A 72,089-nucleotide genomic window follows, 5' to 3' on the forward strand; every position below is an offset into this window, starting at 1 on the left:
AGCATTAGTGTTCGAATCGACCGTTCAACGCGTGGTTGTTAATAGGTTAGTGTTCAGCTTCCTCTACCAGGATTCATGCGGATATACCGGCACTTTCACATAGTGGGATGGCTGAACCTTTCCCCTTTAACTGACCTGCGTGAAGGTTTGATGCTTTTGGGTTTGTGCGGGTTTTGCCGCCTTCCCTGCGCAACGATTCTTCACTTGATGCGGCGGATACCGGCATCTCCATGTGCAAAGTTCATAAAATATAAATGTAAAATCATCAGCTTCAATTTGAAGGAGAATCGTTTCCATTAGAAGTGGCTCTAGGCCTTTTCTTTACAAATTTGGAATTGATCTACATACAAACTGTGTAATTGAGCTCCCATTAGGCGTGGCTTGGATGGGAGCACCATCGAGCCGACATGTATCTTGTTCGGGATCTCGTTGTTTACGCAGTATGTAGTCTCCGTTGAAGCTGCGATTTTTATTCGTGCGTTTCCCCAGGTGGGGTTCACGCATCAGCCTGCTCGACGCTCATTTCGCCACAAGGTGTGCGAGTGTCCCATCCTTGACAAATGCTTCGACCAGGTCCTTTACGTCTAAGCATTCTTCAGTGTTGTGACCTTTGGTTTTGTGAAAATCACAATACTTTCTCCGGTCAGCATTGTGGCGATGTCGGATGTATGGAGCCTTCGGCCACGGGAGCTCCTCCGTGGCGAATATCTCAGTCACACTCTTTGTGAGTGGCGTCCACCTGGAGTTCTTCTCCGGTTTCACGTTATCTCTTCCGCCCAACCGATGTTGGAAACCGGACGGGGTGTCAAAGTTTACCCTTGACTGCCAAATGCCCAGCTTCCGCTTTTTGTTTAATCGGGCGGTAAGGACGTTGTTTTCCCTCGTCTTCTGGGTGTAGAGGTTCGTGCTCTGTGGAAGATCTCTACCCAGTTGCCTCTCGGTTTCCGCAAAGCGTTTAGCTGCGGTCATGATGGCATCCCATGTGGATGGCATGCCATCTTTGCCCGTTAGGGTGCGGATGAGTTCCGGGTCGTTTGCGCCCTGGATGAAAGCGGCGCGAACGAGATCTTCGCTAACGTTGCCCAGGCTTAGCTTCTTCGAGTTGAAGCGAGTGATGAAGTCAGGCAAAGATTCTTCCTCCTCTCGGACGCACTTGAGGATTGTCCACTGCTCCTCAGTGTACTTTCTTTGCTGACTAAAGTGTTGGCTGAACTTCTGTTGGAAGTCTGCCCAATCGTAGATGTGGTGGACCGGCAGACGGTCGAACCACGCTCTAGCTGCCCCGACCAGCGTCATTTGGAACATATAACACCACGTGGGTTCCGTCCAGTTACTGACGGTCGCCCCCGCGATGAATCTGTTCAAGTGATCGTCAGGGTCAGAAATACCATCGTACGTGCCTATGTTGGACATTTGTTTGGCACTTCTTGGGGCGATTGCTTCCGCAATGTCCCTTGCGAATTTGGACGTTCCCGCCCTTGCCGCAGTTGGCGTGAATGTTTTGGAGAAGTCCCGTGGGCTGTTGCCCACGTTTATTGGACTGAATGCTTCTCCAAAACGCCTTCTCGGTTGGGAATCCGTTTCTTTACGCTTCCTTTTCGCCCTATGACGAGGGTTCGCGTCTTCCTCGGATTCCTCCGAATCATCGTCGTATTCGAATTCTTCCACTTGTTGGAGTGAACGTAAACGTTCATCCAACTCAGCTTGGAACCCTTTTTGACGTGCTTCGGCCCACGCTTTAACCTCATCGAGTGTTTGGCAGGGGAGCCTCGTCTGTTGATTTTCTAACTGGGTATCGGTGAATCCCAGTGTCTGATTATTTACTTCACTTGCCCCGGCTTGGGTAGCTGGGGTAGTGTTCGTAAAGTTTGTGTACTCGGTATTCCCCCTTATAGCTGGGGTCATAATTACCGGAGTCTCTTGGTTACTCGGTTTTGGGACCGGAGTATCCTTAACCATCTTTCCAGAAATTTTGAAAAAACTGAAGAAAAATAAAGTTCTAGCTTTATGCACGGATGGCGCCAATGAAGAAACACCAGTCGAACCCCGACAGATTACGAGTAACCTGAGGGTTAGATAGACGTTTCCCACGAGGGGTTAATTCCGGCAAGATGGTTCTTCCGATAACCTGCAAAACAGACACCGTGAGCTCGTCACTAAGAGGGGGGGGGGGTTCCTCCTTGTGACCACCCTCCGGCGTGAGAATCAGTCTATATTACTCTTTGAATATAAAAGTATATTATTAATACTAGAGCAGTTATCAGGTAAATTATACAAGATATTAGATGATGAAATGATAATACCATTTGATGTCTTTTATAGCCGAAGGTGGGTTTCCAAGGAGGTTTAGCCGGCCTACTACTCTGCCAACTGTGGCCTACACACGTGCTCTGCTGGTAATTGGTGGATAGGCAGCGGCTGACAGTGACCAGGCGTGCTGTTCACTTTTCCTTTTCCACCAACTACAGGCTAGGCACGTGGTATGGCAGGAGTTGGTGAGCAGGCGGCGGCTATTGGTCACAGTGCTGTGGCGTGTTGTCTGCCATGCTGCTGTCAGTGAGCTGTCGTATCGTTGGTCAGATCTTTTGTCCATACCTCGTCAGGTATCACACAAAAGATCCTCCATTATTGTACGGACTGGCTCATTTAGGCGGGAGTTTTCCCCCTCCCGCCTTTATGCGGGAATGTTCCCGGCTTTGCTCATTCCTTCTTCAGGTGACTACTGAATTATTACGAGTTTGAGCCTTATGCGTGTAGCCATGCTGCGCGGGTGGCCAGTCCCTAATGGCGGGTATCCGCACCTGCGGGAACAGGCAGATACTTGGAAACCATAGGGAGGCATTTCCTGCGGGACCAGCTTGCGTACCGCATGTGAGGTCGTCACAACTCAGAGCGTGGTGGGTCCTGCGGGTTTGGTAGGTCGCGGCGCAGACGTCCCTATGGTGAAGTCTGCGGGTTCAACTGCGCAGACGTCCGTTTAAGGAGTCTTGCGTGTTCAACTGCGCAGACGTCTCCTTTTAAGGTAGTCTTGCGGGTCCTAACCACCTCTGCTGGGACCTACCTCTTCACATTAACTATCTAAGTATGATACACCATAATTAAGGATCATTAGTGTATTATGCTTAAGTTGTTTCTCATATCCCTTAAATCCATAACCAATTAAATCAAACCAAAAGTATAGAAACATAACCATCCCTCGATTCGGTTACAACATGTTGGTCATATAACACTTAATTTCTTTCACTAAGTGTGAGATTAAACTTACCTCTAGACAAGGGACTAATAAGGAATGAACAATGAAGAAACGTAATTCGACTTACTAGTATACGATCAACTTTCCTCGGGTATGAGTGTGCTATATCACCGATGGTTTTCCGGAATATGAATTCTTCCACCTACAAAACGAGCAGCACCGTGAACTTACCCCTCAGAAAGGGACAGAGGGGTCCTCTTTGGGGTAACCCTCCGGTGTGAGAATAAGATATTGTAGGAGAAGATAATAATAATCTGAAAGTGAGTAAGGACTTAGAATGTATTTTCTTGCTTACCTCCCACTGTGGAGGTGGTGTGGTATTTATAGTATTAGGGTTTCCAATGATTGGGCTCAGACCCAATTAGGGCCTTTTTGGCCTCCTCCTATTGCTTCGCGCCACGTGTCCTTAGGACACCTGGTGCTTTTTCATTGATTATTCTCTGACCAAGGTATTTCACCTGACCCATGTGCAATCACGTGGTAGCACATGGGCTTTGCTGAGTTGTCCACCCTTCATTGGCAGCTGTCAACATCAGCATATTGTTTATTTCTTAAAGGATACCTTCTGGAAGGTTGTCTGATGAGCACAATCATGGTTGTCCTTATCCTGATTTGGATAAGGACGTGGTTGATTATGTGCATGTGTGATATGCGCCTATCCTGGGGATGCGCGAGGTCTTCTCTTTATTCTCACGCGCAGATGTTTCATGCGCAGATGTGATATGCGCAAGCATATGTAATATGCGTGAGCATATGTGATATGCGCCACGCGCAGATGTGATATGCGTGAGCATATATGATGCGTGAGCATATGTGATACGCGTGAGCATATGTGATGCGTGAACATATGTGATATGCGTGAGCATATGTGATATGCGCCACGCGCATAGGTTTTGGCTTTGTGTCTTCATGACATCCTGATTTCAAGCCTCTTGTCTATATCTTGTGGGTTGACCCGCCCCGCCCCGCTCGATGTTAAGGCGGGTGCATACCTCTTCAAGCCCCCCCAGTCTAATGTGTGTCTTGTCTCGCGCGAGCGAGGTAAGATAGATATTAGACTTAATGGTTTGCTTTTTTAATAGGGTTTATCTTCTTTTTCATTTCTCACAAGTGCGTTGCGCGAAATTCTATCCTTTTGGTTGAAATGAATCGTCCATGTACGTGGTTGCTTGGTGCTGACATGCGTCAGAGATGGAGACGTTATATGTCAGACTTTTCGTGTGCTCGAGGTGCTACAGTGGCCTTTCATGTCTCCTCATACAGTGTCAGGAACACGTGTCACGCTCATGTTGGCCTGCACCTGCGAGTGGGGGCGCGTGAGCGTAACTCTGATCATTTTCTGTTTCTTTCTCTCTCCTGGGCCTATAAAAGCAAGCCTTTTGAGTGGTTTTTTCTTCATCTTCATTGTTATTTTCAGAGCTCTTTCTTCTTCAATTTTCATTCCGATTAAGAGCCTTTATCCTTTGCTTACAGATTTCCGTGCTTAAAGTAACCATACTGTTTGATTCACAATTGTATGTCTGATAACCCAAACACCACAATTTCCCCCAGCAAACGCCGTGTAAAGTCGTTGGTTATGTCCACTTTGAAGAAGACCGGCAAGGGTAAACGGGCTGCCGAGGCCTCGTCGGAGGAGGCGGGGAAGAACAAAACAGTGAAGAGATGGGATGAGATTCCCTGCAAATTGAAACAGTCTGACTTCGACAATCTCGTCGCCTCTCAGGGTTTTCTCCCTGAGTACAGCTGTCTGCTCCCGGCGACCGGGCAAACGGCGGCAGATCCACCCACCGGCTACATCTCTTTATACTCTCACTTTTTCACTCACTGTAACCTTCGTCTTCCGATGACAAGGTTTATGGGTGCGCTCCTTCAGTTTTATGGGATTCACATATCCCAAGTCCATCTTTGTGGACTAGTGCGCATGACTCATTTTGAGTTCATGTGCAAAGCTCAGCGCGAGGAGCCCACCCCTCGGCGCTTTCAATATTTTTACAAGCCAAAAATCCAAGATTCTTGGTTCTCATTCACACCTCGCAATCAGAAGGTTAAGTGCTGCACTGTTTCCTTCAAAAGCCTTCATGACTGGTTTGAAAATTTTTTTTATATTAAGGCTGGTGTGATTCCCATCCGCATGACCATGCGCGCGATCACTTCTGCGCCCGCGGATGAGAATGTTTTTAAGAACCCAACGGGCACATGGGTTAACAAGTTATCTGCTGAACCATCCCCCGCCAAGAATATTTGCGAGGAGGCGCTGGTGGGGGTTGGTATGAGCAAGAGGTGGACCGACAGCGCGACTGAGCCTGTCATCCATGTTGATGGCTTAGGTGAGTTATTTGCTCATTGCATTATATCTGCGAGAATATAATTCGTTTTGCTGATATCATTTGTCTTGTTTTATGCAGTAAGCAAGGAATACGTCCACGCCGCCTATGACGAGCATATGGAGGGCGGCTCTGTCGCGCTGAGCGCTGGGGAAGTTGCTTTCCCCGATCGCTTCGATGATATGTTCATCCCTGTCGATTTAGAATTTTGCTTTGACAGCGATGCGCCTGGTAAGCCTTTGTACTTATGCTTATGCCTTTAGAATACCAAATTTGGTTAACATTTCTGTTGCACGTATTGTAGATGCGCTCGAGAATTATGAGTTGGAGCTTGCGGAAGAGGAGGTGGAGGAGGAAGAAGCTGAGGCGCCACAACTCAAGCGCAAAGCTAAAGGCAAAACTGGCGCAGGGGCCAGTAAAAAACAGAAGAAAAATGATGCCCCTGTTGCCCAGAATCCTCCTCCTACCCAAGCGAAGGGACTTGAGAAAACCAAGGGATTTACCTCCAAGTTTTCCTCGTCTTCTTTGCCTCGAGGTGTGGGCAATCCTCCCGTCCACACGAGGTATGGTGCTGCCACCTCATCTCTTCACGCGGCGGACAAGGGAAGCGGCGCTGCGCCTGCTGTTTCATCTTCTCCAACAGGTATACTTTGTTTATATTTTGTGGTTTTATGAGCGTGATTCCGATAGAGTTATTAATGAAGCTTTGCTCACTCAAATGTTTGTAGAGCCGGCGACTTTGGTGGCTCAACCTCAGGCGCAGCAAGATACCGAGGCTGCGCCGAAGGTTGCTTTGAAGTCCCCTGTTTTACCCTCGAAAAGGGGGAAAATGGACTTCATGGCGATGCTCAATTCGCGGACGGCGGTGCGCCAAGGTATTTATTGCGCTTTGATTTTCTGATTTTTTCCTTTAGATCAAGTCATGAATCATTTCTCCTTGTTGGTTTTTTCATAGGAATTATAGCTGGCACACAAGCTGCTGGTGGCACTGCTGGCGCCGGCGCCGTTAGTTCTGCTCCTGCTCCAACAAGCACTGAATCTCCTCTCATTGGGATTACTAAGGAGCAGGAGACTATTTTACGTGCTGATCTAAAGGTGTCAAGACCTCCCTCACCTCCTCCTGCGCGCAGCCCTCCTCGTGAGACTGTTTTTGATTTTTCCAAGTCGCAGAAGAAAAGACCTGTTACAGAGGATGATGAGGAGGTCAATTTTGAAGATTCCGATGGTGGCCGCGCAAGCCCTATAGCGCCACGAGATTTCGTGGCGCAGCCTTCTTCTCGTGGGGCAGGCAGGAGCTCACCAGCTGGCGCTGACCTTTCTGCCGGTTCTCCGCAGGTATAAGTTTGTTTTTCTCCGCTGTGCGGACTTCCAAATTAGTGTCTAGATAACTAAAACGTTTCTTTTGCGTTGCTTTGTGTTTGCAGGAAGCCGATCACATATACCGCCCGAGCTGGAATATTACTGAAGATAGCTCATTTCAATCCATGGGCGTGTGTGAAGACTTCTGGGCTCACTCTGTTCCTTCGGCTGAAAGGAGGTTTTAGGAGGACCGCGCTCGCGTGGACTTGCTCAACGACCACCTTTTTGCTGGGTCTGCGTTCTTTGCTGCCTCCCAAGAGCTTCGCAATGATTATATAAAAGTGCGTGATGCCCTTGTGGAGGCCAAGCAAGATGCTAAGATTTCTGCTTGGAATCTTTCTGACGCTCGAGAGAGAGCTGAGAAACTCCAAGCAGAACTTAGCGAGAACCGAGCAAGTGCCAAAGCTGCCTTTGTGAAGCGCGGGCATGAGCTGCAGGCTGCGCGGGAGAAGCTGCAAGCGGCAGAAGCGGATGCGGCCAGGTACGCGCGTCGAGCGCGTGACTTGGAGTTGGAGGCAGAGGCGCGTGATCAAACTCTTACGCAGGCTAACACTGACAAATCTTTATTAGAGAGTGAGGTTGCGCGCCTGAAGAAAGAGCTCGATGCTGTGCGAGCAGAAAAGAATGAAGCCTTGGCGGCAGCAGCGTCTGACAGAGAAGAGCTCGATGCTGCGCGAGCAGAAAAGAATGAAGCCTTGGCGGCAGCAGCGTCTGACAGAGAAGAGCTAAAACAAACCAAGGAAACTGTTGAGTTGTTAAACTCTCAGATTCCTGCTCTTGAGACGTCTGTTTCTTCCCTCGCGCAGGATCGTCAATGGCTAGTTTCACAGGGTATGACTCGTTGCGCTTATGCGATGAAATACTCAGACGAGTTTCAGACCCTTGTGATGGATTGCAATGTTGTGTCGCGCTTGGTGGGTCGAGCTGAAGGGTTTAAGGATGGCTATGAATATGGCATGCTAAAGAAGAATCCATCCGACTACCCTTATCAGCTCGACGTTGTCTGCGCTGACATGGCCGAGGTGGGGGAGAAGTACTTGAATACTCCAATTCCCATCCTTGAGCAGGTATTTTAACCTTAATGAGTTTACCTTGACTTATTTTCCTAATCTTTTGTACTCATACTTTTCCTTGTGACTTGCAGATAGCCGCGCTTGCTGACCAGCCCGATCTTGGCGCGCTAAAGAAATTACTTGACGAATGTGAAGGGACTGGTGGCAGCGATGATGGCGCGGGCAATGCTGCCTCTGCTAGCGGCTCTGGCGTGGCCAAAGGACCTACTCCTGACACTATCGTGATAGAAGACGACTCCATTCAAGACGAACAGCTTGATTATGGTAAGTTTGGAGATGACGAGGAGCGGGCTGCGCCAGATGCTGAGGGAGGAGGTAATGATGAGGACGATGAAGAGGCTGATGTTGATATAGAGACTTGAAAAGCCCTTCATGTTTTTTTTTTTTTTTTTTTTTTGTTTGTAGTTTTTATCTCATCATTTTGTAAATTTGTAAACTTCTATGTTTTGGAATGAAATTTTGTTTTTCCCTTATTCGCATCTTGCGCATTCCCAATTCATCTCTTTATATTGCATGTTTATGCTCGTTGAATATAAGGTATGCTTACACATTGAAACTTAGACAAGGCTGTAAGGAAATTATTTTATTTAATCCTTAACAGTTGTCACATTTCAAGTTATTTTGCAATATTCTGAATATGCTGACACGTGCCTTGGCACTTCATTATTCCTCCTTTGCGCGACGTTATCGCGCATTTATTATAGGGAATTATGAATGAGTTTTTTAGCCTTTACGTGTCAGTATGTGTTACTCTGATATCCATTATAATCCCATGCGCGACCTCGACCTGAGACCTTAACAACTATGTTTTGGCATGTGCTTTGCCTTAGTTGTGCTTAGGTACTTTTATGGTCTAGCTGCGCAGCATGTAGGATGGATGTTGTGAGTGATTTGAGCTAAGGCTCATATTATTGGGCTAAGGCCCCGACGTTTTAGAGTTAAAACTCGTTAACGCGTTTGAGCTTGAAGCTCGCGCATGTATGTTTTACTTCGTTTTATTTTAGTTTGATGTCAATACAATGTTGTCATATTGCTCAAAATTAATAAAGGGAAGTGTGAAACATGTATGCAAAAGGTAATAGAACACACATTAAGAGAAAATAGCGCGCATCATTATTCATAATGGCTTTAAGGGCCTTGATTACAAACTTGACAACTTTTACATGAAACATTTTCTAAGCTGTGCTGCGTTCCATGTGCGCGGGATCTTCTTTCCATTCAAATCTTTTAAAGCGTATGCGCCTTTTCCCAATTCTTCCGAGACTTGATAAGGTCCCTCCCAGTTGGGAGACATCTTTCCCGGGGGTATTGCGCGACTAGCTTCATTGTTCCGAAGGACAAAATCATTCTTCTTGAAGTGGCATTCTTTCACGCGCTGATTGTAATATTTTTCTAGTTTTTTCTTGTATTTGGCTTCACTGATGATAGCCGCCTCTCTGCGCCCTTCAAGTAAGTTGAGATCCAACCTCCTTTCTTGCTCGTTGTCTTTTTTACTCATCATGAGCACTCTATAGGATGGGCATCCAATCTCTGCTGGAATCATAGCCTCCGTTCCATAGGTTAGCTGAACGGGGACTCGCCATTGCTGGTTTTGCTTAATGTCTTGTGCGCCCACAGGACATTAGGTAACTCCTCGACCCATGCATGGGATTCTCCCTCCAACCTTTTCTTCAGCCCTTTCAGCAAGCTTTGGTTCGCGCGCTCCACTTGGCCATTCCCTTGAGGGTGGTATACTGAAGTGAAGACTTGGTTGATGTGCAATTCCTTGAGCCAACTGGATATCTTCCTGTCAGTGAATTGTTTGCCATTGTCGCTCACAATTTCCATTGGCAGGCCAAAACGGTATATGATGTGGCTCCAAATAAATTGCTTCATTGCCTCGGCTGTGATTTTTGCTAGTGGCTTGGCTTCAACCCATTTTGTGAAATAGTCTACTGCCACTACAAAAAACTTTACTCGCCCCAGCGCTTGTGGTAAGGGACCCACAATATCGATTGCCCACTTGTGGAAAGGCCATGCAGAGGTCACCGGAATCAAGTTGTTCTTTGGCCGCATGGTGTTTGGCGCATAGCTCTGACACGCTTTGCATTTTTGGATCTCTTTTAACGCGTCCACGTACATGCCTGGCCAATAGTAACCTGCGTTCATTGCCTTGGCAACCACCATGCGCGGGCCAGCATGTATTCCACAGATTCCTTCGTGTATCTCTCTGATCACATAGCTTGCTTCCTCAGCATCCAGGCATTTCATGAGCGGTCCAAGATAAGAGCGTCGATATAACGTACCATCAAGCAGTTCGTAGTTCTGCGACTTGTGTCTTATCTTCCTCGCCTGTGCGCGATCGTCCGGTACCTTTCCCTCCTTCAAGAATTCCATTATTGGAGTTATCCATGATGAAGGTGTTGTATGAATTACAAGGACAGACTTCGCTCCCACCGACGGGTTGCTCATTACTTCCACCCTGACATCTTTGCCAAAGTGATCGAAGCTGGTTGATGCCATCTTGCTCAGCGCGTCGGCAGACTTATTTTCACTGCGCGGAATGTGTATGATTCTGAAAGATTCAAATTGTTCGATGAGTTTTTTCGCCTGCTCTAGATACAGAGGCATGGTGTTCTCCTTGGCATCATAAAGGCCATTGACTTGCGCTGCTACCAGGTATGAATCTACATGAGCCTCTAGATTTTTGACTCCGAACTTGTGCGCGATGCGCAAACCAGCCAGCAGGGCTTCATACTCAGCTTCATTGTTAGTGCTCTTGAAATCCAACCTGATTGCGTAAGTATACTCATGATTTTCTGGATCCACCAGCTTGAGGCCTGCGCCGGACCCTTCGTTGTTTGAAGCTCCGTCAGTGAATAATCTCCAAACGTTTTCTTCATTATTGGCTTGCGGAGGGTCTAATTCGCGCTGAGCCTCTTCAACTTTTCCTTCAGGGATTTCTGCGATGAAATCAACTAAGACTTGTCCCTTGATTGCTGGACGAGGCTTATAGGCGATCGTGTGCTCTCCTAATTCCAGCGCCCATTTTGTCAACCATCCTGAGAGCGCGGGACGCCGCAAGACTTGCTGGATGTTGTAACCAGTCAGGACTTCAATAGGATGACCATTGAAATATCTGTGAAGCTTGCGCGACGCATGCGTTAGTGATAAAACTAACTTTTCTATGATGGTGTAGCGCGTCTCAGGATCTGTCAGCACCCGACTTACATAATAAATTGGTGTTTGGATTCCTTTGCGATCCACCAGTAATACTGCGCCAATGGCGCGCTCTCCTGCTGACAGGTACAACGTTAAAGTTTCACCAGGAAGTGGAGCTGTGAGCGCAGGCAGATTTATCAGACATTCTTTTATCTCATTGAAAGCTTGCTCGGCCTCAGGCGTCCACTTGAATTGGCTTTTCTTTAAGCAATTTCTCAATGTGTTAACGAATGGGGTAGATTTGCTTGCATGGTTTGCTAGGAACCTGTTAATTGATACCAATCTGCCATTCAACTTTTGAACTTCCTTCATGGTGGATGGTGAGGGCATGTTAAGGATAGCCTCCACCTTCTCTGGGTTCACCTTGAAACCATCCTTGGTGACCATTACACCGAGAAATTTCCCTTCTTCTACGCCGAATGTGCATTTGCTCGGGTTGAGCTTCATGTTTACTTCCTTTAGGCGCCAAAGGGTTTCTTCGATGTCTTTGAGCATTTGTTTTTCCTCCCTGCTTTTAATCACCAAATCATCCACGTAGACTTCTAAGTTTCTTCCAATTTGCTCGTTGAAAACCGCATCCATGAGTCTTTGGTAAGTGGCTCCTGCATTCTTCAAACCAAAGGGCATTTTTGTGTAACAGAAAACACCCTTGCCAGTTCTGAAGGCAGTCTTGTCCTCATCTTGTGGTGCCATTTGAATTTGGTGATAGCCCTTATAGACATCCAGGAAACATTTGAGCTTAAATGGCGCCACAGAGTCCACCTTCGCGTCAATGTTTGGGAGGGGGTAACAATATTTTGAACACGCTTTGTTGAGATCCTTGAAATCAATGCACATTCTCCATGACCCATTGCTCTTCTTTACCATCACAGGATTGGCTACCCATGTTTGGTATCGTATTGGGCGGATGATATTTGCGCGCAGTAGATCTTCTACTTGCTCATTCATGGCCTTTGCCTTCTCATCCCCCATGACTCTTTTCTTTTGAGCAATTGGCTCTACAGACTTGAATGTATTGAGAGAATGCTGCGCCAGGTCTCGCGAAACCCCAGTCATATCAGATTGTTGCCACGCGAAGACCGATATATACGTTGTGAGCAATCTTTTCATTCTCACCCTTGTGTCATCTGATATCGTAGCTCCAATTGTGATTGTTTGTTCTGGGAATTTTGGGTTGAGAATCCATTCTTCTGGCGCGTTATTTGCCATTGGAAGCTTCATTCTCCCTTCTCGCGGTATACTTGTTACTGCGCACAAATGATCTCGGTATACAAATGTTACTCCTGTTGGTGTTGGGAACCCCATCGCGCCGTGCGCTGGTGACGGTATGGCGTTGAATTGGGCAATCGTTCCTCTACCCAAGATCATATTATGGCATGAAGTGGTGGGCAAGACCAAGAAGTTGACAATTTCAGCTCGCTTGTGTTTCTCATCCCCCATAGTTAGTTCGAATTGTATCTGACCTAGGGGGTGAATAATTTCGTTTGAGACACCCGAGATTGGTGCATTCACAATTTCGAGCCTTGCTTGGTCTGCTGGATCCAACCTCCTGAAACATTGCTCATACATGATGTCTGATTCACTGCCGGTGTCCACCAGGACTTTTGACACCTCATAATGAGCGATGTGTGCAGTGATGACTAGAGGACTGCTGATAGACGGGCCTCCTCTGATTCTTGGGAAGATTACTTGTTGCTCGCGCCAATCCCCTTGGATTTGCGCGCTTCTCTTCCTCGATCTTTGCCCTTGCCTTCCTCCTTCAGCTACACAGATTCTTTTGAATTTTTTACTGGCTGAGGCTCCGTCTGGTTGTTCATTCTCTGGTCTTGGGTTTTTCACCAGGTGAGCCAACTTGCCTGATTTCACATCTCTTTCAATCGCATCCTTCAAATGGTGGCATGCATCGGTGTTGTGCCCTGTGGACTTGTGAAACTCACAATACTTGCCACTGTTTGGTGGTCCCTTATGGAGTAATGGCTTGGGGCTTTTAAACTGGACATTCTCTGTGCTTAACACTTGCGAAGGCGTTTTGGTGAGGGGAGTCCATATTCTTGGTAGAGGTCTGTTAGGCTCTCTGCCGCCTTCCCTCTTGTCACCTTCTCCGCGGTTACGAATGTCTTTTTGGGGCCGGGGTGAACTTTCTTGCGCTTGCTTTTCTGCGGGAGAATAACTGGTTTGTTGCAACCTGGACCATACGGAGTTTTGTTTGCCCCTCCTTTCGTTGTTGCGTGGTGCTTCTGTTTGATGCCCTCTATCTGTTGCTCTGTCTTGGGCAATTTGTTTTTCATTTCGAGCGAAGCTCGCGATGCTTCCATAAGCTTAGCCCAAGTGGTTGGCATGCCATCTCTGCTCACGAGAGCTCTGCGGAGTTGATCACTGCGCGCACCTTGTATAAAGGCCACGCGCAAGAGTTGTTCAGTGATACCTCCAATTGCAAGAGATTCCTGATTGAAACGAGTTATGTAGTCTTCAATGGTTTCATCATTCCTGCGCACGCAGTGCATGATGTCATCGGGGTCGCGCGTGTGTCTGCGCTGCTGTACAAAGTGAGCCTGGAACTTCTCCAATAGCTCTTCGAACCCATCGATTTGTCCTGTCGGCAAGCTTTCGAACCAGACACGTGCTGTGCCCGTGAGGCAGCGAGCAAACATGTGACACCATGTTGGCATCGTCCAGCTTTCTAGGTTTCCAGTGTTGTAAAAACCTTGTAAGAAATCATCTGGATCTGTTGTACCATCGTACTTGCCTAGACCACTTGGCATCTTGGTTTTGTGTTGAATGGGAGCCTTCGCAATGCGCTCAGTGAATTTTGAATGCTTCACCAAGATGGCTGGCCTATATGGTGTGGTTACGTCCACTTGCCCTTTCGCTTGTGGGTTGTACGGTGTGTATAGATCCATATCAACTTTGGCTCCAGGCGCTATGTTCATGTGCGCGAAGCTGTGAACCTCCTGCATGAGTATCTCGCGTCTTCCTCATGCTATGCACCTCTTCCTCATCACTAACATCAGCGTGTTCGGTGTGAACAGAGTGACCATCTTCCGGCGCGCGCGCCCTTTTTGTTGTTCCCTGAATGGTTTGTTTATCAAATGCGAGCCTTTGTGTTAAGTCGGCTAACTTTTTGTGTTTGACCAGCTCATTGTATTTGTCCATTAAACGCCGTTGTTCGTTTACGAGCCATTCTTTAGGGTCATTGGTTTCAACTTCCGGACCCATTGGTCCTTTTTGTTTTGCACCAGTCAGATTTTGGAACGTGAGATCGTCTGGAGGAGTTTCAGTCTGGCTATGAGGTGTTGTGATGAAGGGATGGTTACTGGTGGTGCGCGCAGTATCACGCGGCGCCCTCAGAAACTGATGTCCCTCATTAACATCCTCAAGCTCATTACCCTCCAGAACTTGATCGCTGTTTCGAACACCGGAAACCATGGTGAAGATTTTCAGAGAGAACTGATGAGATAGTGGTTTTGTTGCCGTTGTAACAGGTGATGGCGCCAATGAAGAAACGTGGATCGACTTACTAGTATACGATCAACTTTCCTCGGGTATGAGTGTGCTATATCACCGATGGTTTTCCGGAATATGAATTCTTCCACCTACAAAACGAGCAGCACCGTGAACTTACCCCTCAGAAAGGGACAGAGGGGTCCTCTTTGGGGTAACCCTCCGGTGTGAGAATAAGATATTGTAGGAGAAGATAATAATAATCTGAAAGTGAGTAAGGACTTAGAATGTATTTTCTTGCTTACCTCCCACTGTGGAGGTGGTGTGGTATTTATAGTATTAGGGTTTCCAATGATTGGGCTCAGACCCAATTAGGGCCTTTTTGGCCTCCTCCTATTGCTTCGCGCCACGTGTTCTTAGGACACCTGGTGCTTTTTCATTGATTATTCTCTGACCAAGGTATTTCACCTGACCCATGTGCAATCACGTGGTAGCACATGGGCTTTGCTGAGTTGTCCACCCTTCATTGGCAGCTGTCAACATCAGCATATTCTTTATTCCTTAAAGGATACCTTCTGGAAGGTTGTCTGATGAGCACAATCATGGTTGTCCTTATCCTGATTTGGATAAGGACGTGGTTGATTATGTGCATGTGTGATATGCGCCTATCCTGGGGATGCGCGAGGTCTTCTCTTTATTCTCACGCGCAGATGTTTCATGCGCAGATGTGATATGCGCAAGCATATGTAATATGCGTGAGCATATGTGATATGCGCCACGCGCAGATGTGATATGCGTGAGCATATATGATGCGTGAGCATATGTGATATGCGTGAGCATATGTGATGCGTGAGCATATGTGATATGCGTGAGCATATGTGATATGCGTGAGCATATGTTTTGGCTTTGTGTCTTCATGACATCCTGATTTCAAGCCTCTTGTCTATATCTTGTGGGTTGACCCGCCCCGCCCCGCTCGATGTTAAGGCGGGTGCATACCTCTTCTAACAACTTCAACTAATCAAGGGATCATTCATGTTTCTATACTTTTGTGTGTTAAAATGGTACTAGAATGGTGTGACTTTGGAATGGTTAAGGGTTGATATTTATAAGGAGTCTTGATCCTTGTACTAAGACCCTATTGGTTGATCTATAATCTGATCCAAGGGCTAAAAACACAGCGGTACATTTGTGTTTCTTGGCAGTTCACAAAAAGTGATATGTGTGTGCTTTTGTGTTTGTTTTGACACCATAGTGAAGATAGTGACCTTTCATCACTATAAGTGTCTAAGTGCAGATCCTTAGAGGTTTAACTAGAGGGTATAAGACCCTTTTTAATGTAACATTTTCCTACACATGGCTTTATGTATTGTTTGTTTGACTATTGTAATGCATGCTACTTTCACATCTTCAGGCATAAAGCTTTAACTTGATATAAACACTTAATAAAAATTTCATGGTCCATGTCTTGTTGTTCCTAGATATTAAATTCGGTTCTTATGGGTCTAGCAAGATCGAATAGAATGTCCGCTATTTATTGTACATGTTTAGCTATCGATTATTCGTAGTTCTCTTCTTTAGTAACCATCCTAACCGAACTTCACATATGTAGTGCATTTAATCGGTTAGTTCAAAGACAAGGCTCATTTCTAAACTGATTCCTCATATGGTATACTAAATTACTCTCTAGTGGACATTACAAATTGGTTATCACAACCTGAGCCTTCATTATTCTTTCTCGCATTCACTAAGTTAACTATAACACAATAACTCAAGACGTTTGCTGGACTAGTCTTGTTTGGTTTGATATAATGTTCACAATTATAACTAGTCTTTCACTATTAATATAATTCTTGTGTCATCAGGTACTATAGGGTCACATTAACTAGTAGCTCGATTTGCCATTCTTGTTATCACAAATAGTTCGTTATATCAAAATTATTCTTTCTAAGGCATTTATTCAATCCTTCACACATTCAGGTGCTTTCCGACACCCATATTAGCTTCTCATTCTTTCAAGATCATGATTTATCCTTTAACCACGTGATCATTTGTTAAATGTGCATTATTCCCATATCAATAATCAAAATACACATGTATGTTAACACACAATTACCCTTAATTTCAAGACATTTCATTCCATAATATCAAACCATCATACAAGAGTTAGTCACATTGTTAACAGTATTAATTAAAAATCTAGGGTGAGGGTTATCACAGTTAAGTTAGCAAAACAAAATATGGTTTCATAATTTAAAAAATATATATGTTAATTAGAAAACACATATAAATTATGATGTTATTAAAATTGAAAAAAGAAAAAAAAAACATTACAAATTTCTTTTGCTGTTCTATATGATTTTAATAAGTTTTCATCTTTTTAAAAAAACACCCCATTATATAAACAAAATATGTACCCGTCTGACATGATTAATGAATATAGAGTGTATGCTGCTTTGTACACAACAACAACAAAAATACATATATCCAAATTACCAAAAAATATATTTATTAGACCCCGTACCCGGGTTGTCGGGATACTTAAATTATACTATACTACAATGCCAGTTTTGTTTATAAACTATATGTTATTATAAAGGTTGTTTTACATTATTCGTTTATAATATTTATATATATTTTTGAATTTTAATTTTATCTCTACTATTTATAAAGCACAAGTCAATGACTTCTTAAATTTTAAAAGGTACCTAACTTATTGCCACAAGTACAAGTCATATAGCATTAAATTTTGAATTTTAAGGGCTAAAAAGTCTTTTAAACAAAACCATATTAAGTATCATGATTTTGGTAATATATAATTACATATTATGCCCTTCATCTCTGCTTTCTTTTTTGCATATTTGATCAATGTTTACTTTTCCACCCCTCATCTTTCTTAATATATACCTCAAATCTATTTTTTTTTACTATTTTTGATTATGTTGTGTTTTAAAAAAAAATCTAAACATGCCGTTGCAATGCTCTCATTTTTATCTACATTTTGTTTAATTTTCATTCAAAACTTATATGCGGATTGTAAAGTACAAGTCGTAGCTGCATCTATTCACAAGTCTTTAAAGCATATAAATTACAATTTAAAAATAAAATAAATGAATAAACAGTTAAAAAATTGTATAATTAAGGAAGTTATGTAATTCCTTCCCTTAGAACCATACTTGAAAGTTTCCTACCTCATACGGCTCGCCAGTCAACTCTTTTTGTATCCCATTATCCCATTTGAATCTACCGTATCTAACTGAATAAGATTTATCGTAGATCTATCTCATTTTTTCGGGTTAACTAAAAGAAGTTAATAAAATGAGTTTCAAACTTAAATCTTCAGTTTGGAATTAAAATCCGGTTTATTTTAGTTTTATCTTTTCTCCCACCTTCAGAAGAATAAAACATAGACATTTCGCCTATCATTAGAATTTTCTGAAAGGTAACTATCTCAGTTTCATATTATATAGAAATTTAGATTATATAGAATTTTTGAAAAAGACTTTCGAAATGAAAGACTTGCTATTTTTGGGATCTGATCCTACGCCGCTGCTAAATACCTTAGTGGATCTAACTCCCAAGAAAAACTCCCACAACCAAATATTCCTTATTAATCTCTCCCACCAGTCTTCTGGTTATTCTTTCTTCCGCTCCGATCCTCACCACTTCAGATATGGTTTAGCACTAATCTGTTTATCAGGTAATGTTCATCTCTAAGATTTCTTCACTCTGATTTTTGTTATTGAATTGTGAAATTAATGATTTTGTAGTTGAATTTCGAAATCAGATAGAATCAAGTTGGGTTTCATTTGGTTCAGTTAGAAATAAATTCGGCATCAGCATCTGTCTCTCAATGTTCGACTTTCAGGGCTTTTTCAACTGTTCCTAATTTAGTTAATTGATCTATTAGAATAGTTAAGTTATTTGCTATTGGATCAATTCATCGTCATTTGTTGTCATTTTGTATCAACAGAAACTTGGAGATCTCAAGAAAGGAGAGTTTACCAACGGTATGTAATTCTTATGGTTATTAATCGTTCATTATATATGTTCAGTTAGGGTCAATTAAGTTTTCATCTTCATATTAGTTGGTCATTTTTGTGATATGTTTTAAGTTCCATTCCAAATTGTTATAATCACAAGCTATGTCACCGTGATAAAATAATATAGAATTCAAATGTTGATTTGTGAATTTGTGGTTAGTAATTGATCCTATTTTACTCCTCAGTTATTAGATTGTCTCAATCTTGCTACATAAATCCTTAGAACTTCATATAAGTTAAATTAATCTCACACAATGTGTTTATGTTGTGCATTAAAAATACAATTTGAGTTAATTTTGTTCAAATAACTTTGTGTGATTTTGGCCTATTCAGCAACTAAGCAGCTAAAGAGGAAGCCAAACTACAAGCGTTTTTATCTACCGTCATGAAAAAGGCAGCTTGCTAAGTAAACAAACAAGGTATAGGGTTTAGTTGTTATTTTAAGTTGGTTTGAATTATTATTATTATTTTTAACCTGATATATCTTGTTTCTTTTAGTGGGGAGATGTGTATCGTGTTAGAGGGGGTGTAGAGAAGGCAATATTGGCTATGAAGGTATGCAGGTAGGGGCGGACCTACATAGGTTCCATCGGAGTTCCGGGACACCAATGTTTTTTAAAAAATTCTTAGAGACGGTATACTAAATTTTGTAAGGACCCCATAAAAATTAATACTTGGAACCCATATTATTAAGGCTAAACTGGTCTAGTGGAAATTCCCTTGTTTTTTCTTTGAGAGGTTGCAGGTTCAAGCATCTCCATACTCAGTTTTTGTTGTTTTTTTATATCCTAATCAATATTAGTTATTTAGTTAGGGTATTTGTGTTTTTTTTTAGTTTCTCTCATATAGTCGTTATCACCATCCAACATATATAATAACAACATGGGTTTTACATATTCTTTTATTAATTATCTTATGTATGTATATTATAATTAACCATTTATTTGTGTAAGAGTTAGTTTTTCATGTCTTGGTTATTTATGTAAGACCATATATATATATATATATATATATATATATATATATATATATATATATATATATGTTGTTTTTTTATATCCTAGTCAATATTAGTTATTTAGTTAGGGTATTTGTGTTTTTTTTTAGTTTCTCTCATATAGTCATTATCATCATCCAACATATATAATAACAACATGGGTTTTACATATTCTTTTATTAATTATCTTATGTATGTATATTATAATTAATCATTTATTTGTGTAAGAGTTAGTTTTTAATGTCTTGGTTATTTATGTAAGACTATATATATATAGCTTATGTTTATGTTTTTCAAGTATGAATAAAAATGAATTAAAAATGTATGTTCTATCTAGTTTCTAATCTAGATTCTTTCTACTTACTCGTTTCCAATGACACCATATTTCCGTGTTTTATTATGTTACTCGTCTCGACCCGACCCGAATAACGACCGACCTGAAAATTTTGTAAACCGAAAAAGTTGGGACCCCGTTGACAAAAAATCCTGGGTCCGCCACTGTATGCAGGTATGCGATTTTGGAAGCTTAATCATGAATTTCTTTGTTACAGTAATTAATTTAGTGGTTCTGATTTCTAAATAGGTTCAATCTAAATTCGTTTTTTATCGGTTTAATTAGCCTGACATACATATATATATTTTAAATCCATGTCAAAGAATGCGAGTATGTTAATTTCAATTATTTTGCATTCAGAGAGAAAATAGAGTATGGAACATATATGGTTGGTATCTTGCATGAGATCCAAAGGAAAGTGTTTGTGATGATACAAAATTTGAATACAGAAATGGTAGTGCAACAGCATTAGGATATTATATGTTTGACTTACTTCATTTGCAAATGATGTTTGATCATACAGACACGTCATCAAATGCTTCATCCACCGTTATGTTCAGGTAATTTTTAAGACAAGAAAAAAAAAGATCTTAATGTTATAAATGAAAAATAGACTTTTAACGCTCTCTCCTTTTTTTTCAAGATTGGCTTTAGGAGAGAATTGGATGGTGTTTAAGGTTCTTTTCAGTGAAATCCAGACCATTTTATCCTCTAAGCTCATTTGTACTCGAACTTGCATGGCCCTTCTATAAACGACATGCTTTGGCCCAAACTCATTTCTGTTTGACTTTTTTTAAACAACCCATTTTTGTCCAAACTAATTTGTCACTTGACCTCGATTTACTTTTTTGAAACTAACCCTTTTTAGCTCAAACTCATTTTCACGTGAATTCGTTTGACTTTTTGAAAACGACACGTTTTATCCCAAACTCATCTGTACACAAACTCATTGACTTTTTTACAGTTACACATTTTGGCTAAACTCATTTGCACATAACCTGTCTTGACTTTTTTTTAATTTTTTTTTACAAATGCCCTATTTTGAAAAAAAAAGAAAAAGAAAAAAGGCTTGCTACTTTGCTGGCAATTATTTCATGAAGTGACCATAGCATTTTTGCAAAAGAAAAATAAAAATGATATTCTTTTTTTAGTTGAAAAGTCAATAATTTAATTCCACTTGAACAAATGCATGTGCTTTAAAATCTATACATGCTCAAGAGTCAAGTTGCTTCAATGTACCAAAGTTTGGTTTATTTTTTGTGTGCGTTTTTACATGTTTAGGAACTTTGGTATATATAAATTAGGTCGACTGGTCGAGTAATGAAAGTATTGTTTATTTTAATGTTTAAATGTTTATATAAACAGAAATGTGATCGTTTTTGTAAAATTTTATTGTAGGGTTAAAAGCTTGTGAAAGCGGAGCATGTTGTGAATGAAGAACCATATGAAGTTAGTTATAGTTAGGGTTGTTCACTTGTTCTGGTGGGCCGACAACAGGGAGGTTAGGAGCTCTCAGTATTGTTAGATTAATAATTTTATTTATATTTTTCAGTGGAAGTGTGTCACGTTGGTGATTATGTTAATTATGTTTACGCAGGGTGCCAAACTGTTTTAACAACATAAATTCTAATTTTTTGGGGATTGTAGTCAAGCTTCAAGAATGATCTTTTAAACTTTGTTGTTTACAATGCTGAGCTATCAGCATTTGATGAGGTGGAGGATGAATATTTTATTAAGTATCAAAGGTGAGATGTAACAAAGGCCGTAACTCCATATCATGGGTAAGGGTCGCTGGTTGTTGAGCATATTTGATTTTGGAATCGATTGTTGCATGTAGTTTACTTCTTGTTACATCAAGGGTTTAACAATGTTTAATTAAGATTTAAGGTACTTAGAACATATCTTATAGTTGTTTTGGGTTTGTTTTTTTACCAGGTCTGGAATTATTTATGATAGTTTAGATGAAATTTTTGTTGAATTTCTTTTTGAAGAAATATTAGATGCTTAAAGTTTTGCTTCACAAGATGCAGGACCAATTGTTTTGCTTTCGCTGACGTTCAATACTTAAATAGCCACATAAATGCCGAGCTCAAGTATAAAATCTGTGAAATATCTATTCAAATACTTTTACAAGAATATGACAAACATGCTATTTAAATCGATCAAGACTAGCAAGAGATTGTTATTAACGAGAAAATGAACATAAATATTACATAATATATCACGAGATTAGTGATAAACAAAAAGAAGACGAGTACGGTATTGTAAATTGTTGCCGCCGCCGTATCGCGCGGGTTTACTCCTAGTTTATTGTAAATTATATGTTATTATAGGGATTGTTTTTGTTTGGATCCGGTCATTTGGTTCGTTATAATACATAATTTGTAGACCATTACAGCCCAAGATGCAGCAACAAACACATGTGTATATTATTAAGGGTTAATGAGTTTTTTCAAGCATAAACACAAGCACTATACTACAAGTCTACAACGACAATTTGGTTTATTATTTAGGCATTAGCTTCTTGTTTTATAGTCTAGTTCGTGATAGATAGCTAAACCCAATTTGAACGTGAAATCAAATGCTTTCAAATTCAATGTGACAACCGAGAATATATAAACATTTGTTTCACAATTTGTTCTCAACACAATGTGGTCTCTCGATTCGCGTGCCCTCACACCTCCTCTCAAAAAGGATATCATATGTTACCTTACTCACACACAAATTGCAACGAGGTCACGCAACAATTCACATCCATTGAAAACAGAAATCTCATGCATACCAACCGATATTGTACGTTATGCCATCAAAGAACTCATGAACTTATTTTTGGTCTTCATGTGGACATGCTATATGTATGATTTGTCTAAGATAATAAGATATTAAACTCATACTTAAATTAGAATCATAGTTTATTAAATCATGAAATAGTAAATTGTAAGTACCAACACAATCGAACACATATACATGACTTAAGAAACATATAATATGATATTAAAATATGCTTGGCCCGATCAGACCCGAAAATGTTAGGCTCAACTAACTTGAAAATTGCTTGAGAGGTCGAAAGTATATGTGTGTTTATCTCCAACATATTAAAATGTAGTTTCAGGATCAAATACATTTTATTATTAACATGAAAATAGTGAGAACCAATTTGTTATTATTAGGGTTGTTTTTATAACTGTTTGTTGTTATTTTTTTTCATATTTGCTGATTTCCGATTATAAGACGTTATAAGTATTTGTTAATTTACAGTTTGTTGTTATTATTGTTTTTTTTTCTTATGTTATAAGTATTTGCTGTTATTATTCTGTTGCTGATTTTAATTCTTTTGTTGTTATTATTAGTTTTTTGTTATTATAAAACATTGTTTATGTAGATTGGTATTGTAGATGATATTGTTTCTTATGTTCTCATTTTTGGTAAATTGTTATTGTTACCTACGTTCTCATGTTAAGATTTTTTTTTACATGAACCTTCCCCTTAAAATGTATATACAAGAAGAAAGTACGCTATCTTTATGTATGGTAGTATTGTCTCCATCTTTTTTTTGTCACAACGGGATAGGATCGGTTCTAGCAAGAAACATATATTGGCATGGTATTTCGTATACATATTCGCTCTTTTGTTTCTAGTAAAGGAAACCCATGTGTTTTCGTTCGAATGGGACAGGATGGATTCTAGATTATTTGATGTTATCTTTGAAAATCGGACGAAGTTCCTAATATAGGAGACAGTGACGGTGGGGTGAATTTTGGAGTCCATCAGAACGAAGTTGTCGATGGGAGGTGAGGAAAAATAATATACACACACATATTGGAAACTAATCAGTAGGGGTGTTCTTCGGGTTTCGGGTCGGGTTATTCGGGTTTTAAAGTTTTAATTTTAGACCCAAAACTCAACTCAAATCTCTCACGGACTTTTCGGATTCGGGTTGTTTGGCTTCAGGTTTTTTCAGGATGGTTAATTAGGTTTCGGGTATCCAAGAAAATAAAAAATAAATAAAGAAAAACTACAGCGAGAACACAAAAGCAACATATTCTTCTTTACTTGTTACGTAAATCAGCCAATACTAAATAAACATAACCTAGTAAAGCAACATATTCTTCGACTACAATTGTTATTAGCCACACATAGAAAATTTTATATAAACAACTAATTTGAGGCCCGTGTATTACACGAGTAGTTCTTGAAAATACAATATTTAATAAATAATCAGTATATAAGAAAACAATAAACACGTTAAACATTATTAATACAGTCGTTGTACAATAGTCATTAAAACAATTTTAAAGTAAAAGAATTATAAATACTAAATAAACATAACCTAGTAAAGCAACATATTCTTCGACTACAATTGTTATTAACCACACATAGAAAATGTTATATAAACAATAAGTAAACCATTATAGATAGAATAGGAAAAAGTGTAACGTGCAGAGTGTTCCGTATACGTTATACATAATAATAAAATCATATTTTTAAAACAAATAGTTTATTTGCACGTTGACCCGAAACCTAGAAATCAGACCCAAAAACTAACCCGAATTACTTTGATTCGTGTTTGGGTTGGTCTTTTCTTGGGTTCGGCTTTTTTGGGTCGGGCTAGTTCGGATTCTGGCTTAAGTTTTTTCGGGTTAAGTTTCAAATAAAAGTAACAGCCCTACTAATTAGGATTTCTAGAGAGATGAACCTAACCATTATATTGAAATAACCTAACCTAATATTATTTTATTCTTTTGAGTCTATTGACATACGATCTTCAATCGCTCTTAGGGTTTAAGCATACTTGGTTCGTTTAATATTTCAGGTAATGTCATTTAATATTTCTTTGATGATTATCATTTAATACTTCAGACAGTGTTTACGTCTTGGCTTTAAACAAAAACCCAAAAACCGAACCAAAATTTATTTTTTATTTTTTGTATTGTAAGTAATTTACAAGATTATAATAATAAATATGTAACTCAAATCAAAATGTTGAAACTGAACTGCTTTCAAAGACCATAGTTTCGGGTTTTGCTTCAGGTCTAGGCATCGAGTACTTGGTGAGTGATTCCCGAGTGGTCAGCTTCTAGCGATTTCTGCAACCATGTAAAATTGTAAATTGTATTACATAATAAAACTACCTCAGTTTTGGTTTTATACCCAATGAAGATGGTTTCCAATCTTTGTTTTCCTTCTCTTTAATTTTTCACTTTTTTTTGCAAACAAAAACAAAAAATAGTCAATGAGAGAACCGAAAAACTAAAAGGCCCAGTTGAGGGCTTTCGGCTTCCAAACTTATGTCGTGTCATTCGTAAGAATGACATGTAAATATCAGAATTTTATCCTTATTAAGGTGCTGCAATTTTCAATCTAATATGATTATTGATAACACATTCTTAAGTAGTAACAATTGTACCAATCGTGTCTCAGTTTGTAACAAAACTAAAAATATAATTAAATTAAGCTTCTTTTGAAGTTTTTTTTTAAGTTGGTTTTAAAATTTGGCTTTTCAAATCGACTAACATGAAACGAGTCATGGAGTGCATCAGTTTTATTGCGATGGATCGTTTTAATGACATGTGTAAGGAGGGAATGAATGCAATATTGAAATCATATCACACGGCAAAAATGGTCAGAAATGATAGAGTTCCAATTGTTTTAGACGAGGTAAACTAACAATGAAAAATGTATCTATTAATAACATTGTATTATTAATGTTTAATCAGTCTTTAACATATTTTTTTGTCTGATATCTCAGGGTCTTTTTTTGGGTTCGGTTGGAGCTGCAAACAACAAGAGACTTTTAAAAAGGTTGAACATCACTCACATTTTAACTGTTGCCTCTTCAATTCCACCTGCGTACCCGAATGATTTTATTTACAAAGTTGTCGATGGTAAGATAGTTCTTTTATTTATGTTCAAATATGATTTAATATATCAATAAATTCTTTGTATTTCTCATCATTTAACTTTCTTTGATTTAGTACACGACAGAGAAGACGTAAATATTGCTCAATTCTTTGAAGAATGTTTTGCTTTCATCGACGAAGCAAAAAGAGAAATAAGGGGTGGCGTGTTGGTACATTGCTTTGACGGAAGTTCCACAAGGTGAGACTGGTTTTTTCAAATTTTTCCAAAATGTCGACCTTATTTATTTGGTTAAATATTAAATGTTTGATAAAAGATTTTATGATCATCTGATTTTTGATACAGTGTGATAATTGTTGTGGCCTTTTTGATGAAGATTTATGGGTGGAGCTTTTCTGAACCCATGGGACTCGTGAAACGGGAACGAAGTGTGGCCGCTCCTAACTCTGGTTTCGTTTTGCAGCTGAAAAGTATGGAGAAATCTCTGTTGGGTAAATTGTAGTTTTCTATTAAAGAAGGGGAGAATATTATTTCTAACAAATGGTTCTTTTAATTCAATCCCAAAATCTAGGAGTTTTTTTTTACCGATCTTTGTGATGATTTGCCACGTCCACGAATGGGCTGTTTCGCCATACACCCATCTAGATGAAATCGAGAGTAGTGAATTGGTTTCATGCATTTTGCCCACAGGTGATCATTTTCGGTTCTCCACCGCCACCGCCATTTGGCTAGAAGAGCCAAGTTCTATCATTTTTAGACACCCAACGCCTAAACCACCGACCCACCGTATTGTTTAGGCTTCACATTAATGTGCCAAGCAACTCAATTAATCTTCTTTCTCCAAGGCCACCCCACAAGAATTTCATCCTAATTTTTTCAAAGGAAATATAAAGACAGGCTCCCAAGTATGGCTTTAATTAACGTAAGCCTTCCACCAAAAGACAATTAGGTCGCTTTCTATTGGGCAATAGCAGGTCTCCAATGTTTGGAGAGACCCATATTCGACCCGATTGATAACCCGAGAAACGTGAATGAGAGGGTAGCCGGTTCACAGTGAATTAACCTTGTCATGTTAGGTACCTTGGCATTCATCGCCCCAATACCGTAAACAGGGGCGACCCACATGGTAAGGATCGGTTCCTGGGACACCGATGTTTTTTAAAATTTTCTTAGAGGTGTTATAATAATAATTTTAAGGACCCTATTATTACTTGGAACCCTTAACACCAATATTGTTGTGACTTGGTGAATACTTTCTTTTTTTCCCATGAAAGGTTGCAAGTTCAAACCTTACAACCCTATTTTTTACTGTATTTTCCTTTCTTTTAATCCTACTAAATATTAATTGCTGTTTTTCTTTATTTTCTTAATGGCTTTGTGTTTAAAATGTTTAAACTCACTCACTGTGGGGCTCATACTTTGCAACAAACACATTTAAGAATTTATAATACATTTTTTTTCTCATTTTGAATGACATCATGTCTTTTGTGTTTTATTACGACTTTGTTTTTTAATTATGTTTCTCGTCTCGACCCAACCCGAACAACAACCGACTCGAAAATTTTGAACACTGAAAATATGAGACTTCGTTCGCCAAAGATCTTGGGTCCGCCACTGACCATAAACCTTGATTTTATTAAAATTGACCTTCAATCCAGAAGCAAGATGAAAGCACCGTAGTATCCGAGCTAAATTTACCGTATCATCTGCATTCCAATCAGAAAATAGTGTAACATCGTTCGCGTACATGACATGAGAAATAATCAGGCCATTTCATGACCACATTTAACCCCTCCATAGTCAAAATGAAAAAAAAAAAGGCGCGAGCGGGTCACCTTGTTCACCCTCCCCCCCCCCCCCCCCCCCCCCCCCCCCCCCTCTCTTTTGAATTCAAACTCCAGAGTAGGGTAACTGTTAGAAATCTTGTATTAATAATAACTAGAAAGAAAAGAAATAAATCGACACAGTAAACCGGGCTTGTGTTTAACACAATTCCTTTAAACATATTCGTGGTCTGTTCCAAGGTATTCCGGTTCTAAACAGAATCGTAGCTCTGTCGGACTCGAACACTTGCCTGAAGCGAAAACGAAAATAATATTGCTGCAGTAAAGAGGAAGAAGATGAAGTGTGTTGGTGTGTCTAAACTGAAGAGCTTTTAATGACTATATAATATCACTTTAATGATCATTAGTGTAGATTATAAAAATTTAGAAAACTGTCTCACGCGAGCCCGGGTTTTTGGAGTTGCATTCGTGTTCGCGGGACGTGCGGGCACGCATGAGTTCGATGAATTTCTATTCTAGTCCAGAAACCCAAATTTGCACCCCATCCTGCGCGCGCGTAGAACTTGTGGTAAAACATGTCATAAAGATTCAAATTAGTGATAAGGGCTCTTCCTTAAATACCACTCATTATTTTGTTTCCAACCCGATGTGGGACCACCTTTACCACTTCCTTATAGAGACTTCATTCACACACACTTTTACTTAAAACTTCCAATAGTAACTTCGTTAACAATCAAGTCACCATCAAGAATGTTTTTACACTAGATGTAGGCGGATTGCTCGTAACCAACTAATAAAGGGATAAACTTTTTCATCCTTAAGGCTAAAATTTTCTAGATGACTTTTAACATACATCTGATCAAGCTAATAGGTTTAAAGTCTTTCAAAGCAATTGGATATGTACCTTTTGGTATGAGAGACATAAAAGATGAGTTGCAACCATGAAGTAAAAGGCCCAGTTATCGAATTCTTTGACTAATTTTAAAAAAAATTGATATGCAAATTAAACTTGCCAAAATTGTTGAATGAACTTGATCATTAAACCATAACGTTCTCACACGCCCAGACCACATCTTTTAATTCTCTTAAAGAAAACGGTCTTTCTAACCACATCCTATCCACATCCGAAAGAGAATTAAAGTTACTATTAATTAAACGTGGCCTAGAAATAGGTTGCTCGCCAAATTTGTGCTTGAAAAAATGGAAGGTCTTCTTGTTTATTTAATCCAGGTTAACCACCCACAAACCTAAAAGAGAGCCCATTGACCCCGGACCTCTTTATGTTGTCATTAATGAAACCGTTAAGAAACCGGGTGTTTTCGTCACCCTCAACGTCCCAGTTGACCTTGTATAGAGGTAGGGTAGCAAAAAGACCCAAATACCCTTAAGTAATACCCGCGGGTTAACTAGAAGTCCCTCATAAGGCACCCGCGGGACGTATGAATCATCCGCATAAATCATTTGAGGAAGAAACACTCTCATAGCGCATGCGGAAGCATCCCCGAACCCTCAAAAGTCATCCGCAAGAAGGAGTATCCTTCCGCGTAAATAACCACGAGGTAATGCCCCGGGACAGCTATCAATAACCAATTACCTTCTAGAAGATCTGTCAAGATGCTTTCTTGGGCAATACGTGATCTTTCAGCCAATCAGCCAGTGACACCTTGCAAGGCCGTTATAACCATGCACATGGCTAATATTACCCCTTGAACCAATAATGGAAGGACGCGTGTCTAGGTTGTTATACATGCACATGCAACGTATAAGCTGAGTCTGTCATATGAGGACACGTGTCCAGACGGTTACGGGAGCATATTATGAAAAGGACAGCTGGCCCAATTACCTTCCCACACCCTTCGGCTATAAATACCCTCTCGATCATCATGAGGTATTCATTCACTCCCACTGTACTCTCTCAATTTACTTAAGTGCTATCTTCTACAGAACAGTACTTATTCTCACGTCGGAGGGTGGTTACGGGAAGACCCCCCTCTTGTCTTCCCGTAACGAGCTCACGGTGTCTGTTTTGCAGGACTTCGTCACTGGACTTTGGGCATATATTAAGGATTTTGAGCTTGACTCGCTACATGTCCTGGTGTTTACTTTTGTTGATCATACTCGGAATCGGTTCTTACCCACATGGTTTTAGAGGTGCACAGATTGGGTTTTTCAAATACCCGAGTTCGGGTATGGAACCGGGTTCGGGTATGACCGTTATTGGAAAATCGGGTATTGCCAATACCCGTGTCGGAATCGGGTCTGGGTATTGTCTCTAAAAACCATATCATATGTATCGAGTCCGGGCCTGGTATTGAAAAAAAAATCCTATTTTTGGGTTTCTTTCCTGGTAAAGATTGAATTTTTAAAGAGTTGCACTTTTCAAGGATATTTTTCGAATATTTTTCAGGTATTTTTCGGGTATAGATCGGGTATTTGAAAAACCCGGTTGCGAGTTTTGGAAAAACCTGGTTCCGGTTATGGAACCGGTTCCAGTTTTCGGGGATGACCGGGTACAAATCGGGTCCGGTTTGAGTACGAGTTTTGGTACTGAAATGCACCTCTATTAAAAACCCGGGTATAAAAAATCGGTTCCGGGTTTTTATTTCGAGTCCGGTTCCAGGTTCGGGTTTTTTGTGCATCTCTAATACCCGGAACCGGTTCTGATTCTAGGGTTTGTGTACCTCTAGTTCCAAATTAACCTTGGCCCGCACCATAACCTATGTATTGAAATCTGGCTCAACCACAAAAAAAGCCCAGCGGACCTTTGGGAGTTGCAAAAAATAGATTGATTTTAGTGCCTTTACTCCCACGTAATTCAAAACACTACAAGCAATACATATATTTATACCCCTCTCTCTCTCCTACAAATTCAAAACCCTCCATAGCCTCTTCCATCACTGTCGATTTTTTTTCCTCTGCGATCATCATCTTTCAGGTAATTTATTTTCCCAATTTTGATCAGGTTTTTTTTTGTTCATCAAATTAAATGATTTTAGCAATAGGGTTTAGTCACGTTTTCGTATGCCTGTTGCGAATGTCACAGCTGCCTAAACCTTATTTAGATGAAAGGTTTGAAACTTTGATGAATTAACTGTGGTTATCGACTTACCGTTTTATAAAAATTGAATTTTGATAGGTTAATTACCAATAAAACCATTCATAATTTTGTTGTTGTTGTTAATGTTGTTATTACTTAAGGTGTGCATGAAGTCGAAGAATAAACTGATCCAAAAACAGAAAAAACCAAGCCGAAACAGCCGAATCGAAACAAAAGGTTTTATGTTGTTGTAAAAACCCAACTTACGGTTTGGTTCGGTTTGGTTTTGCATGTGATAAAAACCGAAGATCTTCATTGTTTTTGTTAAGAATTGTATAAATAACTTAAATATTTTGACACTGAACTTAATTAATATTTGTCCCACGTTCATGTACAATAATCAATAAGTTGTTACTTACTAAAACGATTTAAACAGATATTCGTTATTTTGAGCAAAGTTTTTGTTTTCAAGTTCAAATAGCAAAACCGAAAAAACTAAATACGAACGGTTTAAAAAACATCCAAAATCAAAGTGACGGTTTATGGTTTGGTTTTAGCCCAACACTGACTAATACCGTACCGCGCAAACCCATATTAACATATAAGGCTTTTTTAAAATCTATTTGTGATTAGGAACCACAATTAAAATTTTGTTTTGAGTTTTAGTGAATGTCAATAATCCATAATCCAGAATAAAAAAATTGCAACGGTTGAAAAATAATTTTTATTTTGTTGATATTTCACAGTTGCCATGGGGAGTCAAACGTTCCAAAAGCAATTTGAAGATGAAGTTAGCTTTCTAGACTACCGTTTTGATAAGCGAATCCGCAAGTTACCATATCGAATTAGAAGTTTGAACAAAAACTCATTCACCCCGTCGACCGTCTCTATCGGTCCCATTCATCGAGACGATACCGAACTGATGAAATTTCATAGTTATAAAAAAGAAATGGTGGTACTCTGGTCCGTGATGATAGCTCGTTAAATAAATATTATTTGGAGGCTAGACAAATTATTGTAGATATCAAGAATTTCTATGTTTGGCCTCGAGAATATAGTGATGCAGAAATAGTGGTCATGGTGGTTGATGATTCGCTCTTAATAATTGCATTTTGTAAACTTCTGCTGGAATCACCATATGCGAAATATAATCTTCTCAATCAGTGCATTGCTAGGAACTTGTTATTAATAAAAAATCAAGTCCCGATCTTTGTTGTTGAAAAACTTTTCCGTTGCACTATAAAGGATCCAAGTGCCACTTTACCGAGATACCTCTTGCCAATAATATCGCAGATCTATTTGTTTATAGATGCAAAAGGTGAAATTTGTGTGGACGTTGATAAAGCTTTTTCACGCGACAAACATATTCATATTTTGGAGTTTTTGTGGAGCCTCTACCTTCCTTCAGAAACACTTTTTAAGGACCACACCAAGTCAAGGGCGCGCTATGCTATAAGGCTTTACTCTAGATCAATCAAGTTTGAACCGCACACGGACTCACAATGGGCAATGAAAATTCTTGTGAAAACACGTACGGGTCAGCGTGCGACCCTTAAGCTGCCAATACTAAATGTGAATTGCAACACCGAATTTGTGTTAAACAACCTTATTGCATACGAACAGTCTCATGATCGTGCTTTTGTAACATCATATGTACATTTAATGTGTGCATTGATGGCGACTATTGAGGATGTGGAAAGACTAAGAATGGCGGGAGTTCTAGTTAATAGTCTTAAATCAGATCAAGAAGCATCAGATATATTCAAAGCAGCATTGACAAACCTCCCTCATGTGCCAACGTTTTATGGAAAGCAAATGCATGAATTAGAGGAGTACTTCAAGACATCATGGATAGTGTGGTCATGGATGCTCTATTCGAAGCCCTATCTTATTTAAATTGGGTTGTTTATTTAGCGGTTGTCTTTTGGGTGGATATTTTGGTAGTTTTACTTAATGTTCTTTCTGGATTATTTTGACAACTTTACTTAATGTTCTTTATGGATTACTTTAAATGTTTTGCTTAATGTTTTAGTGTGTAATTAGTTATAATTGACTCATACCAAATTTGAAATGTGGATTAAAACAGACTGGCTATGGGAATGGTTGATGTTACCTCGTGGGAGGGTACTAAGGTAGTGAAGGAACTATTTTTGTGTATGTGTGGCAAATGATGGCTTACTACAAAGCACGAAAAGTGACCGAAAACTTTTACTTATGAGCTTGTCGTTTTTCAATGGTCAGATTTCTCACAATTAAACATTATAATTTTTGGTTTGGTCGAGTCGGGTCGGGGTCGGAGAACATAATATTAAAAAAAATGTTGATTAGAAAGCATAATCAAATTAAGAGTTTTCAACATTTAAAAACGATCCATTGCATCTTCGACCGAACACAAACAAAATATGGAATTCAAGTATTCCGAATTCATATTCGTAGAACAAAAACAAATATTCATATTATACCTATCGTGTCGTCCTATATCACATAGAACAAGGCCCGTGTGACGTGATACCATATAACGAGTATGCTGCTAGTACACATGCAGGAATACATGCATTCAAATAATTACCAACGACAGTTTGTTTATGTTTTATATATTACTTTCAAAGTAGTTATTTCCTCCCCCAAAAAAATACGTTTTCAACTTTATGCATTTCTTCTTTGGACTTATTATATACACACAAGTTAATAGTAGTTGATTTTAAATCATTATGTTAAAAGTTGGACGTTCAAATTACCTCCTAACACCCTGTTGACTTCCATTGACTTTTAGGCACATAACATTTGACTGTGAATCAATTGAATCTCATCATCAACCAACTCTAACAATGATCACAATCAATCATCCAAGTTTAGAAAACCGTTCGGTTTCGGTTTGTTTGATTTTTGGCTTTTTCAGTTTTTCGGTATCGTCATTGCAGCTTGAATTTTTTGAGTTGTTAAAAAGTACTTATAATTCAAAAAAAGAAAATGAAAATTCATTAATTCGGTTCACTTGCGCACTAAACCGAATCCAAACCGAAAGTTCATCTTCTATCAAAAGATCAATAACTTGAAACCAAACAGTAAGTTTTTGTTTAGATTTGGTTAGTTTGGTTGTTGATTTTTTTTTTTTTTTTTTTGAAAAACCATAAATTTGAATTTGGGTACCACTAGCTAGCGATGTTCAACGATATCAGTTGTCGGTTCGATAGAAACTTTGTATTATATAATTTACTATAAAACGATTACAATAAAGTGGCAGGCAAACGGGCAACAAGCTGCGCCGCAACCCCCTCTTGAACAGCAAAGCCAATCCTGCTAAAAACGAAGCTTTGGGACCTAGAAGCTGAAGAGGTTCCGTGTACGACGCGCTGAACCCTACTCAAAAATTTCACAGCCTCTGGAGCCAGAAAACCAAATGTATCAAAGGCAAATGGTAGAAAGACATGTTGATTATCTAAACAAGCTTTCTCGTGTTTAACAACTTTGCCCGATTCAGCCTTCAACGCAGCCTGACCCACAACAAACCCACGGTCCCTGAGCCCAACAAGAGGAGACACTCCTGTAAGATCCACACAGGCGTGTTTCCCCCCTGCCCACCCGAACACAAGAATATCAGCTGGTCGTTGTTGATGGTTACAAGTTGTTGACCATTACAAATTTACAAGCCAAGATACAGCAAACACACTGTATGATTATAGTTAATAACTTTCAAAAAAGTATACTTACCACTATGGTAGAAAGTTATCGCTTTGCCGAGGATCGAACACGGGTCACCCGCATGACAGGCGGAAATACTTACCACTATACTACAACGGCAACTTGTTTAAATAATTCCACATTATCTTCTAGAATTATAAGCTAATTTGTGACAAATAGTGGCTTATGGCTTGTTAATTGTTATTAGTAATTTAATTCAACTAAGCCTTTTACACTATCAGAGCTCTACACTTTGATTAACTTAAAAGAAAATTTTTACTTCTCGTTGATATCCCATACATATACATGTAGTACAAGAGATATACTTTCTAACATTATTTGTTACCATATTCACCCACTCTTCTAGAAACGGCAAAGTTCAAAACAATATTTGTTATATTGGCAACGTTATCTGTACCATATTCACCCACTCTTCGTCCCAAATACTTTCTAACGCCATGCGTTACAAAAGGTCACTTGTCTCTTAAATATCCTTTCTAGCAAAACAATAGGAAACCCATATTCATCTTCTCTACAATCGACACCTTGCCTTTAAACACCTCCACAATTTAGGGTGCCTTTTTTACCGACTTTTTCCGTCTAAATAAATATACCCAAAAATCTATAAATATATATTAAGAAATTTGAGCTTGACTCGTTACATGTCTTATGTCTAAAGCTAAAACTGTATGTAATTTATTATATGAGTCGAGCTCTAGTTTAGCCTGGTTTAGGCTCCTCAATAAACTTGACACGTGTCTTCAACCTCACAATTAACCATCTTGATTGTGGTTGTCGTGTCTAGGTTTGTTTTCCTTTTTCAAATGTTTTCCTTTGTCGTCAGTGTTACATTTGAACATTAGGCTTCATAAAGTGGGTCCCAAGTAGTTGGAATGTAATAATATATAGTCGTGTTAGTTGTTACACTTTTGTCATCAAACAACCTTTGACTCTAGACAGTTGAACCATTCTGCTCATCTGCTCTATATTGATGTTCACACATATCCAAACTTGTTGGAATCAATATATGTTTCTACAGCTATTGAAATACTATAATCCATAATGATATACAGTTTACATATAACTAAGTATCGTGGTTTAACTAAAAAGTGTAATAACGTCTTGTCACGTAGATAATGAGTTTCCACCCTTTAACTATTACGTTATGGTTTAGCTAAAAAAATAAATTAAAGAAAAAAAAACATATTGGTAATTGGTTGAGGTTCCATGGGCCCTGCCTTATTTTCATTGGCGGATCCAGCATACAAACGGGTGGTTCCCCGGAACCACCCGAGTTTCGAAATAATAGTGTACGGATATATAGAAGACGCGTAGGAACCACCTTATAAATTAAGAGGGAACCACCTAAAAAAAATTCCTGGATCCGCCACTGCTTATTTTATCTAACGTCCGTTAAGAGGGTGACACGCATAAAAACATTAACATATAAGAAAACAAAATATTTAAGACGATGTTTATTTGGTTGGCAAACCCAGGCGGTGGTAAAACACAAGCGTTGTGGTCTCGAGCGTTGAGGCGGTAACTTGACACGAATTTGGTCGCTTTTTATTACGTACGTTATTGTACCGAAATTAAAAAATTAAAAATTTAGGTGGACCAACGACCAATTTTGGGGGTGGGGGTGGGTCGGACGGTAAACATAGGCATTGGTAAAACCGAGTGTTGCCAGTCATGGGCTTTAAATAAGGCCGCGATTCTGTGCGAACTCGGTCGGTTTTTTGCAGGTTTGTTATGGTACCGAACTAAAACAAAAGAAAATTGACGTTTGATCTGTTTCCATTACGTTTATTATGGTAACTGAACTAAAAAAACAAAATTCATCGACCAATACTGTGCCACCACACCAAAGTGCTTATTTAAACATAGTAGTAATGTAACAAGAGCCTATGTGTTTTTGTTTGAATCAAGATGGAATATTTATCTTTCATTATATTGTATATGATTTGTTGTTATCTTCGTTGTTAATCAAAATCTTAATTCAAGCATTGTCTTTAAGAAGCAAACAAGGCTCACACTTGTTATAGACCAAGGGGGTGTTTGTTTCAATATCTGAATTGGTGTCCCAAATCACGATTGCTCCTGCTGCCCACCATCATCTGCAACAAACCCTTCGAATACATCGATCTCATGTCACTCGAGGTAAAATTGATGAATCGTTTGGTTCGTTCTTTCTTCTCCCATCTTCTAAGCATAGGATTGGTCATAATTGTTATAGATTTGGGCTAATTTTGTGTTTTTTTATCAAGTTTTTGAGATTAGGGCTTACATGTTTAATGTTCTTGAACTTGTTGAATTCTTGCACTTACATATTTACAGTTCTTTAATCTTGACGAATTATTGCACAAGCCCATTTTAGAGGTTGAATATTGTTCCAAAACTATGTTTTTTCTAACTATTCTTTGTCATAATCAAGCTATTTGATTGTTACTTTTGGATGGGCCAACACTTGAAAAATACCAAAAGATGAAATTAGTTATAGCAAAGTTATGATGTTCAAATCTAGATTGTGCGAATATTCTACAATTAACCATTTGGTATTGGTATGATTTCAAGTTTCTATGGTGCTTCTCAAACTAAAACCATTATTAAAGTTTAGGGATGAGCAAATTCGGTATTAGTACCGGTACCGAATCGGTACAAAAGTTTTGAGTTTCGGTACCGGTATTATTCGGATTTTACCTTCAATACCGGTACCGGTTCCAAGAATTTGTGATTTCAGGATCGGGATTTTCGGTACCGATCTCATCCCAAGTAAAGTTGTAATCACTATAAACCAAAATGAAATTATTGACAGATGAAATTGAACCAAACCGAACTGTTACTAAATATTTGATTACGATTATGCGTCATGCAATCTTTTATACTTCCAAATTATGCATTTTCGTAAGAAACCTGAGAAAGTATCTTATTATTGATAAATATAGTTTTAAAAATCTGATCATAAAAAATTTATTCAAGTTTTTATGTTCGATCTTGAAAAAAGTTTATGCACTTGGAACAAGAAAATCTTTAAAGCTCCTACTGTATTTATATGATAATTAGATGAAATTATTATCTATGTTTTATAGCCTTTGGCTCCAAACAACTCCACGCATTATTTGGAGCTTCTTATGAAAAGATGATAGTTGTATAGCATACAAATTGATGATGACGAAAATTTGTATTAATATGCTGCTGGTAAAGAAGTGATAAGACTGGTGACCCGTTAATACAAACTAAAGAAGTTATTTTGTTGATGAATTTACTTTTTGGTCAAAATTTACTTTCGGTTAGAATTGGCTTTTGCAGGCGGATATATGAGAAGCAACCGATGGGCTAAGGTGAAACAAAAGTGACGGTCAATGGAGTCATGGAGATATCAAAAGAAGTTATGCTGGTGTTTGGTTAGGAGACTTGACTTGGTAGTTATAATTAACAAGCACACTCTCTAATGTGTAGAGAACATGGAAGCAACTGGGTTCGTCGCATCGCGCGGGTTATAACTAGTTATAGCTATGAGCCTATGATGGTTTCTATTACTTTTTATTTGAATAGTATGTTTCCATGAATAAAATTCAACTTGTACGCAAACTTTCTATATGGATTTTAGTATGTTTCCATGGATTTTGAAGAAACGTGTACTTTGGAATCTCTTATCACATTTTGTTGTTTTTTTTATAATTATTTATCATTCAGAGCTCTAACCGAACATATCAAATTTTGTTGTTTCTTTTTATAATTATTTAGCTCTAACCGAACAGATACATTTCTTTCAGCACTAAACAGTTCAAAGGGCTAAAATAGTCATTTTGCATGGTTATTCAGAGGTACAACCAAACAGTCTTAACTGGTTCAGCACTTACTGGCTCAGAGCCTCTTAATCATTCAGACCTCTTAATCATTCAGCACTTAATGATTCAGTACTTACCAAACAGCCTCCAAGTCCAATTGTCCAAACATGTTCTTTTTGAGGTTGTTGAATCTCAAACTTTTGATTAGTAATACAATTAACAATCTCACAAACATGAAAACCTTAAAACATTTGAACTACATACCATAAAAGTAAACTACAATCTAGTTGTAACATAACTACAACCATGATGTTTAAATGACTAAAGACACACATGGAAAAAATGAAATCAAAAACACTAATTTCTATACATTAACATGTTGCGTTAGACTGATTTAACGCGTGGTGACCTTAATACGAAAAAAACCACAAGACTTTTCTTCTTTTGTTATACCGGTACAACGAGTGGTGTCCTTGATACGAAAAAAAAACACTTGTTCTTCTTATGCCAACGAAACACGAATCAATTGACCGAAATAAGACTAATACCATTCCTCATCATGTTCTTGAACTCATGAAAATTGATCATACCATCACCATCAATATCAACTTTGCTTATCATCATCTTACAATCCTCCAACTTTCTACCTTCTTTGAACCCCAATGAATCCAAAACCAATCCCAATTCTTCAACACTTATGAGCCCATTTTTATCCCCATCAAACACATCAAATGCATCTTTCAAATCACCATCTTCATTATCAACATCAATATTCTTCTTCCCATTTTCATCTTCTCGCCTCATCATCGTCTCGAAAAGCTCACAAAACTCATCGAAATCGATCAAGCCATCGCCATTAACATCAACTCTTTGAACCATTTCCACCACATCTCTTTCACTAGTTGAGATCCCAATATTCTTCAAAGAGTCACTCAACTCTTGTTTTGTAATGAACCCATCTCTATTCTTGTCAAAAGTAGCAAACACACTCTTTAACTCCTCCTTTCTTTCCCTCGAACCCGACTCGACACCTTCCTTCTTCGATAAATCGTCATCCTTCAAAGATCGAATTCGACATAAAGTATCAACCTTTTTTGTGGGTACTCTATAGAGAGTTAAAACAAAACCAATAATGAACAAAATAACTAGAAAACCAATGGTTAAAATAGCCATTTGTATCCCTCTAAAAGAAGAAGCTTCAATGAAAGAGATGAGAAACAACCTTATGACTTATGAGTTGTGACTTTATGTGTTTATGATAAATGAGTGGCATTATAGTTTACGCGTTATTTGGTGTCATATGCTTTTATTTAATCTTCAAATTGGAAATAATAAATAATAAGTTTTGGTGTGATCCCACAAAGCGCGTCTAAACTTAATAAACTGAAAAATTGACTTTAAAATTTAAATATTAATAAAGAGAATATATTATTTTATGTGAAATGCCGCGTTTTTTCTTTAAATAAGTGGTGTTTAATATAACAAAGTGTACAAGTTGATATAATAATAAGTTTAAAATATTTGTTGAAGTAAATATTTAATTGTTTTCGATTTTATTACGTGTCAGATACTCAGATTTCGGAGGATGCGTACACCTATAGACGCGTTGTGTTGCCGTTCGAAAAATAAAAAATAATAATAATATAAAAATAAATAGATGTGTTGTATTATGATAATGACATTGTGGTGAGATCCAAAGCAACATTGTAATAAGTATTTGAGCTTATTAATATAAACAAGCTGAGGACCACGTTGTAACCTGTGACGGCTCGAACTTAATATGCGAAAGAACCTCGCTCTTACATTGGTTACCTTGTCGGTAAACCGAAAACACCAACCCCTCTATTTGTAGGTTGTGGCTGCTTCAAACCAAAGTGTTACAACAGGGATGCGACATGAACTTGGACAATATCGGTTTGGTTTATTATGGCAACGTCCAAATAATATTTTGTAACCAAAGTTGAGGTTTTGGGGTTAAAGAGTGAAAAAGTTTCTTGTGACTGATTTGTAAGAGTCTAAATTTTTGTGTTGAATGTTGAAAGATTAAATTTTTTGTTCAATTTGTAGAAGTGTAAAAGTTGTGGGTGAAATTAAAAAGCTAGAAGTCTTACCACAAAAGTTTGAAGATGTGAAAGTTTGTTAAAAACAGTTTAAATGGCAAAAGCGTGATGACAAAATAAAAACTTATAAAGTTGCATTTTAATATGTTGTATAATATAAAGTGTTATTAGACAGAGAACACAATAAAGAGTTTATTAGTGCTTTTAAAAAATATGAATATACTTAATAAATAACTTAAATCTTGTGTTAATTGTTATGCTAAAATCTTAGTTATTGTTTTCAGGGATGGTTAATTTCGACTATTGTCTTTACTATTCACTTTAGTAGCACACTTATAGTCTTCGACATGAATGAACCTAAGAGGTTATGTTAAATTTGTGCTTAAAAATCTATTTTACGATTTTTATTAGAAAAGATGATTGAGAATATGCTAAGCAATGTTTTAGGAAATTTTAACTAGAAGATGCAAACTATATACGGAGGAAGTCGAAGTCCATTCATGAGTCTCCAATGTCGATAAAATAAAACCATGGCTGTTCTAGTGTGGCGCCACAATGATGTGGGAAATGGGTGGGTTGGTGGGAAACTTCGTTTTGTTTTATTTTTTAGCTTTAGATAAAAGATTTCATTTTACACCCGATTAATTTTATTTTTTTTTAAAGTTCATTCATGTCAAGGACGAGAAGTGTGTAAATGTAGTGAACAGTAGAAATTATACTCATAACTTCTCGTATTTAAGAAAAAAAAAAGCTGAGACTTTAAGTTATCAAATGGTTGACATAACTCACCATATTTATCACTCTACTTGTTAACTTAATAACCAATTAATATATTTAAAAATATCATTACCAACGATGGCCATAATCTTCCACTAACCTCATTGTTAATGTCTTACTATGTCATTATTGAAAATTTTCATGCAAAAAATTGATTTTTATTTACTTTGGATATATATAAATATTTATAAACAATATTTATATAGCTATTGTCTATTGAATAACGACTTTGCAATCTCTTTTATGTAAGCTTCGCAGTGAGCTAGAACGTGCCCAACATAAAATTAAGATGAATAATAATATAATATGTTGATGCATAAAGTGTCATGCTTAATATATAATATATCGTGAGACCCACATAAAATAAAATATGGATAAATAAGTAAATAACCTTAAAATGAAAATACTGTGAGTCCAACTTATAACTGTGATTAAACTTTGAATATAATATTATTTTAATTTTAAAAAGTATTATTAAGTCACACACATAATATCAGTTAGAAAGCTAATAATAAAAATAATAATTATGAAGAACAAAGAAAAGGTCACTTACGTGAATTTGACAAAAACGCGTTATGACTAAATTGACACCAAACCAAAATAAAAGTTTTTAAATGATTTAGTAGTCACTTAAAAAAAATTGACCACTATTATAAAAAGTTACTCGTTAAAATAATTAATCATATAAAGAAACAAAAAAAAAATTAGAATTAAGTAGTTCAACAATTGACATTTTGGTCCAATGACAATATGGTAATGGGGTGATGGTTAAAAGTTTGGGAACTTTGAGGTCTCATGTTCAAAACTTGACTTAAGGATATTTTTCCTCAGTTGCGAGTTTCTTTCTTGATAGTGTTTTTGAGTGAGTCAGGTCTGAAGGGTCAAAATCAGTATTAACAGTTGACATCACGTCTCAGGAATGCTTACTCGGGTATTGGGGGTAGTTTCAAACGTTGTTAAATAAAATAATTAAGTAGTTAACCAACCAAGTAATTTGGATATTTGAATTTAATTAATTTTTAAAAATAAATTTTTTTTATAGGCTATTGTCTATAGAGCAGTTTCTTTTTATATCAACCACCCAATGACCCAAATAATATTATATTACGAATACATAAGTAAAACTTTTAAATAACAAATACAATATGGGCTTTGGTCTTTTGACTTGGACAATTACAAATATAAAATCCAAAAAACACCCCATTAGACATTAGCCATGAACCTAAGCACAAAGAGTATCTAAATGTTCCATTAAATGTCAAAACATTTTGACTTATATCGGACTGGCTTTCTGACTTTCACCTAGAGGTGCCAAAGTATACCCGTACCTGGAACCAGTTTTTTATACCAGGGTATTCTATGCCCGAAACCGAACTGGCGCTACCAGTATGGTATAAATAGGATATGCATTTTGATCTTAATAAACAAAACTGTTCCAGATTTATACCCATTTTAATACACGGAACCATTCATACCCTATACCCGAACACCCTGCCTTGTTAGATACAAAAATGGTAATCAATATTAGATATTAGAAAACTCAGTTTGTGCACCTCTACATTCTGTAAATGGTCCCAAATCTAACTTCTTAGTTGTTTTGTATTTATTCATAGTTACTGCTTTGCTAGGTAGTAGCCTAGTAGGCTTTATATTTGTTTGTTTAAACTCATGAACAAATTAGGATGTTTGTAAATTCTATTAGGTTACTTTTTATTGTTTGATTGTATCTTAAGTATGGAGTTTTACAATATAAATCTTACATTAAAAGCAAACCTACATGAGTTATCAGGATCTCATATGATACATAGTTTTGTATATGTTGCATAATTACATAGTTATCTACACATGATATTTAATTATTATTTGTAATAATTAGAACATATATATAACTTGCTTAAAATACACATAGTGCATCCTAGTACTACCTACGTTTTTATCTTTATGTTTAGCACGACAAAACCAGTTTTCCGTGAACCAGCACGTACTTTAATAAATTATACTTTCATTAATTTAACAAGAATTTGCTCCCATGGTTACATGTGATGAAGATAACTGATGTTTTTTCCGTTTTTATTTCTCTTTCTACGTTGTTGAATTTACTTATTTACATACAATGCTATTTATTTTGAAAACTAAATTCTTAAAATATAAGTTTTTAACCTTAGTTTATGTTTACTATTAACATATACATTAAGCCTTTTGTAAGGTAAGTATTATCTATAAATGAAGCGATCTACCCAACCGCGCACCTACAAGATACAACAACTGAAGTTGACTTTTATATGTCTAAAATGCGCCGAATGGGTGCGCAATGCCCTCACCTCCCACACCCCCTATTGAACTGGTACATACATTCATGCAGTATGATAAGAGTGATAGTGTGGTCCATGAATACGGGTATAGGTTGTCTTTTGAATCCACAGCCACCACAAAGTAATGTGTGTTTGATATCTACACAACTGTGAGATGTTAAAAGGGTAGAAAATATGTAACTAATTATTTTCATATGATATAGCATTTGTCAATAATAAATAATTGAGTAAACTACCGTTTTCGTTTCCGTGGTTTGTCCAAATCTGCGGTTTTAGTTCAATAGTTTCAAATTTGTGGTTTTCGTCCATGTGGTTTCATTTCACTTGCAATTAAACCCGAATTCATTAATCTCGTTAAGTCTGGTTGTTAAACCCATTGGCGTGCCCCTCACGTGAGGGGCAGTTTTGTCCTTTTTCTCCCCAAATTAACCATAGTCCTAATTCGCAAGCCCCCTCACGTGAGGGGCTCGGGTGTTTTTATGGAAAAAGAAAAAAAAAGGACAAAACTATCCCTCATGTGAAGGGCACGCTGATGGGTTTAACGACCAAACTTAACGGGATTAGTGAATTCGGGTTTATTTGCAAGTGAAATGAAACCACATGGACGAAATCGCAAATTTGAAACTATTTGACTAAACCGCAGATTTGGACAACCCCTAGTGATGAAAACCACAGTTCACTCTAAATAATTTAAAGTCTATATCTAGGATTTATGTGACATCATGGTGTTGTAGTATAGGTCATGTTTATTGTACGTGATAATCCACTAGCTAGTGTACGGTGTACCCCCTTAATTTGCTCGAGTTTGTATATAACACCATGTTACATATAATATACTAGTATAGGTCATGTTTATATATAACACCATGTTGTCTAGTCAGTGTACTGTTACCTACATTAAATTTTGGTGTAATATCTTTACCATTTTTGAACCGTGAGTAAGTGTGAATTCATGGTCCACCGTGAAACATATCAATTGAATTAGAATCGGTTGATAACTTATATAATTGTGATCGAAATATTAAAGACAAAAAAAACCTATGTGTCTATGAATAAATAATGTGACTTCTCGTGTTGGAAAAGTTGAAAGTGACATTAGAAAATGAAATGCCAATGGGTACGTAATATAATAATCATATGAGAAAAAAGGAACATAAATATTTTCATGGTATGCACATTTATCGGGTCTGAATAAAATACAAATGAAATTAACGTGATAAACAAGTAGATTAATTATATATACAAGTAGAGTAATTAATGTAATTACATCATATAGTAATTTAATTATGTAATTACTCTATGATGTAATTACATTAATTACTCTACTTGTATATATAAAACTCTACTTGATTATCACGTTTAGCACGTTTATTTTATTTGTACGTTAACCCTCTGCTATATTTATCAAACATATTAATCTTTGGGTCTTGCAGATACCATATCTTACTAGGGTACACCGAACTCACCCTTAAAATAGTTTAGGGTATTTGAAAGAAGTGATGCCACTAAAGATGAAGTTATAAAGCAGTTCAATGTGCCAGCCCAAGTGCTTTAAGAAGTCAAGCAAGGGCTTAAGGCCCTCAAACAACAAAGGCCCTCAATTATTATATTTTTTTTATTTTTAATATATTAAATTTTTTAGAAGAGATATTGAATAATAGCGTAGTGTGTGAATGAAATTTGATTTTTACCTATATGCTACTTGTATTAGAATTTAGAACATATTATTACATCTATTATTTGCTATAGTATTAGAAGTTTGGAACATTAGTTTGCTATTTGCTACTACATTATAACATTAGTAATTAATTTGTGTAAGAACCTTACAAATCACTGTTTTAGACCTTTAAAAGTTTATAAGAAGGTCTAAAATATTTTGTTGGTTTGAGGTCTTCGAAAACGTTGGGCCGCCCCCAAAGGTACTCTACTCTAGAGAATAAAAAATAATTTGACATTACAGGATTGGTGTACTCTAGTGGTATACAAACACCTATTCCCTCCCCTACTTAGTAAGCAAAGTTTTCCAAATCCTCTTAAAAAACATTAATCCTAGTTAATAAGGCTACTCGTTGTGGAAGCATAACAATGGACGTTATGGGACCAATGTTTTCGATGATCTATTAACAAAATAATGAGCGTTATATACTGAAAAAGTGGGGCCACCCACTAACAATCAAACCTTTGTTTTTGTTTCTTGATTTCCCCACCATTATTAACTAGCTAGTTAACTTACAATGTCCTGGTTTATTTAACAGGAGAACTACTTACAGCCTCATTACTATGTGAAAGCAATGTTGTGCTTTAACTAACTCAACCAACACATAGCCTAAATAACATTGTTTTGGAATATATTACCAGTTTTAAGTGGAATTATACTCTTGTTGTGGAAAGTAAAGTATTATGGATGTAAGTACGCCTGTACGGTTTGAGATTGAATGATGTGAATTATATGAGATTGATTTCTTTTTATTTCTCACTTTGAATTATGAGCCTTCAATCAAAACTCTGCACTTCACGCGGGGCCATTTTTCCAGATGAGATTCTAGTCGCATATATTATATTTTTAAGTACATATATTGTTAAAATCAGAATCCTATACATTTAATGGTTTTTATTATGATAGTGTAGAAATAACTGAAGTAATAATGCTAATATTAGAGTAATTATTAATAAACTATAACTTTTTAATTTAAGTAATTAGTATTGCACTATTTTAATTTTTATTACATAATTATTTTAGTTTAAAACTGTAATTACTCTAGTTATTTGTATGTTTAGTATGTTAATTTTATTTGTACCGAATCTCATATCTATTTATCTATCATTTTATAGTTTTTTCTTACCGTATATCTAACAAAATAATTTGTTGGGGATTCGTGATAAAACGCTTGGATAATCATAGAGTTGTGATAAACTTTTAAATTGAAATAATTTGATGGTTTTCCGAATTATCAGTTGAATGACAAGAACTTACTATGATTTGTGTGAATTTCGAGAACCATAAGTAAGGAGCGTTAATGACCAATTGATACATAAATAGGTTCATATTTGAATTAGGGTTTCTATTGGAATTGCACCCATTTGACAAACTAAATTTGATTGTCAAAAATTCTTGAAATTAAAGTTCTACTGAATTTTATTGAAGCAACAATAGTTAAATAATAATAAAAAAAAAGAATTCGAAGCTTACTTGACAACTTGACCCAAGCCCACAGGCTCTGCCTATTTTTGTAACACTATTTAAATTACAAAATATTTCTTTAGTAAACTTATATTATTACATTTGTCTTCGGATTATGCTTTTTTATCCGAAAGTTTCATGTTACTCTCGTATCTTTAGCATAAGTCTAACAATATATGAAGTTGGTTGTATCATGATTGAAGTCTTAAAATGTAGTTTTTAAATTTTTATTTTTATGCTTATATATGCACACTACAATCACACTTTATTACAGTAGTTTCATATCAAGAAAAGATTGAAAGAAAAATTAAATCTTATTTTTTATTTTGGCATGATTTGTGATTGTACTCTATGGACAAGAATTTATCAAAGGTTTCTTTCTTCCTTTTTCAAGATTGATGAAACAAATTGGAGTAAAAAGATGGTCAAAAACTCACGTTTGGGCCTTTATAAAAGGGGTTATTTATCTCATTTTATTGAAAATGAAGGAACACTTCAAGCAGAAAGATTACAAATTTGTTTATATTACTAAAGATATTAATATATTGATATAAATTTAAAAAATCTGTGGTGGTGGTAAATGGTAAATTTTGATTTTTCAAGAACATTATGAATAAAGTTAGTAAATGTAATACAATAAATAGAAAAGATTGATGAAATCATTACCTCATTAAAGTTTGTTATGATATTTCACAATAAATATAAAAATTTTATTATAATGTTTGAACAATTTTGTTAAAAAAAATGAAAGATGCGCGATGAACAAAAGAAAATCATAACCAAAATTTCACATATAGGCTAACCATAAGACTAACAACATTAGTTTGAGAGGCCAAAACCTTAGTCAAAGAGTGAAAACAAAGGCCATGTAATAAAAACAAGCAAGTTTTAACATATATTATTAGGACCAAACCCAAAATCATCAAACAATAAAAGTTAAGGTTTGGTTTCATTATCAAGTTACAAATGAGTAAACTGTTGATCAATTCTTCATGTAAGTAATATAAAACATGATAAATATTAAACCTATGAACCTGTTACAGTATGGAGAGTACTAACCGCATCGGAGAAGGATGTAGGCGACATAGTTGTCAGGTTGATCGAGTTCCCCTTTAGGATGTATAGTTAAGGATGGTGTTAGGGTTCTTGAGAGGAACCGGTTTAGGAGAGAGGAGGCACACAAATTGTTATGTTTGTGTAATTAGGTTATGATATTAATATTTATCTCTCTATATATACATCCAATGGAAAACCCTTTATTAGTTAATTCTAGGTAATATGACCCATCAACAATTACCAAACTAATATATAATAAGGTATAGTTAATATTTTGATCTATTATAATATAAATTATTATAATGGCCATATATAAATATATATATAATTATATATTTAGTCTTACATAAACATATGTATATAAAGTTAAAGCGTACTTAAGAGAAGATAACATGGAGAGAGAGGTGGGAAGAGATGCTCTTAGGGGAGTTCCTTTCTACTTTCTAGCACGAACCGAGACCGATAGTCAAATATCTTCAAAGAAACTAGACTAAAGAGTCTTGGCCAACCATTTCTAGACAAAGGTGAAATAAGTGAGTATTAACATGCCAGAAAGATCAAACCTTTAGTCAAACAAAAGCTATTATGTGGTTTCACTCGACACTATGACTGTCAAGCCAGTAAACTTATATAAGAATGAACACGCAAAAGTGAGTATGTGTATGCATACAAGCATGGAGCTTGCTTAAGAGAAAGTATTGGCGATAGAGAGGATATGCTCTTACATGAGTCGTTTTCTAGTATGACCTAAGTCTCTACAGGGGCGAATTTTTGGCAATCCTAATGCATGGATCCATTTGGATGGGTGTGAACTCATTAAACGGGGCAAAACGTGGTAAATTAATATAAAAATATAAACTTGTGTACTCTTAACGCAAAACTACATTTCAATCCTATATTTTATGCATTGTAAATTTGCATTTTCTACCGCTTCGGATTTTAACGGCTTTCTACACTTAGTGGCTTTTTTCTTAAGTATGTAGTGAGATGAAATCAAATTTTAAACAAATTATAAACGTGTGTTGTAAACATGTTATAAGAACATGTGAAGGCAAGTAGACAAATAACATTACTTCACTTCTCTATCGGCTATAGTTTCTTGGAACTTTTGAATTTATTAAAAGTTAAAGTACTTAAATGGGTGTATGTATGCAAATGGCCAAAAATGTGAATCACTGGCGTTTGGGCCAGCATTTCATATCATAAACAAAAAGACATAATATGTGAAGACAACCATATATCAATTATTACTTTCTTCCTAGGTCCAAATAACCGTCTCTTTTCTAGAAAATGTTTAAACACATTTTTTTCTTTAATTATTATTATTAGGGTAATCGGGATGCAGCTGGGGTAGGGCATTCTGCTTCAACGAGTCCTCGGCAACGCTACCTTGACCTTCATAAATTGATTTGTAGCGCACAATTGTGAAATAGGGTATCAATTAAGGATTCGCTTATGCTTACTCATTCGGCATGTGCCCTCGATTCAATCGGGTACTGAAGCAAACTGAAGAGAAATTTTAGGAGGCGTGTGAATTCCTTCGAGTACCGCAACATGCACCCCAAGTACCCTTATTATTATTATGATTGATGTTAGTTGCAATTGGTCTTCTAGTCCAATGACATGTGAATGATGGTTAAAGCTTGAGATCTTATGATCTCAGCTCTCAGGTTTGAAATCTGACCTAAGGAGGTTTTCCCACAATGACATGTTTACTCCTTGATGATGTTTTTATATGAGTCAGACCTAGAGCGTCAAAATCAGTACGAATGGTTGACTTTTCGTCTTAGGATGGCTCACCCGAGTATTATTGGCAACTTCAAACATTGTTAAAAATAAATTATTTATATTTATAATTTAAAGAGAAAAGAAAAACTTTCTTGTCAATCAATCACACAACAAAAGCAAATGGTGTCCACTCTCATTTCTCTATCCTTCTATCTTTATCTTTATGTCAAAATATTAAACCGTACTCAAGATTTATAATTTCAAACCTAGCTTTTTTGACAATACTCATTGCATAAAGTATAGCTAAAAAAGAACAAAAAATTATACACGTGTGAAAACAAATAGACTTGCACGGGAGGTTTATATTATTTAATAATTTTTTTTATATAAAAACCGAGTTTGAGATAAAACTAAACAGCTCTTTCTTGATCTTTGAATTAATAACTAACAAAGAGAGAAAATCAAAACGAAGATAAACATGAATACAAAATAAGCCAACTAAAAAGAGAGAAACGAATTAAATATAAACTTCAAACTTAAGGATTATCAGATACTTACCATTTTCTAAAAGATTACCCTAATATATTCCATCTGATAATATAATTAATCTCACAAATAGTTTGAGTCAAACCTTCCACTAATATATTGTCATACCAAATGACCAAATAGTTTACTTGATTAAAGTTGCACCAGTACTATAAGTGCTCTATGGTTCGGTTCTTTGGCAGATTTATTGATAGGGATTAATCGTTTTTTCCAGGATGTTCCCATTCTAGTTGACTTTAGTAGAGGTCATAGCCGCATAGGTCATGTAAAAGCATATATGCATGCTGATAAGTTCTTGAAAGATTTAAAGGATGTCTTTGATGAATAATGCCTTCTATTCTTTTCAATTCCGATGTAGGCGACAAGTTAATCAAGAACAAACGATAGACTAACGGTTTGGCGATTAATATTGATAAAAAGTTGATTTTAGGTAAAACAACACTTACCGACAGTTTGGATCGAAATCTATGCATCCATCACCCCGCTCATCTTTGGAACAACACATAGACTAATGTTCTGGATTTTAAAAGTTGTACATTTGTAAACAATGTGCAACATGGTCGTCCTTTTGATAAAACGGTGGATTCAAGAAACAAAAAAAGAAATGTTCTTTAAGGCAAAACAAATTTCACCAAGGCAAAGTACAGTTCCTTTTGACATTTTGGTTGGCACATGCACTCCTTTTTAAACAATACCCCATGGTTAAAACCCTAATGAAATCACATGTGCATTTCACTTTTTACAACTTCAAACATTAACTGAATATGAAATCCAGTTACCCATTTTGCAAAATATATATGCATAGATATTTATCATTTTATGTATGTATATTTATTTTAGTTTCAAGTAGATTATCCTATAAATACTTTAACCGTGATAGTATACGTGATCGGTTACGTAACTGGTTAATCTCTTAACCACGTTATGAATTTAAATCAAGCCGTAAAAGTGCATTATATAAATTCTCACGAGATACCTGATTTGAATATTTATACTTTTATGTATGTATAATTCTGTTCATTTATTTTAGTTTCAAGTAGATTATCATATATAAATACGTTACCTGTGATATGTACGTAATTGGTTACTTTAATCTCTTAACCATGTTATGTTATGTTATATATGTTAAATCAACATGTAAAAGTGCATTATATAAATTGGTAATGTATATATAATGTTTCAACCCAACCCATATCAGATAACTCTTATAACAAGGAAAAAAATCATTACATAATACACTTCAGTACATTAATCCCATTAATATGTAAGAAAAAGAAATAGCAGTTTGTATATAGTTGTCTTTGTACACCACCAAATTCACATGTGGCTTTCACTGTTGTATACCAACTCATGAGTGATTGAGGGTTCATATCAGAAAGGGAAAACACATACTATACATGTGGACCAATCTACATTTCATAATTTTGGAACCGATAAAAACAACATAATTTTCTAATCTCGACACTTAATTGTGTCGTCTATTGTAGACATCCATCGATCGCATAAAACATTAATCATTAATATTTAACATGAAAGCTTTGGAAATTCTTTTAGCTTTTAAATCATGTTCAAATATTTACAACATAAAGAATTCAAGTTCTATAGATTGCTAAATTCATGCTAATAAATGTAATTTACAAGTTACAACATGCTTTAGTAAGACTGAGGGGTGTGGGGGGCTTTAATGGGGGCTTTAATGGGGGCTCCAACCAATAATATTATGACGTGTGGCAAAAAGAGAAACTGGATAAGGGGGGTGTTGGAGCCCCCGTTGGAGCCCCTGGCCCTGGTGTGAGGGCTTTAATGGAGTTTAATTATATAGGAAAAAAAAATTTTTTTTTAATTAAATAAGAGCCCAACGGCTCTTTGTATAAAACCAAGAACACTTTACTCTCTCTTCTCCCGCTAAGGCTGAGGGGTGTGGGGCTTCAATGGGGGCGCTAGAGCCCCTCCGCTCGCGCCCCCAGGCGCTAACACCACACCACTGGGGCGCTAGCGGGGGCGCTAACGGGACGCTAGCGCGAAAAAACATGCAGGCGTGAGCCTGTTAGCGGGAGAAGAGAGAGTAAAGTGTTCTTGGTTTTATACAAAGAGCCGTTGGGCTCTTATTTAATTAAAAAAAAAATTCCTATATAATTATACCCCATTAAAGCCCCCATTAAAGCCCCCCACACCAGGGCCAGGGGCTCCAACGGGGGCTCCAACACCCCCCTTATCCAGTTTCTCTCTCTGTCACACGTAATAATATTATTGGTTGGAGCCCCCATTAAAGCCCCCCACACCCCTCAGCCTAACAGGCTCACGCCTGCATGTTTTTTCGCGCTAGCGCCCCGCTAGCGCCCCGGTGGTGTGGTGTTAGCGCCTGGGGGCGCGAGCGGAGGGGCTCTAGCACCCCCGTTGAAGCCCCACACCCCTCAGCCTAACAAATGAATTTGACTTTACAATTATTAAAAAATACATGCATTGCTAGTGTGTGAAACTGTGAATGGATATATAGATCTGACAAGAATTGTACTTAATATATATATTATCCATAGGAAATCAAAAGAGTACTTTATAGTTTATATATCTTTAAAAAAGGTAAACCAAAAACTTAATGACAAAAACATGAGAACTTTATAAAATTAACAAAAAAGATATATAAGAGTGAGAGATATATACCTATAATCATGCAAATCAAGAGTAGATCAAAGAATTTGTTTACTTTCTTGGTTATAATTTTGTGAATTGATTCTCTCTCTATCTTCCCACAGCTTTATTGAACTGCAAAGTGCAAAGATTGAAGCCAAAAACCAAAAAAGACTAACCCAATATATTAATTAGATCAAGTTGAAGCATCAAGCATGCAGTTCAAGAAAGCCGTGGAAGAATAGAAAAAGCACCATTTTTTACAAGATTATTCTTCATGATCATATAACCCTAATTAGGGTATTCATGAAATTATATCATTGTGTGTGTGTTTGTGAATGGTGAGGAGAGATTGAAGGGGTAGTATATATTAGAAAAATAGTTTATTTCTTACCTCCAATCCCAAGAAGAATATTGGGTATAACACAACTCTGATCATATTACCCCACCTTCTTCCCAAACTCCTGTTGTTTGTTTTGATGTAACAATATATTTTTCTTTTCTTTATATGGATATGTACAAAACATTTTTAGGAATTTTCGCATCATAATTACCTGTAACTTACGCAACGTATATAAATAATTGTGTAGACGTTACAAGACGTATAGAATTTCATTTCGTATATAAATAATTACGCACAATTTACACAATGTATATACATGTATATACATAATTATACACAAATATTACACAATGTATGTAAATAATTACACTTAAAAAATTACACAACGTATACATATAAATAATCCAATAGTCACACAACAATTTATATATAATGACACAATATAACACTTTATGCACAATAACACGACACATGTACATATGATAAAGATTAAACCAAAGAGAAGAAGTTACAGAGAATGAGTGATAAAGGTAAGATTTCCATTCATTTAACTTATTACCATTTTAGCCTCCAACATACGTTGAAGTCATCTCAAACGAACTAACTATCATAAGACTCCACGCTATTAGCGCTAGGGATGAGCATTTTGTCCCAAATGCCCGTACCGTACCCGTACTCGTATCCGTACCGATTTAACATATTCGGTACGGGTATTGGTACTCTTTTGTTGAATTTTGGTACAGGTACAATCGGGTACATGTACGGGTACGGTACGAGTACATTTGGTATTTTGTACCTGTTTGGATTATATGAGGGTTTAATTGAGATTCTTCATACTTAATATGTAAAATAAATTCTCCAACCATGTTATTATTGAACAAGTACCAAACGTTCTTCAAAATTAAATAATATAACATCCAAGACACGAACCAACAAACAAATCAGTTAAAGTCAGCGACCGAGTTAGGGTTCTTCAATACTATCTTATCATTAAATTGATGGCCAATTTGGTACTTGTCACGTACCTGTGCAAGTACCGATGCCCGAACTAATTCATGTTGTTTGTTACTTGTATCGGTACCGGTTTCAAGATCGTCGAAAATTTGGAAATAAAAAAAGCAAAGTGGTACAAAAACGGGTATTGTACCAAAATACCCATACTCATACCATACCGAAAAATTTAGTACGAGTATTGGTACGTGTTTTTATTGATCTTTGGTACGAGTACAAACGGGTACAAGTACGGGTACGGATATGGGTACTGTCCCACGCTCATCCCTAATTAGCGCCCTTGGGGGCGCCGAGGGCGCGACACACCACCGGCAGCGCGGGGGGGGGGGGGGTCACAACGATGGGCGCCGTTCTCTCTCTCTCTCTCTCTCTCTCTCACACACACACACACACACATATATATGTCTATATTGGGCGCTAAAGGGGCTTTAAACAATAGCGGGGCGTTATGGAGAATGACTTCGAAGCCTCATTTCTTACGTGACGATGACGTGACAATATGGTGGGGTTTCAATGCCCTCACCATAGAGAACAACCTAATGAATTAACATGAGCCCAATATAAACACCCTCATATATAAGACAAAAGTTAAGTTAAACCAAATTTTGGACTACAAGTAATATACTTTCATAGAGCTTAAATTAAATTTAAATTAAATTAACGTGCTAAATGTGTAAATGAAATAATGTAACTACACTACATACAAAACAACCACATTACACAATTACACTACTTGTATAGTTGTATATATAATTATACTATCTGATTTACATGTTTAATATAATTTGTTTTAGTTTGTACGTTAACTTTTATCATAAAGAAGTTAACAAAAGACTAAGGGTTAAAATTGTAAATTCCACTTTCTTCAATAAAAACATATAACCTTACAAATGGCGCGAAAATTGAAGCAAACCTAGGGTTCATAATCACATCTACAAACACTCAATCACTTAATTAACCCCAAATTGGAAAAATTCAATGGAGGGTTTCACTACCCAACTCAATGAAATCAAAACCCAATTGTTATCTTGTTCAATTATCAACTCAAAGTCAAAAAAATCGGATCTTTATGCCATGTGAAGAAACACTAAGTGACCCCGGGCAGATTACGGATAATCTGGGGGTTAAATAGATGTTTCCAACTAGGGGTTAGATCCGGCAAAGATGGTTCTTCTGATAACCTGCAAAACAGACACCGTGAGCTCGTCACTGAAGGGGGGGGGGGTACCTCCTTGTGACCACCCTCCGGCGTGAGAATTAGACTAGATTGCTCTTGAATATAAGTGTATATTAAGAGATTGCTAGAGCAGATATCAGGTATAAGATATGAGATAAGATAAGATAAGATGAGATGATCATACCATTTGGGGTATTTATAGCCGAATGTAGGTTTCCAAGAAGGTGTTGCCGGCTGAATAGTATTCCTGTTCTACCAACTGTGGCCTACGCACGTGCCATGCTGGTAGTTGGTGGGTAGGCAGCGGCTGACAGTGACCAGGCCTGCTGTGCACTATTCCTTTTCCACCAACTACAGGCTATGCACGTGGTATGACAGGAGTTGGTGAGTAGGCAGCGGCTAATAGTGATACAGTACAAAAGCATGCTGCTCGTCATACTGTTGTCAATGAGCTGTCGTATCTCTGGTCAGATCTTTTGCCCATACCTCGTCAGGTACAGTACAAAAGATCCTCCAGTATCGTACGGACTGGCTCATTTGGGCGGGAGTATTCCCCCTCCCGCCTTTGTGCGGGATTGTTCCCGGCTTTGCTCATTCCTTCAGGTGACTACTGAATTATTTTGAGAGCTAAGTGCCTTGTGCGTGTAGCCTTGCTGCGCGGGTGGCCTTCCCTGATGGCTTGTATCCGCAGCTGCGGGAACAGGCGGAGCACTTCACCATTGGGAGGCATTTCCTGCGGGAACAGCTTGCGTACTGCGCGTAAGGACGTCACGTCTCTGAGCATGGTGGATCCTGCGGATCCAGTTGGTTTCTGCGCAGACGTCTCTCTTCAAGGTGAGTCCTGCGGGTCCAAATGGGCTCTGCTGGGACCTACCTCTTCAAGTCCCCCCAGTCCAATGTTCTTCTCATGAATGTTTAATAAGTGAGGTGAACTTTTGGACTTAAGCAAAAGGGTTTTTGAAAAGGGTTTAGTTTTAAGGTTTTCCATGGGGATTCTTCCCGCGGAAGTCCTAATGTCACTTGCAGAAATTCCCGACTTTCCTGCTTGATCTTTGGGTATGATGCGGGTAGGTCTGTAACCTCCTCGCAAGTCAGGAGCGTTGAGTCCCACTTGTTTGGATTCTCCATGAGGTTTTGGTAGTTTAAACATAGTGATCAATTATGTTAAAACCACCAATTCCATCTTGGAGCTTCAAACAATATAGTTCTCGACGTTCCCGATATGCGGGGATGTTATTCCCGTTTCCGCAAGCATGGCCCAGTAGATCCTTCTTGGTTTCAATTCCCTGCGGAGCGCTAGGTATGTGAAGGGTTTTGCCTTGACACTGTACCCGCACTCGTCTTACGGTTACTTTACTTCCAAGGTATTCCTGGCGTCAATTCCCTGCGGGTGCTAAGTATATGAAGGGTTTTGCCTTAACACTGTACCCGCACCCGTCTTATAGTTACTTGGTCGCCGAGGTATTCTTGGCTTCAATTCCTTGCAGCTGCTAAGTATGTGAAGGGTTTTGCCTTAACACTGTACTCGCACCTGTCTTACAGTTACTTGGTTGCCAAGGTAAGGGGTATTTTCCCGCTTTTGAATCTTTTTGAAATTTTGAAATTCGAAGAGTTAGTGAAAGGATAAGAACAGTCCAAACTGTTGAAACGTCGTCCGACGGTTTCTTCTGACAGTGTCAGGACGTGCAGGAAGTTATGGCGACGTGACAGTATATGGTCATTCCAGGCGCTTTTTCAGGCGCGTGGGCGCGATTTTTCGGGCGCGTGGCCGCGAAATTAATGGCACGCGTCCTTTCAACAGCTGTTGCCAGCTTGCTCTTTGCCACGTGTCATAGTTTCATTGCACCTGCGATTTCTCTCTCTTCCGCATTAAATTAATCGCATTAATTGTGATGAGTATATAAAGAGGGAGAGGGTCCTTTGCAATCCACACTTTCACTTCTCTCTTCATCTTCTAAACGATTTCCGGCGAATACTCACTATTCCGTCGAGCATTCTTCTGAAATCGTTTTTCTGTACATCCAAACATGTCTTCTTTTGCCGAGGAGTCTGACGTGTTCGTGGAGAATCCGTCGTCCACTTCCGATAAGGACGACAAGAGCACTGCTGGCGAGTGCCAGTGCGCTCTTCCTGCCGAGCTTTTTCAGTACATCGTCCGGAAGTTCATGCTCGAGCCGTTCGAGCCTGAGTTTCCGGAGCCACACCAGACGGTGTACGATGCCCCCAAGGGCAAGATAGGGGTGTACGCTGCATTCTTCGTTTATGGGAATCTCAGGTTCCCATTGACGAAGTTTGTATGCCGTGTCTTGGAGAGGCACGGTGTGCATCTGACGGAGGTACACCCGATGGCGATCGCCAAGATCCGCCACTTTGAGTGGGTGTGCCTCATTCTGGGCGTGGAGCCCCATGTTGACCGGTTGATGACCTTCTATTCTTGGAGGTGCATCCAGGGGTGGTACACCCTGGTCAATCGGATCAAGGGGCTGAAGATCTGCGCAACCGAGCGCAGTCTTCGGTCGTGGAAGAGGGAGTTTTTTTATATCTCCGCTCGCGTTGTCCCGATAGCGATGACGTTTAAGAATGGGATAGCACTCCCCGCCTTTCACGCCCCAAACTACCAGGAGACGGAATGGTTCGCCAAGATCTCTCGGATCCAGACTCCGGTGTACCGCTTTGCGGAGTCTGGGATGGTGATGCTTGGGATGAGCCGGGTGTGGAAGGAGGCGTCACAGGTTCCCATCGTCATCGAATACGGTTTGAACTCTGTCCCTTACGGTATGCTCTGTCTTCTTTGTTTATATAGATTTGTCTTCTAACTGTTTGTTTCTTTTATTTCAGAGGGGAACGACTTGCAGTCTCTCCTGCAGCCGCGGGAGAGTGATGGTCCCGCTCGGATGGGTACTCGTGCTCTCGATGAGAACGAGTTGCCCATCTTGGAGCAAACGAGGGATCGGTTTGTGGAGGTCTACCCGCCAGGCCACCCTATTCTGAGCGCCACGCGGCCAGGTAAGGTGTTATTCAACCCTCGACCTCTCAATGCTGAAACCTCTGCTGGAATTCCTCTAATCTTGTCATCTTCTGATGAGGAATCCGCAGATGGTCCTCCGTTGGTGCGGAAGAAGAAGGCTGCCGGCGGGAAGGGGAAGGCGAAGGTTGCCTCCACTGCCGATCCGGTGCATCGGTCTGATTCAGAGACCGAGAGCGAGGAGGCGGCGGGGAACCCAGGTGGTGAAAAGACCACTGCTCCGGAGGCTGAGACGACTGTCACCTCCGAGCAGCCCAGGACGACGACGGTGAGCGGCGTGAAGAGGCCGGCTCCATCGGGTTCGTCCCCGCCTGTTCGCACTTTTAGGCTCAAGAAAACCCGTAAGTACAAACTTCAGTTAATTTTAACTTCATATCTTTCCCCCCATTATACTTATATCTTCTTTGTGCAGGCGTGGATGCTACCGCATTCCAGGGTGGAGCGGGGAAGAACACCTCCGGACCCATGACGGTAGGTTTGGTCAACCTACCTGAGGCGATGACCCAGGCGTCTGCGCCTGCTTCAGTTGTTGGTTCAGTTGCTCACCCAGTTGAGCCAACTGTTCCAACTGTGACGACATCTCCGCCGGCTGTCAGTGCCATATTTACTGAATCTTTCACTGAGCCGGCGGTGACTATTTCTGCGGGCTCCTCCGCAGCGGCGACCACGGTTGTGAGTTCACCTCCGGTGAGTTCACCTCCGTTGGTTTCTACCGCGGCGGCCTCCACGCCTCCTCCGACGTCGGCAAATACGGCCGATCCTTCAGGTATGCTTGGGGCTTCTCGCCAACCTCTGCCTCCTTCCCATCTGCCTGACCTCTTGGATGGATTTCCCTTGGGTTCAGGTGATGGGTTTCGCGGCTATCGGCCTGTTGTCGACCCTATAGGTGCGTAGGGTTCTTTTGGCCTTTTTTTTATCATCTTTTCCTAACTTCTTTTTGTTTTTTGCAGTGTCGGATTCCAATGAAGTGTATGTTCCACGATGGAACATCCGCCGAGGAACAACCCTTCGCACGCCTGTGGAGTGCGTGGAGTGGGCTCGTCACGCAGCTCCCAGTGGTGCGTTGGGGGAAGCAATGGCTAGCTACCAGGAGGGTAGGCTAACCAATGAGCTTCGTATTCTCCTGGCCCGGATGCAGCCGCGCGTCGAGCTGCTTTGTCGTGAAAACGACAAGTTAAAAGCAGCTCGTATTCAAGAAGTAGCTCAGGCGCGGGCTGTCCGGGAGGAGAACAAGAGGCTTACCGCAGTGGCTGCGGAAAAGGAGAAGGCCTTCAAGGCCCTCGAGGTTGAAGTTCAGGCCCGGCTCGAGGCCCGTTCCAAGGCTGCCCAAGCTGTTAACGAACAGCTTCGGCTGGCTAAGGAAACTGCACGGAACGCAACTGAGAGGGCCACCAAGGCTGAAGCTGTTGCTGAGCCTCTACGCCTCGAGAATGAGGAACTTAAAGCCAAACTAGAGGCGCTCCAACAGGCTCATGATGCCTTGGCGATGGAAGACGCCAAGAAGCTCCAAGAGATCTTGGACCAGAGGGGGGTGCTTGACCACACTGAGCGGAAGCTAAAGGGCGTTGAAGAGGCTGCGGCTAAAGAAGTGTTGCTTGCCAACCTCAACAAAAGTGAAGCCGAACGCGCCCGTAACCAAGCTCAAGCCGCCCTCCAGGAAGCTCTGGTTGCCAGGGAATGGCTTCTTCGAGAAGCGTTGTCTCAGGTATGTTTAATTTCATTATATCTTTACGCTTTTCTTTGTAAATGAAAAGGTTTTGATACTTGTATTTTTTCTTGTAGGTTGTGCATCGAGTCTTCACGGACACATCATACGATGATGCCATGAGCGCAGCCTTCAACGCTTCTCATGAGGATGGGGAAAAGGCCGGCTTCCTGCTTGGTCTAGGGTTCATTGAGAAAGGCATCCCGCCTTCCAACTTCCCTTTATATAATGTTGATACTAAATGTAACATCCTAAAATTTTTATATTGATAAATAAAAGAAAGTTATGTTTAGTAAATTCACGTTTTAGTTATTTAATGTCGAGTAAGGAACGGGTCTTGGGCTTAGTTATTTTATGAACTCGGCCTGTCTCGACCCGTAGGAAGCCAACCCGAGCCTAACCAAACCCGTAGTATATAAACGAAAGTTCTTGACACTTCCACCATTTTCACCATCTTCCTTCACTTACACCCACCCAAACACTCTCATTTCTAGAGAGAGAAGCTAGAGAGAGAAAGTTCTCAAATCACAAATCCGAGTCCACAATCTTGTTCCTAATCGTTTTTGGTAAGTCCCTCTCGAAAATCATCCGTTTTCATAACCATTTCGGCCTCAAATCGAGCAAAAACGTAACTTGAGTTTTCGGGTCAAAAACCGCCTTGTTTTGGTGTCAAAATGCAAGTTTTTGTGTTTAAAAGTACTAGGAATCGATAGCCCTTTCAATCCCGAGCATTTCCATGTCAAAAACTTCGATTTTGGGTCAAAAATCTGGAAAATCTGGAAAACCCGTGGGTTTCTCCGTCGCCCAGCTTGAAGGAGTCGAATCAGACTCATTCGATCGAACCAGTCGATCGAATCAGTCCATTCGATCGAATGCGTAGATCGAACAAGTCCAGTCGACCGAATAGGGAAGCAACCGAATGGTCTCCAACTCATTCGATCGAACGTGTTCCTATTCAATCGAACGTGTTCCTGTTTGATCGAACGTGTTCCTATTCGATCGAACGTGTTGTATTCGATCGAACGTGTTCCTATTCGATCGAACGTGTTGTATTCGATCGAACGTGTTCCTATTCGATCGAATCAAGCCAGAACCAAGTTGTTTCCAAGATTCGCCTGAAGTGAAGTTCGTTTATGAAATAAATTAAAAACCTAATGGAAAATGTGTTAAGGCGGTTATCGAAAATGAGTAGTAGTAATAGTAGTAGCAGTAATTGATATGTGTAAATATTATACAGTTAGCCGAGCCCAGTTAAAGAAAGGAATTACAATCAACGGCGAGCGTAACAGGATCCAGGTGAGTTTCTAGCCCCATTCCTTGTTATGTTTTCGGGGCTGTGTGCATACTTGATGTGTTGTTAATACATTTATCCAAAGTGATAAGTGTATGCCATAGGTGATATATGTGATATGTATGAATGATTGCTTGATGGTTCGTGAACGATCTTCGGATATTGCACGTACTGTTAGGTTGTAACGTTATAAATATGGCAAGTATGATATGTATGTTTATGTGTATGAACGTAAGAAAGTTAATAAAAGAAGGAAATGACGGTTGTATGGTTATATGGTTACAAAAGGGGTACCGAGCCCTAATAATACTCGAGGTATGATGTATGGTTGTATGGTAACGAAGAGGGAATCGAACCCTACTAATATTCGAAAACATGGGACCAGACCCTAATAATATCTGTGATGTTAGGGACCAGACCCTAATAATATCTGTGATGTTAGGGACCAGACCCTCATAATATCTGTGATGATAGGGACCAGACCCTTATAATATCTGTGATGTTAGGGACCAGACCCTTATAATATCTGTGATGTTAGGGACCAGACCCTTATAATATCTGTGAGGTTATAGGGCGAAAGGCTCTTTAAAACGTATGATTATGAATGTAAAGAAAGTATGTAAGTAAGAAAGAAAGTATGTAAGTAAGAATGAAGGTATGAGTACTTATGTGTGTATGAAAGAAAGTTATGAGGTTAAGTACGTATGTATGTAACAAGGTATTGCATGGTAGTGTATGATTAACTAGAACTCACTCAGCGTAGCTGACTTTTAGTATGCACGCAGGTGAGTAGGTTGAGACAGCTGGCTTGAGTGGAGGACACATGGCAGAAGACTAAAGCCTGGCATCTGAAGATCCGATATGTTTTATAAGTTACGTTTTGATTTTGAAAGACATGAGGAATGTTTAAAGACATGAATATGAATTGATATGTAATGTTTTATGAAAGTTTTATATTCCGCGTAAAGTTTTTAATTAACTCTGATATTTAGAACTGTGTTCATGAGTAAATCCAACACGAAAGTAGGGTTACCGGTAACGGGGCCTTACAAGTTGGGATCAGAGCAAAGTTCGAGAGATTTAAGCATCCTACATGCTTAGACTCGAACAGAGAATGGGATTTAAGTAAGAAAGGAAAGAAGATGCCAGTTCAAGAATGCCATGTGTCGCTCAAGCAAGATCAGTGAAGGTAAGGTGTATGATTAAATGATATATATTAATGAGAAAGGAAAGATATGTGAACGATAGGGATAGGAATAATTGACTGTTTAAATTGACAAACTGCTTAAGTAGAACCAGCACAAATAGACTCATAAAGGGAAGTGTATATGACACGGAAAGTAACGTGATCAGCTAATCGCAACTGGCCACTGTTATTACCTGTTAGCCTTACTATCCTTGTACTAACTAGTTCCTTGAGTGATGATGTTTGTGTTTTCCCTTGTAGAATACTGATGGCTGGAGCTGGAGAATTTGTTGAAACTGGGGGTCGCACTGGGCGTCGTGGCAGGCCTCGTCTTGTCCGACAACCCTCGGTGGAAGAAGCTTCCCACACCGAAGATGAGGGAAGCGCAGCTGGAGGAGACCAGAACAACAACGAAGAAGTTCAACTTAGTCCTGCAGTTCAAGCAGCCATTGTTCAGGCTGTAGTTGCTGCTGTGAAGAACCTGAATCCCGAAGGATCTGCTGGAAGCCGTGAACGAACTGCTGAAGGGGCGGGTGGTGATGGTAGAAAGGATGGGGAAGGTGAAAGAGGGGCCTCGAGTGGGGATAAGTCTGTGAAAGTCGATGATAGGAGAGGAGGACAAGGTGGGTGCAGCTATAAGTCCTTCAAAGGTTGTGACCCGCCTAAGCTGACTGGTTTAGGAGACGCAATCGCTACTCTCCAGTGGATAACCGCTATGGACAAGGTTATCCGCATTAGCGAATGCCGTCCCGACCAAGCTGTGGGTTATGCTACTCAGTCATTCGTAGATGAGGCTATGTATTGGTGGGAGAGTGTGGAGCAGAGGAAGACCCGTGAAGAGATCAAAGAGATGAAGTGGGAAGATTTGAAAGAGTTGGTAATGAAGAAGTTCTGTGCAGATGCCGAGGTTGAAAGAACGGAGATGAAGTTCCAGAATTTAAAAGCCGGTATGATGACGCATCGTGAGTATACCACGGAGTTCAACCGACTATCTAGGTTGGTGCCTGACATGGTTGACACTGAGGTCAAGAGAATCAAGTGTTATGTGAGGGGGTTGCCACAAAAGGTCCGCATGTTAGTCAGGGCGATTCAACCTGCTACTTTTGATTCGGCTGTTGGACTCGCGGAAATGGTCTATGCTGACGTGGCCGCGGATGTTAGGGTGGAAAGGGACGAAGAGAAAGAGAAGAAAGGGGTCACTCCTGCTAAACGACCCGGTACTCAGTTATGGAACTCCAGGGATAAGAAACAGAAAGTGTGGGAGAAGAGATCGTGTAAGACCTGCGGAAAGAGGCATGGTGGTGAATGCAAGTGGGGTAAAAATTCTAATGTTTGTCTCAAATGTGGAAAGGCTCATGGTGGAGAATGCAGAATGGGGTCGAATGCCTGTTATAAGTGCGGGAAGGTAGGGCATTATGCCAATGAGTGCAGTGCGAAGCCAACATGTTACAAATGTGGCAAGACAGGCCATATGTCAAGGGAGTGCACTGAAGGTGTAGCTGGAGGTAGTGGAAAGAAGGATGCCGATCAAGCTAGGCCCAGAACTAGAGCCTACATGCTGACCCAGGAACAAGCCAGGCAGATTCCGGATGTCGTCACAGGTACGTTTCTAGTGAACGATGTTTCCGCTTCTGTATTATTTGATTCTGGTGCGAATAGAAGTTTTGTAGCTACGACGTTTAGTAAACTAGCTAAAATGAAAGGCTGCCGAGTGTCTGAAACTTTTGTAGTAGAAACCGCAAGTGACACTTCGGTGAAAATAACAAAAATGGTGAAGAATTGTAAGATAGAGTTAGAGGGACATGAGTTCCCTGTTACTTTGTATGTTATGGCCTTAGGAGGGTTCGATGTAGTCTTGGGTATGGATTGGTTGTCTGAGTTTGAGGCTCAGATAGTATGTAAAAGTAAGATGATAAGGTTAAAGTCATTGGATGGTAGTGCGGTGACGGTTTATGGTGATAAGGAGAGTTATGGGCTTAATGTCATTTCGATGATAAAAGCCGAGGGTTTGTTAAGGCGAGGGTGCGGTGCCTACCTGGCGTATGTTGTCAACGCTACGGCCGAGACGAAAGAAATGAAGAATGTTCCTATTGTGCGCGACTACCCAGAAGTATTCCCTGAGGATCTTCCGGGGTTGCCACCTGAGCGAGAGATAGAATTTCAGATAGATCTAGTACCAGGAGCCCAGCCCGTCGCGAAGGCGCCTTACCGTCTAGCACCGTCCGAGATGAAGGAATTGATGTCCCAACTGCAAGAACTCCTCGACAAGGGTTTTATCAGACCGAGTGTTTCTCCGTGGGGCGCACCGGTTTTGTTTGTGAAGAAAAAGGATGGAAGTATGAGAATGTGCATAGACTATCGTGAGTTGAATAAGCTTACGGTAAAGAATAGATACCCCTTGCCTAGGATTGACGATCTGTTTGACCAACTGCAAGGTTCGAGTTGGTTCTCACGAATAGATCTCAGATCAGGCTACCATCAGCTGAAGGTGAAAGAGGTAGACATCCCTAAAACAGCGTTCCGAACGCGGTATGGACACTACGAGTTCCTTGTAATGTCATTCGGTCTAACAAATGCTCCTGCAGCATTTATGGACATGATGAATAGGGTGTGTCGACCGATGTTGGATAAGTCGGTTATCGTCTTCATCGATGATATATTGATTTATTCAAAGAGTGAGTCTGACCATGCCGAGCATCTGAGAGAGGTATTGGAAGTTCTGAAGAAAGAAAGGTTGTACGCCAAGTTTTCGAAGTGCGCGTTCTGGTTAAGGGAAGTGCAATTTTTTGGTCATGTGGTTAATCCGGAGGGGATTACCGTGGACCCAGCTAAGATTGAAGCGATAACGAATTGGAAGACTCCGCAGAATCCGACTGATATACGAAGCTTCCTAGGGTTAGCTGGCTACTATAGGAGATTCATCGAAGGTTTCTCCAAGATAGCCGCACCGCTGACCGGTATGACCCGTAAGACGATAGTATTCGATTGGGGAAAGTTTCAGGAGGAAGCCTTTGAAGAATTGAAGAAGAGACTCACGCAAGCTCCAATCCTTACTTTACCCGATGGTGATGAGGATTTTGTTGTTTGTGCTGATGCCTCGCATCAAGGGTTAGGTTGCGTGTTGATGCAACGAGGGAAGGTGATAGCCTACGAGTCTAGACAGTTGAAGGTCCATGAGAGTACTTACCCGACGCATGATTTGGAGTTAGCAGCTGTAGTGCATGCTCTTAAGATATGGAGGCATTATCTGTACGGCACTAAGTGTACTATCTATACAGATCATAAGAGTTTAAAGTACTTCTTCGAGCAGAAAGAACTGAACATGAGGCAGAGAAGATGGTTAGAATTGATAAAGGATTACGACTGTGAGATTAAGTATTACCCCGGTAAAGCTAACGTGGTCGCTGATGCGTTAAGTCGGAAGAATGAGGAAGTCCTTGCAACAGTGAAGTCATACAAGTTGATCATGAACCCGAGTCTTTTTGAAGAAATCATCAAGGTGCAGTCAGAAGTGTTAGTAGACGAAGGGTTAGAAAAGAAAGAAAGGATTTATGGCCAGCAAGATGAGTTGATGGAAAACACTCATGGAGTTAAAACTAGATTTGACCGTATGTGGATTCCACGCCATGGTGATCTTAGAAGTCGAATCTTAGATGAAGCTCATAAGTCAAGGTACTCAATCCATCCTGGAGCTACAAAGATGTACCAAGACTTGAAAAGAGATTACTGGTGGCCAGGAATGAAGAGTGATGTAGTGGATTATGTTAGTAAGTGCTTAACTTGCTTACAAGTCAAGGCCGAGCACCAAAAGCCTTATGGGAAGATGCAACCGCTAGAGATACCTGAGTGGAAATGGGAACACATCGCCATGGATTTCGTGACTAAGCTACCTCGTACAGCTAAGCAACATGATACCATCTGGGTGATTGTGGACCGTTTGACCAAGAGTGCTCACTTTCTGCCCATACGAGAGGCCATCTCGTCAGAAACGTTAGCAAGCTTGTTCATTAAGGAAATTGTAACCAAGCATGGAGTACCGTTATCGATCGTGTCTGATAGGGATACACGGTTTACTTCGAGGTTCTGGAAGAAATTTCATGAAGCTATGGGGACGAGGTTGAACATCAGTACGGCGTATCATCCTCAAACCGATGGACAGTCTGAAAGGACGATCCAAACCCTTGAGGATATGCTACGTGCTTGCGTTTTAGATTTTGGAGGAAGTTGGGATGATCATCTGCATCTGGCAGAGTTCTCCTATAACAACAGTTACCATTCGAGTATTGGTATGCCACCGTTTGAGATGCTGTACGGTAGACGATGTAGAACCCCGGTGTGTTGGGGTGAGATTGGTCAGAAGGAAATGGGAAGTATAGAAGTGGTTCAAGAAACGTCTTCAAAGTTCGATCAGATCAAAGCAAGAATGAAAGCCGCTCAAGACAGACAAAAGTCTTATGCGGATAAGCGGCGACGACCAATTGAGTTTAACGTTGGCGACTATGTGATGCTTAAGGTCTCGCCTTGGAAGGGGATTATCCGTTTTAGGAAAAGAGGAAAGTTGAGTCCGAGGTACATTGGACCGTTCAAGATTGTAAAACGTGTGGGTGAAGTAGCTTACAAACTGGATTTACCCGATGAGTTAGAAGGAATTCATTCAACCTTCCATGTTTCTCATCTGAGGAAGTGTCTAGCTGATGACACGTCTCACGTGCCATTAATGGACATTGAGGTTGATGAACAATTGAACTACATCGAGCAACCGATAAAGATCGTTGATCGCAAGGAGAAGCAGCTTCGTCACAAGATTATACCCTTGGTCAAAGTGATATGGAAACACCGCAAGGGATCTGATGCTACTTGGGAAGTCGAGGATGAGATGCGCAAGTTTTACCCTAGTTTGTTTATGTAATAGTTAGGTTTCGGGGACGAAACCTCTTTAAGGGAGGAAGACTTGTAACATCCTAAAATTTTTATATTGATAAATAAAAGAAAGTTATGTTTAGTAAATTCACGTTTTAGTTATTTAATGTCGAGTAAGGAACGGGTCTTGGGCTTAGTTATTTTATGAACTCGGCCTGTCTCGACCCGTAGGAAGCCAACCCGAGCCTAACCAAACCCGTAGTATATAAACGAAAGTTCTTGACACTTCCACCATTTTCACCATCTTCCTTCACTTACACCCACCCAAACACTCTCATTTCTAGAGAGAGAAGCTAGAGAGAGAAAGTTCTCAAATCACAAATCCGAGTCCACAATCTTGTTCCTAATCGTTTTTGGTAAGTCCCTCTCGAAAATCATCCGTTTTCATAACCATTTCGGCCTCAAATCGAGCAAAAACGTAACTTGAGTTTTCGGGTCAAAAACCGCCTTGTTTTGGTGTCAAAATGCAAGCTTTTGTGTTTAAAAGTACTAGGAATCGATAGCCCTTTCAATCCCGAGCATTTCCATGTCAAAAACTTCGATTTTGGGTCAAAAATCTGGAAAATCTGGAAAACCCGTGGGTTTCTCCGTCGCCCAGCTTGAAGGAGTCGAATCAGACTCATTCGATCGAACCAGTCGATCGAATCAGTCCATTCGATCGAATGCGTAGATCGAACAAGTCCAGTCGACCGAATAGGGAAGCAACCGAATGGTCTCCAACTCATTCGATCGAACGTGTTCCTATTCAATCGAACGTGTTCCTGTTTGATCGAACGTGTTCCTATTCGATCGAACGTGTTGTATTCGATCGAACGTGTTCCTATTCGATCGAACGTGTTGTATTCGATCGAACGTGTTCCTATTCGATCGAATCAAGCCAGAACCAAGTTGTTTCCAAGATTCGCCTGAAGTGAAGTTCGTTTATGAAATAAATTAAAAACCTAATGGAAAATGTGTTAAGGCGGTTATCGAAAATGAGTAGTAGTAATAGTAGTAGCAGTAATTGATATGTGTAAATATTATACAGTTAGCCGAGCCCAGTTAAAGAAAGGAATTACAATCAACGGCGAGCGTAACAGGATCCAGGTGAGTTTCTAGCCCCATTCCTTGTTATGTTTTCGGGGCTGTGTGCATACTTGATGTGTTGTTAATACATTTATCCAAAGTGATAAGTGTATGCCATAGGTGATATATGTGATATGTATGAATGATTGCTTGATGGTTCGTGAACGATCTTCGGATATTGCACGTACTGTCAGGTTGTAACGTTATAAATATGGCAAGTATGATATGTATGTTTATGTGTATGAACGTAAGAAAGTTAATAAAAGAAGGAAATGACGGTTGTATGGTTATATGGTTACAAAAGGGGTACCGAGCCCTAATAATACTCGAGGTATGATGTATGGTTGTATGGTAACGAAGAGGGAATCGAACCCTACTAATATTCGAAAACATGGGACCAGACCCTAATAATATCTGTGATGTTAGGGACCAGACCCTAATAATATCTGTGATGTTAGGGACCAGACCCTCATAATATCTGTGATGATAGGGACCAGACCCTTATAATATCTGTGATGTTAGGGACCAGACCCTTATAATATCTGTGATGTTAGGGACCAGACCCTTATAATATCTGTGAGGTTATAGGGCGAAAGGCTCTTTAAAACGTATGATTATGAATGTAAAGAAAGTATGTAAGTAAGAAAGAAAGTATGTAAGTAAGAATGAAGGTATGAGTACTTATGTGTGTATGAAAGAAAGTTATGAGGTTAAGTACGTATGTATGTAACAAGGTATTGCATGGTAGTGTATGATTAACTAGAACTCACTCAGCGTAGCTGACTTTTAGTATGCACGCAGGTGAGTAGGTTGAGACAGCTGGCTTGAGTGGAGGACACATGGCAGAAGACTAAAGCCTGGCATCTGAAGATCCGATATGTTTTATAAGTTACGTTTTGATTTTGAAAGACATGAGGAATGTTTAAAGACATGATTATGAATTGATATGTAATGTTTTATGAAAGTTTTATATTCCGCGTAAAGTTTTTAATTAACTCTGATATTTAGAACTGTGTTCATGAGTAAATCCAACACGAAAGTAGGGTTACCGGTAACGGGGCCTTACACTAAAGCTGTATATGACCAAGCAGTGAATCAGTATACCGCCTTCCCGCATCCGGTGGTGGAGAAGGTGAACGAAGTTGCTGCTGCTGATGATGGGCTAGCCATTCTAAAGACCTTCCTTGAACCGCCACAGCCAACTGATGGTGCGGGTACAAGTGGGTTTGGGGGGAGTGGTCCTGAAGCTTGAACCTTAAGATCCCTTCCCACTGTTAGGATAGGTTTACATTGTATAGATTTATATTCTTGTAGGCGGGTAGTTACCCGGCCATTCTTGTAATACTTGAATTATTATGAAATATAAATCTTTTTTCACTGGATGACTTGCTTTATAAACGTTATATGACTTGCTCATGCATACTTTAGTTTAAATTAGCAACCTCCCAAGTGTTCTGAATAAGTTAACATTTGAACGTGGTAGATAATAGGTTGAAGTTTTGCTTCCTCCTTCGTGATTGTGCGGGTAAGACCGTCACTTGCACTTAGTAGGATGGCTAAACGTTACCTATATCTGACCTGCGTGGAGGTTTTTCTCATCTATTCGTTAGAAATTTTCTAAGTGTTTAGAATAAGTTAACCTTTGAACGTGGTAGATAATAGGTTGAAGTTTTGCTTCCTCCTTCGTGATTGTGCGGGTAAAACCGTCACTTGCACTTGGTAGGATGGCTAAATTTCACCTATATCTGACCTGCGTGGAGGTTTTCCTCATCTTTTCGTTAGAAATTTTCTAAGTATTTTGAATAGGTTAACCGTTCGATGCGTGGTTGTCAATAGATTAGTTCGGTTTCTTCTATCATGATTTGTGCGGTTAGGACCGCACTTTCATTTAGTGGGGTCACCAAACTTTACCTATTACTGACCTGCGTGAAGGTTTTCCGTTTTGTTTTTATGCGGGTTTTGCCGCCTTCCACAAGCAACGACTTTACACTTATTTATGCGGTGAAAACCGGCATCAGTGTTTTGAATAAATTCGTTCGACGCACGGTTGTCAATAGGTTAGTTCGGTTTCCTCTATCATGATTTGTGCGGTTAGTACCGGCACTTTCATTTAGTGGGATGACCAAACTTTACCTATAACTGACATGCGTGAAGGTTTGCCGTTTTTTGTGTTTATGCGGGTTTTGCCGCCTTCCACACGCAACGACTTCCCCACTTATGTATGCGGTGAAGACCGGCATATTAGTGTGGAAAGTTCATAAGTATAAATGTAAGATTATCAGCGTCAATGTGATAAGGAGAATCATTTCCATTAGAAGTGGCTCTGGGCCTTTTCTTTTACAAGTTTGGAATTGATCTACATGCACTGTGTAATTGAGCTCCCTTCCATGTTGTTTGGATGGGAGTTCCATCGAGCTGATATGCACCTGGTTCGGGATCTCGTTGTTTACGCAGTATGTAGTCTCCAACATTGAAGCTGCAATTTTATTCGTGTTTTCCCCAACTGGGGTTCTACACGCATCAGCCTGCTCATCGTTCGTTACGCCACGAGGTGCGCGAGCGTACCATCTCTGACAAATGCTTCGACGATGTCCTTTACGTCTGTGCATTCTTCAGTGTTGTGGCCTCTTGTCCTATGAAAGTCACAGTATTTGCTCCGATCAGCATTGTGACGATGTCGGATCATTGGAGCCTTTGGCCATGGGAGCTCCTCAGTGGCCAATATCTCGGTGACGCTTTTGGTGAGTGGCGTCCATCTGGAGTTCTGGTTCGACTGTACGTTATCCCTTCCGCCTAACCGATATTGCAAGCCGGATGAGGTGTCAAAGTTTATCCTTGACTGCCAAATGCCTAGCTTCCATTTTTTGTTTAGTCTGGCGGTAAGGACGTTGTCTTCTCTTGTTTTCTGGGTGTAGAGGTTTGTGCTCTGGGGGAGGTCTCTACCCAGTTGCTTCTCCGTTTCCGCAAAGCGTTTAGCTGCTGTCATGATGGCATCCCATGTGGATGGCATGCCATCTCTACCCGTTAAGGTGCGGATGAGCTCTGGGTCGTTCGCGCCCTGGATGAAAGCAGCGCGAACAAGATCTTCGCTAATATTACCCAGACTTAGCTTCTTTGAGTTGAAGCGAGTGATGAAGTCTGGCAAAGATTCATCTTTTTCTCGAACGCAATTGAGGATTGTCCATTGCTCTTCGGTATACTTTCTTTGTTGGCTGAAGTGTTGACTAAATTTCTGCTGGAAGTCTTCCCAATCGTAGATGTGGTGGACCGGTAGACGATCGAACCACGCTCTAGCTGCCCCAACAAGCGTCATTTGGAACATGTAACACCACGTAGGTTCCGTCCAACTACTGACGGTTGCCCCCGCTATGAACCTGTTCAAATGATCGTCTGGATCAGATATACCATCGTAAGTGCCGATGTTGGACATCTGTTTAGCACTTTTCGGGACGATTGCTTCCGCAATGTCCCTTGCAAATTTGGACGTTCCCGTCTTTGCAGCAGTTGGTGTAAATGTTTTGGAGAAGTCACGTGGGTTTCCACCCGCGTTTTTTGGTTTGAAGGTTTCTCCAAAACGCCTTCTCGGTTGGGAGTCCGTTTCCTTACGCTTCACTTTCGCCCTATGACGAGGGTTTGCGTCACTATCGGATTCCTCCGAATCATCGTACAAGTGCTCTTCGAATTCATCAGCCTGTTGGAGTGAACGTAAGCGTTCATCCAACTCAGCTTGGAATTCTTTTTGACGTGCTTCCGCCCATGCTTTAACTTCATCGAGTGTTTGGCGAGGGAGCCTCGTTCGTTGTCTCTCTAACTGGGTATCGGTGAATCCCAGTGAGAGATTATTTACTGCACTTGCCCCGGCTTGGGTAACTGGGGTAGTGTTCGTAAATTTTACTGCACT

General features: G+C 39.2%; 2 protein-coding genes, 1 long non-coding RNA gene and 1 pseudogene across 3 annotated transcripts; 3 read left to right on the forward strand and 1 right to left on the reverse strand.

The window, feature by feature from the left end:
* The first annotated feature begins 19,052 nt into the window (after positions 1-19,052).
* Positions 19,053-21,790, forward strand: LOC143632281 (uncharacterized). Its single transcript, XR_013153496.1, has 5 exons — positions 19,053-19,113; positions 19,193-19,257; positions 20,386-20,585; positions 21,424-21,526; positions 21,623-21,790. It is a non-coding gene; the product is annotated as an uncharacterized LOC143632281 (long non-coding RNA).
* A 3,726-nt stretch (positions 21,791-25,516) lies between these two features.
* LOC143632324 (dual specificity protein phosphatase 1-like) lies at positions 25,517-26,386 on the forward strand. The gene is made up of 4 exons (XM_077100875.1): positions 25,517-25,683; positions 25,775-25,910; positions 26,001-26,124; positions 26,230-26,386. The coding sequence occupies exons 1-4, from the start codon at positions 25,540-25,542 to the stop codon at positions 26,384-26,386; spliced, it is 561 nt and encodes a 186-aa protein (XP_076956990.1). The 5' UTR covers positions 25,517-25,539.
* Positions 26,387-31,782: 5,396 nt separating this feature from the next.
* LOC143632325 (uncharacterized) lies at positions 31,783-32,601 on the forward strand. Its single transcript, XM_077100876.1, has one exon. The coding sequence runs from the start codon at positions 31,783-31,785 to the stop codon at positions 32,599-32,601; it is 819 nt and encodes a 272-aa protein (XP_076956991.1).
* A 5,812-nt stretch (positions 32,602-38,413) lies between these two features.
* LOC143632362 (calmodulin-like protein 3 pseudogene) lies at positions 38,414-39,423 on the reverse strand (annotated as a pseudogene).
* Positions 39,424-72,089: the final 32,666 nt, after the last annotated feature.

Source organism: Bidens hawaiensis, unplaced genomic scaffold (genome assembly GCF_021521415.1).
Source record: "Bidens hawaiensis isolate Kalapana, Puna unplaced genomic scaffold, B.hawaiensis_p1.1 tig00006387_1, whole genome shotgun sequence".
Classification (NCBI taxonomy): Eukaryota; Viridiplantae; Streptophyta; class Magnoliopsida; order Asterales; family Asteraceae; genus Bidens; species Bidens hawaiensis.

Bases quoted from the DNA above. Each gene is read 5' to 3' on its own strand.
- LOC143632324 (XM_077100875.1), top strand. From the start codon at position 25,540: ATGAAACGAGTCATGGAGTGCATCAGTTTTATTGCGATGGATCGTTTT. The intron at 25,911-26,000 runs GTAAGATAGTTC...TCTTTGATTTAG, and splicing joins TATTTACAAAGTTGTCGATG to TACACGACAGAGAAGACGTA. The intron at 26,125-26,229 runs GTGAGACTGGTT...TTTTTGATACAG, and splicing joins TTTGACGGAAGTTCCACAAG to TGTGATAATTGTTGTGGCCT.
- LOC143632325 (XM_077100876.1), top strand. From the start codon at position 31,783: ATGGTGGTTGATGATTCGCTCTTAATAATTGCATTTTGTAAACTTCTG.